This window comes from Pelodiscus sinensis, chromosome 1, assembly GCF_052426305.1.
Source record: "Pelodiscus sinensis isolate ZL-2025 chromosome 1, ASM5242630v1, whole genome shotgun sequence".
Lineage (NCBI taxonomy): Eukaryota > Metazoa > Chordata > Testudines > Trionychidae > Pelodiscus > Pelodiscus sinensis.
The window spans coordinates 42,903,765-42,975,853 of record NC_143052.1 but is presented as its reverse complement, the minus strand read 5'-3'; the positions used below and the strand labels follow the sequence as shown (position 1 = coordinate 42,975,853).

The 72,089-nt window shown below is 43.6% G+C and overlaps 1 protein-coding gene across 1 annotated transcript; it reads right to left on the bottom strand.

Annotated features, from left to right (window-relative positions):
- Positions 1 to 13,531: 13,531 nt before the first annotated feature.
- On the bottom strand, positions 13,532 to 67,538 carry SLC13A1 (solute carrier family 13 member 1). Its single transcript, XM_089779108.1, has 16 exons — positions 67,345 to 67,538; positions 54,529 to 54,657; positions 52,318 to 52,454; positions 46,979 to 47,166; positions 46,512 to 46,569; positions 46,376 to 46,424; positions 45,347 to 45,507; positions 39,351 to 39,470; positions 31,956 to 32,054; positions 31,756 to 31,857; positions 25,307 to 25,410; positions 22,672 to 22,781; positions 18,275 to 18,436; positions 17,245 to 17,382; positions 16,131 to 17,092; positions 13,532 to 15,793 (listed from the first exon to the last, which is right to left on the bottom strand). Exons 1-15 carry the CDS (start codon positions 67,441 to 67,443, stop codon positions 16,949 to 16,951), a joined length of 1,800 nt encoding a protein of 599 aa, XP_089635234.1. The 5' UTR covers positions 67,444 to 67,538; the 3' UTR covers positions 13,532 to 15,793; positions 16,131 to 16,948.
- Between the last annotated feature and the right edge of the window lie 4,551 nt (positions 67,539 to 72,089).

Below are 72,089 nucleotides of genomic sequence, written 5' to 3'. Positions count from 1 at the left end.
TAGAGTGACCAGCTGGGGACACTCAGGGCAGTGAGACGGGCAGGAGTCAGGATAGCAGAGGAGGGTGAGTAGTTGGGGGGCAGCAGGCACCAGGGGAGATGATGGAGCAAGGAGAGGAGACATGGCAGTAGAGAGAAAAGGTAAAGGTTTAAAAATATTTATGAATAACTTGGTATGATGCCCACGGCCAGTTTGTTTGCGCCCCGTGGTGCAGTTTGTGTTTATGTGGGGATCAACACATGGCCGGCGAGTGGGAGCCAAAACAAAAAAGTAGTTAGTGTAATGATCTTCTGTGGATATGCATTTTAGTAGTTAAATTCTTTGACTGTCATTGCTCATGAAAAGTGCTGTCACATATGTAGAAATCAGGTTGCATTTTATTAATAATACTTTCTGCAGGAGACAAGGAGTCACCCCCTACAGTGGAGGAGACCAGGCCTTGCACCACCACGGTTGAGCAGTCTCTTGCCACCACTGCGAGGAAGAAACGTAGGGTAGTGGTGGTTGGAGACTCTCTTCTGAGGGGAACGGAGGCGCCCATCTGTCGCCCTGACAGTTCATCTCGAGAGGTATGCTGTCTGCCAGGGGCCCGTATCCGAGATGTTACAGAAGCATTGTCGAGGATTATCCAGCCCGCTGACTACTACTCCATGCTACTCATCCATGTGGGCACAAATGATACTGCCAGGTGTGACACTGAGCGGATCAAGCGTGACTACAGGGCTTTGGGTATGTCTACACTACCCCGCTAGTTCGAACTAGTGGGGTAATGTAGGCATACCGCACTTGCAAATGAAGCTCGGGATTTGAATTTCCCGGGCTTCATTTGCATAAGCCGGGTGCTGCCATTTTTAAATCCTGGCTAGTTCGAACCCCGTGCCGCGCGGCTACATGCAGCACGGAGTAGCTAGTTCAGATTAGGCTTCCTAATTCGAACTAGATGTACTCCTCATTCCACGAGGAGTACAGCTAGTTCGGATTAGAAGCCTAATCCGAACTAGCTACTCCATGCCGCGTGGCTACAGGCGGCATGGGGTTCGAACTAGCCGGGATTTAAAAATGGCGGCACCCGGCTTATGCAAATGAAGCCCAGGAAATTCAAATCCCGGGCTTAATTTGCAAGTGCGGTATGCCTACATTACCCTCCTAGTTCGAATTAGGAGGGTAGTGTAGACATACCCTTTGGGAGTACAGGTGAGGGAGTTTGGGGTGCAGGTGGTATTCTCTTCGATCCTTCCTGTCAAAGGTAGGGGCCCAGGCAGAGAGAGGTGCATCCTGGAGGTGAATGCCTGGCTGCGAGGATGGTGTCGCCAGGAGGGCTTCGGCTTCCTTGACCACGGGGTGCTCTTCCAGGAAGGACTGCTTGGCAGAGATGGAGTTCACCTTTCCAGGAGCAGGAAGGCCTTGTCTGGACACAGACTGGCTAACCTTGTGAGGAGGGCTTTAAACTAGGTTCGATGGGGACAGGTGAGCAAAGCCCACAGGTAAGTGCTGAGTGTGCAGGACTGGGAGATGAGTTGGAAATGGGGGGGACTACGGCCTATAATGGCAAGGAGAAAGGAGGGTCAGGGCACAACAGGGAGGCAAGATCAAATCAGTATCTTAGATGCCTATATACAAATGCGAGAAGTATGGGTAATAAGCAGGAAGACCTGGAATTGCTAACAAATACAACTATGATATCATTGGTATTACAGAAACCTGGTGGGATGGGACGCACGATTGGAATGTTGGTATGGAAGGGTACGGCTTGCTCAGGAAGGACAGACAGGGAAAAAAGGGAGGAGGGGTTGCCTTGTATATTAAAAATGTACACACTTGGACTGAAGTGGAGATGTACATAGGAGATAGCTGTGTAGAGAGTCTCTGGGTTAAGCTAAAAGGGGTAAAAAATGAGGGTGATGTCATGCTAGGAATCTACTACAGGCCACCCAGCCAGGTGGAAGAGGTGGATGAGGCCTTTTTTAAACAATTAACAAAACTATCCAAAGCCCAAGATTTGGTGGTGATGGGGGACTTCAACTATCCAGACATATGTTGGGAAACTAACACAGCGAGGCACAGGCTATCCAATAAGTTTCTGGACTGCATTGGAGACAACTTTCTGTTTCAGAAGGTTGAAAAAGCTACCAGAGGAGAAGCTGTTCTGGATTTGATTTTAACAAATAGGGAGGTACTAGTTGAGAACTTGAAAGTGGAAGACCGTATAGGGGACAGTGATCATGAAATAATAGAGTTCATGATCTTAAGGAAAGGTAGAAGGGAGACCAGCACAATTGAGGTAATGGATTTCAGGAAGGCAGATTTTGATAAGCTCAGAGAACTTGTAGGTAAGGTCCCATGGGAAGCAAGACTGAAGGGAAAAACAACTGAGGAGAGTTGGAAGTATTTCAAAGGGACGTTGTTAAGGGCCCAAAAGCAAACAATTCCGCTGTGTAGGAAAGACAGAAAATATGGCAAAAGACCAGCTTGGCTTAACAAGGAGATCTTGCATGATCTCAAAATAAAAAAGGAGTCATTTAAAAAATGGAAACTAGGACAAATAACGAAGGATGAATATAGGCAAGCAACACGGGAATGCAGGGGCAAGATTAGAAAGGCAAAGGCACAAAATGAGATCAAACTAGCTACAGGCAGAAAGGGAAACAAGAAGACCTTTTATAAATACATTAGAAGCAAGAGGAAGACCAAGGACAGGGTAGGCCCACTGCTCAGTGAGGAGGGAGAATCAGTAACAGGAAACTTGGAAATGGCAGAGATGCTCAATGACTTCTTTGTTTCGGTCTTCACCGAGAAGTCTGGAGGTGTGCCTAACGTAGTGAATACAAGCAGAGAGAGGGTAAGTTTAGAAGATAGGATACACAAAGAACAAGTTAAAAATCACTTAGGAAAGTTAGATGTCAGCAAGTTACCAGGTCCAGATGAAATACATCCCAGGATACTCAAGGAGCTGATAGAGGAGGTATCTGAGCCTTTAGCTATGATCTTTGAAAACTCATGGCAGACAGGGAAGATTCCAGAAGACTGGAAAAGGGCAAATATTGTGCCCATCTATAAAAAGGGGAATAAGAACAACCCAGGAAACTACAGACCGGTCAGTTTAATGTCTGTCCCAGGGAAGATAATGGAGCAGGTAATTAAGGAAATCATATGCAAACACTTGGAAGGTAATAAAGTGATAGGGAATAGCCAGCATGGGTTTGTGAAGAACAAGTCATGCCAAACTAATCTGATAGCTTTCTTTGATAGGATAACGAGCCTTGTGGATAAGGGAGAAGCGGTGGATGTCATATACCTAGATTTTAGTAAGGCATTTGATACAGTCTCGCATGATATTCTTATTGATAAACTAGGCAAATATAACTTAGATAGGGCCACGATAAGGTGGGTGCATAATTGGCTGGATAACCGTAGTCAGAGAGTTGTTGTTAACGGTGCTAAATCCTGCTGGAAAGGGATAACAAGTGGAGTTCCTCAAGGGTCTGTTTTGGGACCTGTACTGTTCAATATCTTCATCAATGATGTAGATATTGGGATAGAGAGTACACTTATTAAGTTTGCAGATGATACCAAACTGGGTGGGGTTGCAACTTCTTTGGAGGATAGGGACATAATTCAAAATGACCTTAGCAAGTTAGAGAAATGGTCAGAGGTAAACAGGATGAGGTTTAATAAAGAAAAATGCAAAGTGCTCCACTTAGGAAGGAACAATCAGTTCCATACATACAAGATGGGAAGCGACTGTCTAGGAAGGAGCATGGCGGAAAGGGATCTAGGGGTCATAGTGGACCACAAGTTGAATATGAGTCAACAGTGTGATGCTGTTGCAAAAAAAGCAAATATGATTCTAGGTTGTATCAACAGGTGTGTTGTAAGCAAAACTCGTGAAGTCATTCTGCCGCTCTACTCTGCACTAGTTAGGCCTCAGCTGGAGTACTGTGTCCAGTTCTGGGCACCACATTTCAAGAAAGATGTGGAGAAATTGGAAAGGGTACAGAGAAGAGCGACAAGAATGATTAAAGGTCTAGAGAACATGACCTATGAAGCCAGGCTTCATGAACTGGGCTTGTTTAGTTTGGAAAAAAGAAGATTAAGGGGGGACATTATAGCAGTTTTCAAATATCTAAAAGGGTGTCACAAGGAGGAAGGAAAAAATTTGTTCCTCTTGGTTTCTGAGGACAGGACAAGGAGTAATGCGCTTAAAGTGCAGCAGGGGAGGTTTAGATTGGACATTAGGAAAAAATTCCTAACTGTCAGGGTGGTCAAATATTGGAATAAATTGCCAAGGGAGGTGGTGGAATCTCCCTCTCTGGAGATATTTAAGAACAGGTTAGATAGACATCTGTCAGGGATGGTGTAGATGGAGCTTGGTCCTGCCTTGAGGGCGGGGGGCTGGACTCGATGACCTCTCGAGGTCCCTTCCAGTCCTATGATTCTATGATTCTATGAATATCAGCAGAGCTGACTTAAATGGGGTCTGTGTGTTGAGTAGGCTTGCCTTAATCTTTGTATTCATGCCTGTCAGTTTGAGAGAAACTATTTGTATATATTTGCTTGCATATGCAACCACACTTAAGTTGAGGCCCTCAGCATGTTCTGTAAGTATCAGTGTGGCCCCTGGGGCTTCCAAAGTTGAGTTGCCCTAGCTCATCCCTGACAGGTGTCAGTCTAACCTGGTCTTAAATATCTCCAGTGATGGAGATTCCGCAATCTCACTAGGCAATTTATTCCAGTGTTTAACCACCCTGACAGGCAGCAAGTTTTTCCTAATGTCTAACCTAAACCTCCCTTGCTGCAATTTAAGCCCATTGCTTCTCAGCCTAACCTCAGAGGCCAAGGAGAACAATTTTTCTTCCTCTTCCTTATGATACTCTTTTAGGGTATGTCTACACTACAAAGTTAATTCGAACTAACGGAAGTTAGTTCGAATTAACTTTGATAGGCGCTACACTAGCGCGCCGTTAGTTCGAATTTAATTCGAATTAGCGGAGCGCTTAGTTCGAACTAGGTAAACCTCATTCCATGAGGACTAAGCCTAGTTCGAACGTACTAGTTCGAATTAAGGACTGTGTAGACCCTCAATTTGAACTAGTGGGAGGCTAGCCCTCCCCAGGTTCCCCCTGGTGGCCTCTCTGGGCACAACCAGGAAAACTCCTCTCCTCTCCCCCAGCCCCGGGCCCTTAAATGGGTAGACTGTGTCCAGATGGCACTTGAGACAGCCAGCCCTGCCAGCAGTCTCTGCCACTGACCCAGTGGCTGCATGATGAGCCAGGCAGCCAGTGGCAGCGAGCTGTCCTCTGCCCAGTCCCCCAGCACCCAGGGGCCAGCCAGGGGCCGTAGACGGCGCGCGGCCTCCTGGACTAGTGCGGAGGTCATGGACCTCATTGAGGTTTGGGGGCAGGCCCCCAACCTCCATGATCTCCACACTAGGAGGAGGAACGCGGCCGTCTACGGCCGCATAGCAGCCACCATGGCCCGAAAGGGCCACAGGCGCACCCAGGAACAGGTGCGCCTGAAAATAAAGCAGCTGCAGCAGGCGTACGTCAGGGCCACCAGGGGCGGCGCCGCAGCAGACTCTTGGGGGGCGGGGCGGTCCGTGCCAGCCCGGGAGACAGCGAGCCGGGACCGGAGGGCCCTGACCCGGGCACACCAGAGGGGCCACTGCAGGATGTCCCAGCGTCCAGGGAGACCGTACTGGGTAAGTAGTTCTAATTACGTAGTTCGGGGGGGGAGGCAGGAGGGAGACCAGAGACCACGCGCGTGGGCCATGCCTTCCACGGATCACGCAGACACCTGTGCACGTGCGAGCACGTGCCATGCCACCCTTGGGCAGGTGGCTCCAGCTGTGTGACACCCAGGGGCCATGGCCCAATAGGCACATGCTTGTGCGAAGAGACCTGACATGCTCCCAACCCTGGGGCGGGACCCAGCAGGGTGCTTTCCCTTCACATGTCCCCTCTACACAGAGGCAGGGGACATCTCCCCCTCCCCGCCCCCCGCCCCCCGCTGCCCCGGCCACACTATACATGGCACAGGGACATGGGTGCGGTCTTGGGGCAGCTCCCAGTCCGGGGGAGAGCCAGACATCCTCACCATGGCCTCTGTACAAGCACAGCAGCTCTGACGGTGCAGGACATGGTCACCCTCACGTTGCGGGGTGGGGGAGAGGGCTGGGCATCATCCTCTGCGTCCCCAGGGAGAACTGACCACTTCTCTTCTTTCCCTACAGCTGCACCAGCTGCTCATGCAGGGTGCACCACCCCGCCCGGGACATGCTCCTGCACCCGCGGCCTGCTCCGGACCGCCAGCACGGACCAGGAGTATTGGGACCAGCACCTGCGGTCCTTGTGAGCTGTGCACCGCACACTGGAGGCCTGGATGCGGGCAGACCTCCAGCTCCACCAGGAGCAGCTGGTTGAGATCCGAGGGCTGAGCACAAACCTGCAGGTCCTGCTGCAGAGCATGGTGCCCCGTGCCAGTCCTGCACTTGCTGCCCCCCCAACTGCTGTCCCTCCTCCCACTCCTGCCCCCCCTCCCACCTCTTCCTCCTCAACCCCCACACCCTCTTCCTCAATGTCCACACCCTCCACCTCAACCTCCGCACCCTCCACCCCATCCCCCCGGGGACGCCGAGGCCCCCTCCCTCGCCATGCTGGGAGGCGGTTGGCCCGGCGAGACCCCCACCCCTGATCCTTGAGTTTCCCCACCCCCTCCTTTCCCTGGCTTCCCCCTTCCAGCTCCCTCCTCCCAGTTTTCCCCCTCCCCTCTCCCACCCTCTCTCTTCCCCTCTCCCAGCTCCTTTTCCCAGTCTCCTCGAGTTCTGTTAAATAAAAAGAGTTTCTATTTTTGAAGACACGTGTCCTTTATTTTGTACATCAGGAAGGAGGGCTAGGGAGGGGTAAGTGGAAGGAGGTGAGGGAGGAATGGGGTACGAGCCCCCGATGGGGAGGACTGGGCTGGCTCTGCGGGCTCCTCGGGGTGGAAGCTCTCCTGCAGCCCCCCGATTGACCCTCCCTGGATGGCAGCCTGCGGCAAGTGCAGCTGGGCTGATGGCCGAGTACTGTGATGTGCCCAGTGTGGGCATTCAGGGCACTCCAAGCCAAGACTGCTTTGCAAGCGGGGAACCCCTGAGAACTGTGTGTCCGGGGTGGGGGTCGGGTCCCTTTAAGCACAGCCCTCGGCTAGCCTGAGACAGCAGCTCCATGCTCTAAGTCCTCATCTGATGCCCTGCCGGCACTGCTTCCGGCCATCCTTAACCCCAGTTCAGGGTCCACTTAATGTGGACATGCTAGTTCGAATTAGCAAAACGCTAATTCGAACTAGTTTTTTAGTCTGGATGCGTTAGTTCGAATTAGCTTAGTTTGAATTAACTAATTCGAACTAAGTTAGTTCAAATTAGCGCTGTAGTGTAGACGTACCCTTAGATACTTGAAAGCTGCTCTCATGTCCCTTTTCGGTCTTCTCTTTTCCAAGGTAAACAAGGCCAATTCCTTCAGCCTTGCCTCCTATCTCATGTTCTCTAGATTGTTCATCATTTGTGTTGATCTTCTCTGGACTTTCTCCAGTTTCTCCATGTTTCCTGAAATGTGGCGCCCAGAACTGAACATGATATTCCAGCTGGGGCCTAATGTAGATGGCTCAGTTCCTACCTAGGTGACGTGAGACTGGCCAGGTTAATTTCCAATCCTCCTGTTTATTCTTTTCCTAAGCCAGGAGGGCACAGTAGTTCTGCTCCCTGCCTTGTGCAGGTGTTAAACAACTGTCCAGCCCACCCTAGAGGTGCATTTCAGCATGCCTGAAGCAACACAGCACCAGCAATGGACAGGAGAATGGCTCCCGGGCATGGCTTGCTCATGACTGCTTCAGTCCCATTGGATGGGCCTCAGCCTCTTTTCTTCCCCTCCCCTGCTTTGGAATGGGACTGTAGTCTCTGGGGGGAAAGGGAGGGAGGCAGGCAGAGGTGTCTCCCTGCAGCAGATGTAGACTTGTCTCTGTATTAATCATTCTCTCATTGAAGTTTTTAGCTTTGTACTGAGTCCTTTTACATGGAAACTTTGTATTAAGTCTTGGTAGAATAGTCCATTGGACAAGTGAGGCAGAGACTGTCCCTGTGGGGTGAATAAGGTGGGAATGTATAAGGCGGAAGGTGAGCACCTCTAGGCAGTTGCAAAGATTGGAGATGGGATGGAAGCCAGATCAAAGATCAATGAGCCCTGGGAAATGGGCCCGTTGAAAGGAGACTGGACCTGTGGATGCTTTGGGGGTCAGCAGCAAGGGCCTGCTTTGGGAAGCCCCTCTTTGGAGGTGAATGTGGCAGCACTGAGACACCACCCAGAAGCAAGCACCACAGACACTAACTGCAGATTCATGGGACGGCTCTCACAGATCTTGCACATGCATAAGATGATAGATCTGCAGAAGTGGGGGCAATGGTGTAGCGAGGGGGCTGGAGGGGTCAGTTGCCCCTGGGCACCATGCTAGGGAAGCTCCAATTTAATCCCATTCTGCTCCCCCCATTATCCCTTCAGCTCTCGTGCTCCTACTCCGCCTGCTACCTGCAGCTGGAGTCTCCTTCCTGCCTCTCTGCTCCGAGCCCGACCCTGCTCCAAACCCCCGACCCTCCTCCATCTCTACTGGAGTGTTAGTGCATGCAGGAGCACAGTCCCAAACTGTAGGGGGTGGAGGAAGATGCAGTACAAGTTCTCCTCAGCTGTGCACCAGGTTCGGGGCCGTGCCACATGGCGGTGGGGGGGAGGCGCAAATTTTTCCTTTGCCCCCGGGCGCATAACACCCTCGCTACGCCTCTGCAGTTAGACAAACACCTGTCAGGGATAATCTAGATGGGGCTTGGTGCTACCGTAAGTGCAGAAGACTGGACTTGATGCCCTCTCAAGCTTCCTTCCAGTTCTAGTATTCCATGTTTGTATGTACATCCAAGAGCAGAAACACATATTCTGGTGAAACAGCTTGCATTTTTCACTCTCACATACAAGAGAATACACTGACTAGATGATCCTAGTTTCACTATGAGCTTTCTTGTGCTTTATCAGTTCCAAATTCCTGTGCTATGCAGGGTTGGGAGAGGAGTTAGATAGTAGATGGAAGTTTCACATTAAAGGGAAGACGCTGCAGGGTGCCTGCATATGTCCAGTCAGAGCTTTAATGAAGGAAGAGAAATCCCATCCTCCTGCAACTCCCCACAGAGTTGTGTCAGAATCATGCACTCTATTCCTCCTCCAATGCAGCACTGGGTGAAGGGAGCATAACACAGCAAACTACTCTGGTGGGACAAGCAAAGCTTGTGAGTGATGGCCAGTGCAGTTGTAGGGGTCGTGCCCCTGACTGCTCTGCTTTGGGTTATAAAGAAACTGGATATGAAGAGTATTATACAGAAAAGGCCTCAGGCCCGGCTCTTTCTGGATCAAAGTGTTTTTAATAGATCACACATGGAACATTGGAAGGAATCCTAAGCTAGTGTTTTGCAAACTATAACTGCTTCACTGGGATTGTATAAAGTAAACTGTAAAGGGTTAACAGCTGGTTGGAATGGATGAATGGTTCACAACAAGCACAAAGCTCCATCTGCTTGTGCGGTATGATCAGGGCAAATTATGTTATTTTCTATGCCATCCATTTTCTCCTTTGATGCATTATAATAGCACCTGAACAAAGCAAATGACACCTGAAAAAGGAAAGAGACAAGCATATGGTTTTTCTAATACTATGCAAACCAATCTTCTCAAGTCAATCAAGGATGTCAACAAAAAATGTCTCAATCTTGTGTCTGGATCACTGCCACTTTTAGAGGGCAACAAAGCTGCAAACTGCCAGCTTTAGCTTATAAAATCTTTTTATATGCTTTAAGTGCATGGTGGTAAAAGTAGCTTCTTGCAAGATGCTATGGATGCTAAAAGACAGTTATTCAAACAGCTTATTTAGGGGAGCAAGAACTTTTTTCATACAGTTTTACATATGTCGAAGTATTGCAATACATTTGGGCACTTATTCCATTCAGTGCTAAGTAGCGGTGACTCAGTTAAATGTGTCAAGAATACTTATATTGTGTATACTTCTCCCATGTCTCACTTTTCAGCTGCAGTTATGACTTGTGGAGATGGGTATCACATAGCACAATCTATAATATTCCATGTTAAAAACTCCATGAATCTCATTAATACTTTGTGTACTGGAGAAAACGAGTTCTTCAAGGTGACAAACCACATTGAAACCTGTGTTAAAATCCACCTTTCCTAAGAGATCACTTGTCCTAAGTGATCAACCTAAGTACTTTACTCTAGTCTTTTTTGGTCTTATCTAAAATGTGTATTCTTATAATAGGATTTCATTAGCTTAGAAATCTTGGATTCACTAGTGGATTGACTGTAGATGGCTATGCATGTTAAGTTACTTATATTGACAACCTCTCTAAAGCCATTCAGAATTGGGACCAGATAGAGCGGCTCCTGTGAGACCAGGTGAACTGACTTCCATGTACCTGACACATTGTGGACTTGATCCAGGGACCTCAAGCAACATCTCTCTGGAAAGATTGTCCATGACAGCAGTGGGCAGTGGCTCGGGAGCACAGAGGCCTGCTCTTCACACAGATTTATGTTATGCTTGGGCAAATTCTGCACTATTGTGCACATACATAATTAAGGAGCCAAGCATATTTTTAATTTTTTTTGTGCAGGAAAAAAAGTTTCTGCTGGAATATTATCGCATTTTTTAATTTTGCCCACCAGACGGCGCCATGGTGCTAGAACACAGCAGCCAGCTAGGGAAAAGCAAGCTCCATCAGAGACTTCTTTACTGTGCCTGTCTAGCCAGGTTAGGAGACAGGCGCTAGGTGGAGACAGACAGTTTGGGGATGCTGGGGGTCAGGCAGGGGCTCATAAGTGCTAATAGTGGAGGACAGAGCGGGGCAGGACCTGACTGGGAGTAGGGGTGCAGGGCCACAGGGTGGAGAGGGTGGTTAAGGGCCACATGGTCGGAAGGGATGCATGGACACTGAGGAACAGAGGAGTTGCTAAGTGGGGTCACAGAGACACATGAAGAGAGGGAGCAGGGCAACAGGGTGATGGACAGAGTAGGTATCTGAATGGAAGCAGAGGGGCACATGTATGGGGGTGCAAGAATACATGTGGATGCGGGGAGTGGATGTCTGAGCGGTGATGGAGAGATGCATGTACCAGACTGAATGGGAGAGGATTAGGGTCACCCAGGGTCTACAAAAGGGAATTCTTGCATGGCCTAGAGCTGCTATAGTCATTGCTACACTCCTTACCCGTCGCTACTAGCGCAAGAAGATATCCAGGGAAACAGGGGTGTGGTGAGTGACCATGAACACCAGCAATCACCAACTGGGTATCTGGGGGCCATTGTCAATTGAGCATAAGTTGCAGCAGCCTTCAGACTGTTGTAGTTGACAATGGGATCAAAAACTGAGGGAATGTAAAAGGCAGTTTTGCACCCTCTCCCCATTCTGAACCATTGTTTTATACTCCTTAGCTGCAACTCAGGGTATGTTGTAGGTGGATGTAAAGTCAAGATGAATTGAAGCCCCTTGAAGTATTTGATTTGCATTTTCTGATGTTTTGAACACATGCCTCCAAGAAATACAGTGAGAGAAGGATAAACTAAATACAGAACATTAATAAAAATCGCAAATCAAAGGCCTGATCCTACTTCTATTGAAGCAAAAGGCAAATTTCCTACTGAATGACTCTGGTGTAGGACTAGGGCCACTAATAAATAGTACATTTCATAGTACATATCATGTTACTTATTTACTAATATAGTCTAAACTAATAGATTATAGTTATGTACTTTAGACATAAGGGAAACACATTCAATTTATGTTGATTTATGCCTGAAGCTACCTGAACTATTAAAAATAGTTAATATATTCATCATATTGGCCAATCGTTAAAAAAAATCTACCATTTGTCACAGCATATACATTCTCCAGATAAAGCCATATAACTAATGCACTTGTGACAAATAACGAGCACATTTTCGTTTGGCAGTTGGCATAATGCTCCATGCAACCTGTCTGAGAAGAATCAATCCAACCTGTAGAGCCTAACATTTTACTCTTCTATTTTCCCTCTGTTCTAAACTCTTTAGAACTAATGCTATGTTGTTAACATTATCAGTTATAAACTTGCAAACTATAGTTTGTTTTCCAAATGTTAGTAAAGACTGCTTTGCTGTTATTTCTGAGGTTTTGGTTTTAGTGTAAAACATTTTTGAATTTTCATGCATTTAAGCATTAGTCATTTTATCTGACAACTAACAATCAGGTTTATAAGTTGTATTAGTCTGTATCTGCAAAAACAAGGAGATGCATGCGACGAAGTGGTTTTTACCCACAAAAGCTCATGCCCAAATAAATCTGTTAATCCTTAAGATGCCACAGGACTCCTTGTTGTATCATGTTTATATGAAGCTCATAGCAGACTATTTTAATTAATGACATCTACAGACAAGATTTTCTACACTAGTTTCTAGGGGTATGTCTACACTACAGCGCTAATTCGAACTAACTTAATTCGAATTAGTTAATTTGAACTAAGCTAATTCGAACTAGCGCATCTCGACTTAAAAACTAGTTCGAATTAGCGTATTGCTAATTCGAACTAGCATGTCCACACAGAGTGGACCCTGAACAGAGGTTAAGGATGGCCGGAAGCAGTGCCGGCAGGGCATCAGATGAGGACTTAGAGCGTGGAGCTGCTGCCTCAGGCTAGCCGAGGGCTGTGCTTAAAGGGACCCGATCCCCACCCCGGACAGACAGTTCTCAGGGTTCCCCGCTTGCAAAGCAGTCCTGGCTTGGAGTGCCCTGAGTGCCCACACGCGGAACATCACAGCACTCGGCCATCAGCCCGGCTGCACTTGCCACAGGCTGCCATCCGGGGGGAGGGGGCAATCGGCGGGCTGCAGGAGAACTTCCACCCCGAGAAGCCCGCAGAGCCAGCCCAGTCCTCCCCATCGGGGGCGCGTACCCCATTCCTCCCTCACCTCCTTCCACTTACCCCTCCCTAGCCCCCCTTCCTGATGTACAAAATAAAGAAAACGAGTGTTCAAAAATAGAATCTCTCTTTATTGAACAAAACTGGGAGAGACTGGGAAAAGGAGGTGGGAGAGGGGAAGAGAGAGGCAGGGAGAGGGGAGGGCAACTAAAATGATCAGGGGTTTTATATGTTTAAATAAGGACTATATTTTTAATGCACCTAATATCTCTTCCATATCACTGAAAATATGGTATTTCCTCATGGTTAGTGAGCATGTAAAGAAAGCACTTATCTTAAATAAGTTTGGCAGAATTTGACTGCTCTTTTATATTTTTGACAGGTAAAAATGCATCAAATAAATATAGATTTACATTTTTATCAATTAAAATTTTCAATTGCTTTTAATTTTTTAAATGTTTAAATTTTTGTACCTAGAGGAAAATATCTGAGATCAGAAAATATGAGGAGTTGGGGGGCAGGGAATGTCAGACAAGGAATGACAGTAGACATAGAAATTCAAAAAGTTAAAGCTTTATAACCATTAAAACACAAATTGTTGACATCATGTCAAACTATACAAGGTAAAGATCTTTAAATCAAACTCTAATAAGTTCTCAAGCAGCATTTTTGTTACTTTGCTATCTGTAAATTTCAATCATCATTGATAGAAATATTTTCCCTTAGTTTGAATATAAAATGAAATTGACATTTACTGACAGTTGCAAGTAAAAATCTCATCTTTTCAAGCCTAATCATAAAGGACATGATGGACTCTCTGAAGGCCCTTTGAAGCAGAAGTCACAACACGGTAAGGTAGGAGGAACACGTCAGGAGGCATTGGGAAATGTCCTCTGTGACATGCTTTTTTATTTTTATATATATAGATAGAGAGTCATTGCCTGACAAGCATGGTCCCCACAGCAGCCAGCTAGCACCTGCCAGCTCCTGCGCCCTTCATGTCCCATACACACCCGCAACTTGCTCTGATGCCTGCACCCCCACACCTCCAATCCCCTACCCTGCACTTACCACATGCTCAAGCCCCTGCTCTACCTCCTGCACCCCACATCCCCAACCCCCTGCCTTGAAGGACCCAAGAAACTCTGGGTACATCCAGTGTATAAAATAGATGGAGCAAATCACAGCAACTTATATTTTCTGTACAATTCACTCCTCTTTGCCCCCTGCAAACTATTCACTTCAAATTAAATCCACTGGTAAAAATAACTTTTAAGAGTGCATCCTGTCTTGAAATGCTTAAACCTGTCTCCCGTTTACTTGTATACTTTTTTTATGCTGTCAATGGGATCATTAAAAGGCTCTAAATAAAACAGCAGTAAAGCTAACTGACAGTTCTGCTGTACAAACTACACCTCAGTTTTATAATGAAACAGTCCTATTAACTGTTAAAGAGGCTGGCAAAATGTAATCTATGCAGCAATTTCTTTAATAATGAAGGGGAGAATACGGGCAACCTAGAATGCAAGGAGCTCCATTCTGATGTGACATTCTGATTTGGCCAGGACCCGCAAACTGAGTAGACAACAATGCCATACACAAGATGACAATTTCAATCAGTGCTTCTGTATCAACATTACAACACACTGGGAGTGAGTCTTAGACAACAAGCAAATTGCCTTGTTTGGCCAATATTTAGCTGCCCCAGAAGTAAGACAATAGATATCCTTAGGATTGCAAGCTGTGGACAGCTAAAGACATTACAAAACAACAAGTAGTCCAAGGCACCTTAGAGACTATCATGAGCTTCAGTGGGTAAGACCCACTTCATCAGATGAGTTGGAGTGGAAATAACAGAATCCAAGATATGTATATTCTCTAAGGTGCCACAGGCTTCCTTCTTTTAAAGTTACAGACTAACACGGCTACCCCTCTGAGGCTTAAGGACATTACATTCATTGTGTGTAGTAAATGCAAGGGCATAAGAAGTTTGCTTACTTCATATCTTCCATCGCAGAAAACAATATGCCCCCTTTCTCCAAACTTGCCAAGAAAATATCTTTGCAAAATTTTTCTCCCTGGGATGCCTGAAGATATACCAATGTTCTTTTTGTGAGGTTCCCCAGGGGAAACACTTCTATTGTCTCATCCCACTACAATTTAAGAGGTTTGTAAGAGAGCCCCGACTCCTGATCTAAAGTATGTGAACTTAAATCTGTCTACCATTTGGGATGATGGTACACACAACTCTTTAGCTACAATAACACATTAAAAGGAGACTGTTATAGCTCTTAATCTGTAAAACACATTATAACAATATGAATGATCTCTGAACAGCTTTTAACTGCAAAATTTCTCTTCAATTATATTGGCTTTTTTAGTGTTTCTGACTTTAATCCTGTTTGGAAGCTTAAAATTTTACCTGTCATTAAAGGAGGTTACAATTTGTTAAAGAGGGTTGAATTTTAACTCTCTAGGACTGTACACTGTGCATTAATCTAAAGCAGGGGTGGGGAACATTTTTTGGGTCGGGGCTGCTGGCCCACAATAAAATCAATTGGGGGCTGCACACAAGTAAGAAGAGGAAAAATCCCAAATCCTAACTGATGTGGCCCCTGACTGAGACGGAGAAAGACATTCCCTACATTCCCCTCACATACCAGAGCCTAGGAAGGCCCAGACTAGTAGGAATTGTGTTCTTCAGCATCGTGGGGTGGGAGTGGGGGCTGGAGTGCCAGTGCAGGTTCCTCAATGCTTGGGGGGAGGGGATCCCTGAGACTTGGGGGCTGGATCCAGCCCCCGGGCCTTAGGTTCCCCACCTCCGATCCCAGAAGTAAGACAATAGATATCCTTAGGATTGCAAGCTGTGGACAGCTAAAGACATTACAAAACAACAAGTAGTCCAAGGCACCTTAGAGACGATCATGAGCTTCAGTGGGTAAGACCCACTTCATCAGATGAGTTGGAGTGGAAATAACAGAATCCAAGATATGTATATTCTATAAGGTGCCACAGGCTTCCTTCTTTTAAAGTTACAGACTAACACGGCTACCCCTCTGAGGCTTAAGGACATTACATTCATTGTGTGTAGTAAATGCAAGGGCATAAGAAGTTTGCTTACTTCATATCTTCCATCGCAGAAAACAATATGCCCACCTCCGATCTAAAGAATGCATCTATTGTTTTGACAGGTACAGAGCAGAGAATTATTCTGATAATTTATTGCTCACTCTTAAAGCTTCCAATTCAGGCAAGAATTTCTATCCAGGACAGCTCTATAATATGTCCTTAACTTTAAGCAAATGCTTCAGTGCAATGCTAGATAAGGACAGATTTAAACAGTTAATTGCCTTCTGGAACTGGGCTCTGAATTATCATCTCTGCATATAGAGGTAGGATGGTGTTCAGAGTAATGTTGACAGAAAAGGGGTTATATAAATACTCAAGCACCTTCCCACGGGTTGTACTTTTCCAACAAGATCAGATTCATGGACAGATCTATGAATGGATTGTTTAAACAACCTCCCACTATGACCTTTCAGGTGTAATCATCAATGTCTAATAGGTTATGACTTGAAAAAAACAACAATAATAGTGTGTTCTACAGACCAGCAATAAATGTTCCTACATGGAAAATGTTCAAATAGACACCTGTTATTGTATGACCCTAAGAACAGGGTCAAATTGTCATTCATAATGAATGTGCACATTCACGGACGGTACTAACAGCATGTACAAGTAAAGTCTGAATAAGACAATCTGGATAAGAAACACATTCAAGCTTGATGGTGTTTGCAAAGTCCATATTTGGATAACATTATTCCTGATTAGGATAATAAGATTATTGATCCCTGGGATTGAAAAATATGGAATTTACCATAACCTGGATCATGCTCATTATTGTGGTGCATTTTGCATTTCTACTAACTCTCCAAATAATAGTAAAAATCCACCAAGACCCTGCCAGTTCATTTTTACAGCCCGGTGTTGTTCACAATGGAAAGATCTGGTGCCCATCTTGGATATGTTTGGAGATCAAACAGGGGCACTGCCCATGTTGTGACAGCAAGCATAACTACAGCAACTCCGATGATATTAACACCCAAGCCAGCTTTCACCTAGGGTAATAATAAAAATCAAAAGTTTATATCAGAAAACATAACAACTAAGCAATTTTGAAGAAAATTTAAAAAATTGCAAAATCAGACATCAGCATTAGCCTGATTAGCAGAGAGGAATACTGGATGTTATGGATTTTTTGTTAACTCACCATGTCAATAACGCTCAGATGACCGTATGAAAATACAATGGCATTGGGTGGATTTGCTACAGGAAGCAGGAATGCAAATGAAGTACACAATGTAGCAGGTATCAAAACATAAAGTGGATTCACATGAATAGCTTCAGCCTGCAAGATGGTAAAGATAAAGATAAATAATAGGTTTCCAGGGACATATACCTACAAATATTTCCTTGCCACAATAATACAAGTGCATGAATGAATAACTTCAAATGCAAAGGAACAACCTTCTGAAAAGTGATAGAAATGTAGCCGTGTTAGTCTGGGGTAGTTGAAGCAAAATGCAGGACAATGTAGCACTTTAAAGACTAACAAGATGGTTTATTAGATGATGAGCTTTCGTGGGCCAGACCCACTTCCTCAGATCAAAAAATCTTTTTGATCTGAGGAAGTGGGTCTGGCCCACGAAAGCTCATCATCTAATAAACCATCTTGTTAGTCTTTAAAGTGCTACATTGTCCTGCATTTTGCTTCAACCTTCTGAAAGAACAACTTATCTGTTTATAAGTTATCTTATATGCTTATCTGTTGCTGATCCTGCAACAATTTTTTTTACTATTATCTTTGATCAGCTCCATTTTTAGACTGACGGTACCCAGGCATTGAGACTTTATTGAATGTGATTGTCACTGCCTCTTAGGGTGGTCTGTCTCAGTTTCTCCTACCTGACCCACCTTCGTTTCTCAGTCAAATTGGTTCCTGGACCCTCATCTCCATTAGGTCTATTAGTCCTTTAATTTTAGGGCTTGCAGGCTTCTTACTTTTTCTTGAAGGCAACCTGGCACAGAACTGCCACCTTTTTGCTAACCCAGATCTTTCTGTTTCCCCTTCTGCCCTTCTCTCCCCTTTATAGTAGGCTTTATTTTCTCTGTTGGAGCTGTGAGTTCCAGACTTTATGCTCAGTGTGGAGTTTGTAGACACCATTCCAAGTATACAGTGTATAGTTCTTGGCTAGAGCAATGAACATGAAGGTTAAAACAGACCTAGATCGGGTACTCACCAAAGGTGCTAGTATAGGCAAAAATATAGTGATAGTAGCTGGATTGCTGGCTACTTCGGTTACTGAGGTGACCATCAGAGATGATATTAGGATAATCAACCACATCGGCAATGATCCCAGAGGGGTTAATTTGCTTCCTATCCAAGCTGATAGTTTTGAAACCTGAATAAGGAATAGGATTATATTATTATGTCACAATTATGGAATGAAAACATTAATCAGCACAGAATTAGCAAAGTACTTTAACTCTGACTTCTGCTGTGTGGACGATGCCAAAAGCTGAAATAAGCTATTTCGACTTTAGATACACACTTGTGCAACTTATTTCAGCTTTAGCTCTGCTGTGTAGACTTGCTATATGGGAGCTCAACCTTGCAGACTAATGCTGGGAGAAATTTTTGACAAATAGTTTATTCACTAAAAAATAGAGTTTTGAGCAACCCCAATCTATTGGTGAATTTGTGTTGAGTTTATTAGATAATTTCAGCTGAGAAGCATTTACATTTTTTTGAGTTGGAGTCAGAGCTCTCCTAACTGTTAGCCCAGTGATTGCAGCACTCACTCACACTGTAGGGCCATGTTTACACTATGTGAAAGATTGACGCTGCTGTGGTTGAACTTCCGGAATAAGGGAAGCCGACAGTAGCGTTTGCTGCTATTGACCTCGTACTCTGTGGACAGCGATTTAAGTCACGTTGACTCCAGCTACGTAATTAATATAGCTGGAGTTGTGTATCTTAAGTTGATCTTCCCCTTTAGTATAGATCAGGCCTAGGAAATCCAGATTCAGTTCTCTCCATGTAATGTTGAGAAGAGATTTAAATTCAGCTCTAGCTTATACTATAAAAAGACTACCTTTGTCACTGAGCTATTCTAGGGTGGGATTCTTCACCAGTCTCTCAAGGAAGCTGTTGTACTGTCTCAGAGGGGTAGCCATGTTAGTTTATCAGGGTATGTCTACACTACAACACTAATTTGAACTAACTTAATTCAAATTAGTTCATTTGAAATAAGCTAATTCGAATTAGTGCATCTAGGCCTAAAAACTAATTTGAATTAGTGTTTTGCTAATTCGAACTAGCATGTCCACATTGAGTGGACCCTGAAACAAGGTTAAGGCTGGCCGGGAGCAGTGCCGGCAGGGCATCAGGTTAGGACTTAGAGTGTGGAGCTGCTGCCTCAGGCTAGCCGAGGGCTGTGCTTAAAGGGACCCGACTCCCACCCTGGACAGACAGTTCTCAGGATTCCCCACTTGCTTGTCTAACTCGATGAGGGACAGCAAAGCAGTCCTGTCTTGGAGTGCCCATCACAGCACTCGGCTATCAGCCCGGCTGCACTTGCTGCAAGCTGCCATCCGGGGAGGGTCAATCGGGAGGCTGTCAGGATCCAGGAGGCCCTGCAGGAGAGCTTCCACTCTGAAGAGCCCGCAGAGCCACCCCAATCCTCCCCATCGGGGGATGGTGCCCCATTCCTCCCTCACCTCCTTCCAATTACCCCTCCATAGCCCCCCTTCCTGATGTAAAAAATAAAGGACACGTGTGTTCAAAAGTAGAAACTCTCTTTATTTAACAAAACTTGGGGGGGGGATATTAACCTCTGTGGAGACTGGAAAAAGGAGGTGGGAGAGGGGAAGAGAGAGAGTGGAAGAGGGGAAGGAGAAACCTGGGAGGAGGGAGCTGGAAGGGGGAAGCCAGGGGAAGAAGGAGGAGGGGAAGCATAAAACTATGGTACGCCATATCTTCAGTATTGTGTACAGATGTGGTCTCCTCACCTCAAAAAAGATATTTTGGCCTTGGAAAGGGTTCAGAAAAGGGCAACTAAAATGATTAGGGGTTTGGAAAAGGTCCCATATGAAGAGAGGCTAAAGAGACTGGGACTTTTCAGCTTAGAAAAGAGGAGACTGAGGGGGGATATGATAGAGGTCTATAAAATCACGAGCGGTGTGGAGAGGGTGAATAAAGAAAAGTTCTTCATTAGTTCCCATAATATAAGGACTAGAGGACGCCAAATGAAATTAATGGGTAGCAGGCTTAAAACTAATAAGCGAAAGTTCTTCTTCACACAGCACATAGTCAACCTGTGGAACTCCTTGCTGCAGGAGGCTGTGAAGGCTAGAACTAGAACAGAGTTTAAAGAGAAGTTAGATAAATTCATGGTGGTTGGGTCCATGGACTGCTATTAGCCAGGAGGTAGGAATGGTGTCCCTGGCCTCTGTTTGTGGAAGGCTGGAGATGGATGGCTCGAGACAAATCACTTGGTCATTGTCTTTGGTCCATCCCCTCTGGGGTAAGTGGTGTTGGCCGCTGTCGGCAGACAGGCTACTGGGCTAGACGGACCTTTGGTCTGACCCAGTACGGCCATTCTTATGTTCTAAGCTCAGGGCTCAGGGTCGGGGCTCTCACTGGACCAACATGCAAACCTGCTCCTGGGTTCTCATGTGGCCTTTGGTGACCAAGCTGGCAGCTATCCTGCCCTAGATGGCCGCTTCCTGTGCCTAGTGCGGAGATTGTGGACATTGGAGGCCTCCTCCCAAACTTCGATGGGGTCCACTATCTCTGCACTAGACCAGGTGGGCGCCTGCCTCTTGCGGCCCCGGGCAGGCTCCTGGGAGCCGCCAGCCTGGTTCTGGGAAGAGGCGGAGGGCTGGGTGGCAGCGGGTAGCTGGCTCATGCTGTGCCAGGTACAGGGTCTGCTGGCTGGGTGCTGGCAGGCTTGCAACTGGCACAAGCACTGTAGCCAGACCGTGCTCCTTTAAGGGCTCCGGGGCCGGGAAGGGGGGCAGAAGAGTTTCCCTGGTTTGGCCCAGAGTGCCCACCAGGGCAAGCTGGGAAGGGCTAGCCTCCAGTTAGTTCGAATTAAGTGGCTACACAGCCCTTAATTCTAACTACTTAATTCGAACTAGGTGTTACTCCTCGTAGAATGAGGTTTACTTAGTTCGAATTAAGCGCTTCGCTAGTTCGATTTAAATTCGAACTAGTGGTTTGTATGTGTAGCCCCTATTAAAGTTAATTCGAACTAACGGCTGTTAGTTCAAATTAACTTTGTAGTGTAGACATACCCTAACTGACAAAACTGAAAAAACAACAAATGGTCCTGCAGCACCTTAGAGACTAACAAAAAATGTAGATAGTGTCATGAGCTTTGATGGGCACTACCCACTTCTTCATCTTCAGAAGAAATGGGTTGTGCCCACGAAAACCCATGACACTATCCTACATGTTTTGTTAGTTTCTAAGGTGCTGCGGGACCATTTGTTGTTTTTTCAGTTTTTTCTTTTCTACTGTGTACAGGCAGTCCCCAAGTTACGTGGATCCGACTTATGTCGGATCCGTACTTACAAACGGAGCTTTTCTCGCCCCGGAGGATGCGGGCGGCGGGAGCGCCCAGACGCGCCGCGGTCCCGCCGCCTGCATCCTCCGGGGCGAGAAAAGCTGCTCCGTGTCTCCCTGGTCTGCTGGTGGGGGGGGGGGAATCTGCCCCGGGCTTCCTGGAATCAGCCGCTGATCAGTTTCAGCAGCAGCTGACTTGGGAACACCTGGGGTAGAGCAGCTGGGGTGCTGCTGTTGAAACTGATCAGCGGCTGATTCCAGGAAGTCCGGGGCAGAGAAACTCTGCCTTGGGCTTCCTGTTCAGCCGCTGGTCAGTTTCAGTAGCGGCTGAATCTGGACACCAGTTTCGACTTAAGTACAAATTCAACTTAAGTACAAACCTACAGTCCCTATCTTGTACGTAACCCAGGGACTGCCTGTATTACTAATTAACTAACCAGTGGAGTAGAGCTTGAACTTGGGGCTTCCTCATCTTAGGTAAATACCCTAATATGCGCATAGCTACTGAGTTTGCTTCAAACACACTTCCTTGCCCAGCCTAGAGGTGGGAGATTAAAATTCCATCCTGCATTGTGGAGTCAGGTTATTTGTTTATATACTATTTCTAATGCAATGGAATTCTAAATCCCTGTTTGGATCCTTAAAAGCTTTGACAGTAGTACTAACAAGTGATACAAATATCCAACAGGATTAAAAGGTTTTTGAAATGCCTTTGTTGGCTGAAATATTTATATTTTTTCTCCAGTTCATAAAAAATGGTTTGGATTAACTGTGATCATTTGCATACAGTGAACTTCAGCAAGTAAGTGTCAAATTTCTGTTCACAAAGACTTAGATGCTGCTAGCTTCAGGCATATCATTCATAAAGTCTGTTAATGGAGGCTTGACTCTGTTTTTTAAGCATCCTCTCTGAATATTCTTGAATCTTGCCTGCATTTCCATGTTTTAGTCTTAATTGTTACCATGATACACTGATAAAATGACAGAATAACCTTGGCCGTGCCATTTGTTTGTTTTTCTTGGTGCATGCCATGTTCATTGTTCAGAATCTTGTAGAAACTGCATTACCTCACAGCCCTCTGCCAGTGCAAAACCTCCACCAACAAGCATCGTTATCTCCCAGGGCATGCATGACTGAAATTCCTTCCAAGTAATCAGTGGAGTGTAATCAAAAACAGCTAGAGGTGAAAAAAAAGTTTAAAAAAAATCTCAGTAAAACTTCTTTCCAGAAATACAATATTTAAAGGCAAATTTTTATCAACAAATTAGGAAGGCTTTTCTTCTGACCATTTGAACTTTCTGAAGCAGACCTGTCCTAGTTGTGAATTATCATTACGCCACTGATCTCAGTGGAGTCATGATACTTCGCACTGGCTGAAAAACTGCCCCCTTATGAAAGATAGCTCTTGGTGGGATTAATGCATCAAGATGGTTACTCTATTTAAACAGATTGCAGTGCAAGGTCTGGGCTTCACGGAGACACACAGAGTCTGATCGTATATTCCTTGTTGATATAAGAAATCCACTGATTTCATTAGGAGATCTGAGAACACACACAATTCAAGTTCTGGTCATATTCTAAGCAAACTCATTTCTAAAACAAAAGAATGGGACAAAAATAAAATCATTACTATTTGTTAATCAAGCAAACTCTAGTATCAGAGGGGTAGCCGTGTTAGTCTGAATCTGCAAAAGCGACGAGGAGTCCTGTGGCACCTTATAGACTAACTGAAGTGTAGGAGCATAAGCTTTCGTGGGCAAAGACATGCATCTGACGAAGTGGGTCTTTGCCCACGAAAGCTTATGCTCCTACACTTCAGTTAGTCTATAAGCAAACTCTAGTGTCTTATCCAAAGGTCACGGAAGTCAATAGAAGGTTTCCACTGAAGTCAATGGTCTTTGGATCATGTGCCTACTTACAGTGAACTTTTGTTGCCCTGACACTGAGTCTGTGTTCTTACTCTGAAAGCATTACCATTTAAGGCAAGGAATTAATTTCCTGCTAAGGTACTACTCAAGGGTATGTCTACACTACCACCCTAGTTCGAACTAGGGTGGTAATGTAGGCAACCGGAGTTGCAAATGAAGCCTGGGATTTGAATTTCCCGGGCTTCATTTGCATATTGCCGGGCACTGCCATTTTTAAATGTCCGCTAGTGCGGACTCCGTGCCGCGCGGCTACACACGGCATGGACTAGGTAGTTCGGACTAGGCTTCCTAGTTCCACGAGGAGTAACGGTAGTTCGGAATAGGAAGCCTAGTCTGAACTACCTAGTCCGTGCCGCGTGGCTACACGCGGCACGGAGTCCGCACTAGCGGACATTTAAAAATGGCGGCGCCCGGCAAAATGCAAATGAAGCCCGGAAAATTCAAATCCCGGGCTTCATTTGCAACTCCGGTTGCCTACATTACCACCCTATTTCGAACTAGGGTGGTAGTGTAGACATACCCCAAGTGTAAAGGTGGCAGAATTAGCCTCCTAGGGTATGTCTACACATCAAAGTTATTTTGGAATAATGGCTGTTATTCTGAAATAATTATGTGAGCGTCTACACAGCCATTCCTTTATTTCAAAATCATTTCAAAATAACGGACAGCTTATTCCGACTTCTGTAAACCTCATTCTACAAAGAATAACGCCTATTCTGAAATAGCTATTTCGGAATAAGGTGTGTGTAGATGCTCCACTGAGGCTATTTTGAAATAGACTGACACCACTGCCTCCCGGGGATCTAAATCTGCATCTATATTTGGGAAGCCTGCCTTGAAATAATTGAGGCTTCCCTGTAGTGTAGACATGCTATTTTGAAATAAGCTATTTCGGAATAACTATTTCGGAATAGCTTATTTTGAAATCGATGTGCAGTGTAGACATAGCCCTAGTGAGAAAAGTAACAAAACATAAACAAAAAACAACAACAACCCCCATCCTCCAAATCCCACACTTGTTACCTAGGAAAAATATACATATACAAATCTGATTCTCATTTATACTACAGACACTTTACATAATTCTACCAGTGTTAAAGCAAATGTAAATTTCAAGGCCCTTTTTCATTTATGCACTTTTAAAAACTTCTTTCCACTGCCAGAGCTATATAATGCTACCTTAGTATAAATGAGAAACAGGCTCACATATGCACATTTGAGTGAATCATTTTTACGAACACATGTAGCTGGTCTATGTACCATAGCAAAAATAGTATCCAAAGTAACATTCCATGTTACATGAAGTTAATCTGGATTTACACTAGTGAAACTGAACAAAATCTGGCCCAAAGAATTTTAGTAATCGAATGTACTTCTCATCACTTATCCAGCTATTTTAAATTTATTCTATTTTGGTCTTCACTTGGTTTGAACACTGAAATGAAACTGAATATCACTTTCTCTTCCTTGGTCAATTTTAGTTCCTGAGAATCAGAATACAACTCAGTGCTCTTGGGTTCCAGTTTCTAGCACTGCAGGAGTGATGTTTAAATGGGAACAAAATCTATTTCAGTTGATTCTCATGACCATTTTTCTATTTCTATCAGGTTTTGCTAACAACCACCATCCACTTTTCTTTTCATTTTAACAAAATACACTGTCCTGATTAGGCTTAAATACCTGGTAGAGTTCCTAGCCCAAACACTGAATTATATTCACAAAGGGTCAACTACAATCCCTGCTCTAGCAAAGCTCCAATGAAAATATACCCAACTGTTTTCTCCATTTGAAGTCCTAGACAAAGATTTTGCTGGAATAATGAAGAAGAGGAGACCAATTATCAAGGCAGCTGTTGAATCTGTAGCAAAACCTGGGTATCTAAAGAGAGATTAAATGTATATTAAGTAAACAAAGAATAAAGTATATATACTGCTCCAGACAAATTACAGAATAAGCATATTATAAATATGAAAGCTCTGGTCTGCCTGTGACTTTCCAATAATTTATCTAATTCTATAGAGTTTGTAAATCTGCAGTTATATGATAAATGTTCCCACTTCCTCACACACAAAGGCCAGATTCTAGGGGGTAATCTAGATGGTAGAATCTAGCAACAGAGCTAACATAACTAGTCCCATGAAGACCATTCCTGTCCAACAGGAGTCCTCTCATGATCGAGAGATGACATGGAGCCTTTTAGGACAACCTCTCCCTGCTGCCACTGTCAGAGGTATAACCACAGAGTCTGGAGTGCCCCTACGCTGTACTGATCTCTTGGTGCATTATCAGATCCTTGGAACTGTTTGCAAATGGTAAAAAGGAGAGTAACCCTTATTCTGTGCTTGTACTCCTGGGGATCAGCTCAGCACAGAGCAGGCCCAGGGTCAGAGGAACGAAAAGATGAGCTTTATGCCACCTTAATACACAAATGCTCACCCAATGTATGCTGTATGCTTCTCAGTCATAGGCAAGGATCCAGTACATTGTGTCCAATTGTGCATTTCTTACACGGCCATAACTCCCATTGAGTAGAATGAGAATTTTGCTTGAGCAAGAAGGATCCAAGCCAATGTGTTTTTAATATTTTTTTCAAAGAGCCCCTGGGATCTCCTTATTTTGGGATTGCTACGGAATATTTTTCTTTCCCGCATCATGCCACATTTCCATGTATTTTGGTCCTATCCTGGTTTAATATGTTCTAGGCATAATTTGGCCCTTAGGTTTTATATCCTGCGAGCTATTTCCTGGAATAAACCATCACTGTTTGTTACACTTCATAACATATAATCCAACAGGGCAACTTAGAGTATCCTAGATTTATTAACAGTGCTAAGTGAAACTCAGACTTTTCAATATGAAGATTGCACTGAAACTACCTGTAACCCCCCTTTTCCTCCCCGGGTTACTGGGGAGCAGGTCACACTCATAGGTGTGCCTGGGTGCCTGATGTTTTAACCCAAAAGAGATCCTGAGTACCCCAGTGGTGATGGTGTTTAGTTGGGGAAAGCCCTATCCACCCCTTTGCTGCAGTCCCTTGCTTGTAATAAACGTAAAATGGAGGTGCCTCCACCTGGCTGGCCTTGTACACACTCAGGGTATGTCTACACTACCACCCTAGTTCGAACTAGGGTGGTAGTGTAGACATACCCTCACTGGTGTGCCTTGAGAGCCTCCAGGAACGTACTCATTCCAACATAAATCTGGATCTAATTCCAGAACAACTACAAATCATATACATCTAATAGAATACTTTAAAATAAACAATCTTTACTTATCTTAACAGGGATTAACAGATTTAGCAATAAATAGCATTAACAAAACACATAACAATAATTGAAGCTTATATAGCTAACATTTGTATAACAGTGACCCCACCCCAGAGTGTGCACACCCCTGGACTCACAGTCCCAGACACTTGCTGGTATCGGCACGCTGATGTTGTAGCTGTAGTGGCGATTCGGTCCAGGCTAGACAGCAGCTCTGTCCCAGGCAGCACTTTTTCAACAAGGCTCAGAAACTTACTGCCTCATGCTGTGCCTATCAGAAGCAGCCTGCTAAATCCCAGTTCCAACAGGCATCTAGTCCCAGTCTGTAGCTGCACTCCAACAGCCCCTGCACTGGACCAATGTCCTTGGCAGCAGCCTGGCTCCCCCTTTGGTTCCAAACTCCAAGGCAGAGTCCCAAACTGCTAGGCCTCTCTTCTCCATGCACATGGAGAGAGAAGTCCTCTCCCACACAAGAGTCCTTTCTTCTTGTTTTTCCCAAGGGCTCATGGGAATTGTAGTCTGGATTGTAGCACACAGGGTCTTTTCAGAATAAAACAGAGGTCCCTTTAGTTAGGGGACTACATACCCCATAGCTGTTCTAAAACTAATTTTGTTCCACAAGGTCTCATGAAAGAAACAATACCAGCTTCCTAAGGAATGGTCCATAAAAGGCTAGGAGTGTGCTTTCAAGATATTTTTATTCTGTTGTCTGCTCCCCTAAAGAAGATTGGTTCATTTTTTTCAGACTATCATTTTTAGAAATATGTAGGACACATTAATGCTCCTGCTACTGCAATACCTTTATGGCTACAAGTACAATACTCATGTAACAATATGTTCAACTTTCCCATTGGAATCACCAGTCCCTAATAGAGCCAAAGTCTCAACTCCCTGCTGAAACTGCAATGTACAAAACTAAGTCTAAAGGGGTCTATAAGGGTGCGTCTACACTGCACTGTTATTTTGAGATAACTAGTGTTATTTAGAAATAACAATGCGAGCATCTACACAGCCATTCCATTATTTCAAAATAATTTTGAAATGACGGACAGCTTATTCGAAATCTGTAAACCTCATTCTATGAGGAATAATGCCTATTCTGAAATAGCTATTTTGAAATAAGGTGTGTGTAGATGCTCCACTGCTGCTATTTCAAAAGAGCCCCTCACCAGGGCCATTCTAAGCTATTCCTCCCCAGAACCTTCTGGGGCTCTAAACTGAGATAGCATGTCTACATTAAGGAAGCTCTGTAGACGTGCTATTTCAAAACAAGCTATTTTGGAATAACTATTCTGGAATAGCTTATTTTGAAATAAGTGTGCAGTGTGGATGTACTCTAAGAATAAGAATATAACTGCTCACTTTTTATGGAAATTACTATATAATCAATTAACCATAAGTAAAAGCATACCCAATAGCAGAACATTTTGTTTCTTATGCTTTGATTATAAAGCTGTACAGGCTTTGTATTTCCATGTGTTGGGTCAGCCATCATGCAATACAAGATAATTTAGGCCAATGTAAAATGGCACATGTTTGCATTCCATTCCAAATGAAAACATTAGACATCCACAAGTAACACACCTTTGTAGTGCCTGTAAATTGTATAGTTACTGTAAGAACATTCCATTCAGTCTCTTAATACCAGATATTTTGATAAACAATAAACAGAGAACATAACAGAGCAGGTTGTGCATTGAAATAATCTCTGCTAACAAGACTCACCTTTAAATGTTGATAACAGTTGCTTTTTTTAAGTATCACAGGATACTTATTAAGTGGTGCCACATGAACAATAAATGCTATTTTAAAGCACAGAGGCATGTTCAAGTCAGTCTGATTGCTTGATTGGCCGATTGCGTGATTAGCCCAGCAGTTTTAAATCTTCTTTAAAAAGATGTTGCTTCATACAAGAACAAAATAAGAAGCTCTTCCATTGTTGCTGGGGAGAGTAGGTTCATGTATTTACTTATTTATTTATTTTGCATTTTTGATGTTGTTTGAAGAAACATGTTTCAAAAATAAAAACAATTATACAACTCCAGGATGCTTTACATTGATCAGTAGAAACTGATCTTTGGGTGTCACAAAATTATTCTATTTAGCACTTTACTTCCTCAAAGAGCTGTGACTGTTAACCAGTTATTCCTTGTGACACCCACTCTTCCCCCCACCCTGTGTATGTTTTGGGAAAGCAGTTGACTCTGTGTATGTGTGCACGTGCATGTGTATAGATAATTAGGAGAGAACATGTGTATGTGCTGCCCATCTGAGATAGAGATATAGATCTGGGAGTCATTATAGATAGTACTTAAAGCTAGTAAAGTGAATGAAGTTGCCCAAGGACTGGCTATAAAGAGGCAAATGGGGCCAAGGACAGCCTCCCTGGAGGCACGGCAACAGACAGCAGAAGAGCAGAAGAGGAGAAGGAACTATAAGAGGATATGCCTTACCTTAAGCCAAGCCTTGGTGGCATCCACACAGCAGGAGGCCTATGGAAGCAAATGCTCCCATTGGCTTCCCTTACTCCTTACTGAATTCAGAGTACCGGATGCCAGCCTGGACTGCCCTCAGCATTCGATTTACGGAACTATACTAGACCTGCTAAATCGAACATCAGAAGATCGACCTCCAGAGTATCAATCTTCTGGTAAGTATAGATGTGCCCTTAGGGTGGTAAGACTAGAACCCAGAAGAGATGAGAGACTCATAAGCTGGAGGAGGAGAAAAGCAGATGAAAAGGAATAAGTCAACACTGGATATGCATGATATAAACATGACTGTTTTAGAGAAGTACAAAAAAGCTGAGAATGGATGAAAGGATGGAGTTGCATGTGGAAACCCTGGATTCAAAGGATAAGAGTGAAGTAGAACAGGGAGTGAAGTAGAACAGAGTCTAAAGAGCATCAGAGCAATGGGAGATAAAGGGTTCTGGGACATTTTACTGTAGGTCACCAGATGGATTCCTTCCAAGCCCAGAAATAATTAAAAGAGGCACTATTTGGTGGCTACATTATGGTCTGCATGAACTTACTGATATTTATTATTTTATGACACAAAATTATGCAAGTTGCTTCACAGGAAAACTCCAGAAGGACACATCCTTGCCATAAGACCTTAGAATCTAAATGGTAGATATAACAGGCAAAAAGAAAAACAAGGTGGTTAATTCCCTTCTAGTCACAGGGAAGAAAGGAAAGGGGGACAAAGCAGCTGGGGGGAATTCTTAATGGATTATAGATTGTTGTAATAAGCCATAGACATGGAGCCATCTCATCCATTGGATGGTTCAGGGCATTTGCCAGAGGATCTAGAGGGGGACGTGGTGCCCACAGTTACTGGGGTCTGGCACCTACAGCAGGGACCAGGCCTGCCCCTACAATCATGAGCAGTAGCAGGAGCTGTGAGAAGCGAAACAACCCATTCCACCATCTCCCAGTTGGGTCGCTCAGCTTCACCACTGTGGTGAGAAGTGAAGCAGCCCACCCCAAATGTGCTCTGCTCCTCTGAGCATCACGGCTGGGAGCTGGGCCAGCAGTGGGCAGAGGCTGGGCCACTGCACTTCTTACAGCTGTGGTGAGTGCAGTAGGGGCACCTGCTGCCAGTCCCAAGGCCCTCCACTAATCGCTGGGCCACATCACTCGGAGGGAGGACTTGGAGGAAGCTCTGCAATGAGGGTGGGGAGGAGATGGAGAAGTGGTGGGGCTTGGGGCAGTTTTCCCACCTCTCTAGAATCCTGCATAGACAACACCTTCCCTAATTGGAGGAGCATTAACAGTCCACTTCTCCTTGAATGGTCCCTTGAAGTATGTGTTAACCTTTTTTTCAGTTGTGCCATCCTGTGGTCTGGGCTCCATTACATACCTGTATTGGTATAACTACATCAATCAGAGGTGTGAAAATCCATACCTTGGGTAGTTATACTGACCTAACCCACCCCCAGCTCTATATGTAGACATCACTAAGTTGATAGGAAAGCTTCTACTAATGACACGGCTACCACCTCTTAGGGAGGTGGCCTATCTATGCCAATGCGAGAAAATCATCTGCATAGGAGCATCTTCACCAAAGTGTCACAGGGGTACAAAGTAATTTAAGTGTATACCTGCCCTGAGTTAGTTACCAAGTGTGAGGAAGAGCACCGTGTAAGCTTGAAAGTTTGTCTCTCTCACTGATAGAAGTTGGTCCAATGAAATATTAACTCACCCACCTTGACTCTCTAATATCAGTGCTAAAAGAACACTGCAAACAGGCAAAAAGGAAGGGAAAGATGAGAAAGGGGTTATGGACATGTGATTATGTGGCTATTCCATTTAGATAAAACCAGTAATGATGGTTCAAGCTGGTTGTTTTCTGTTGCAACTGAAACAAGGTGGTGCTTTCAATGGAATTGAATTGAGACAATGTGGTTGTCTAAATTACATCTGGCACCACTATTTGGAGATTCAGCAGAGAGACTAAGGACATAGAAATTGAAATACCTTTTCCACCTGGAGGCGTTTCCAATGTGGAGACACATTGCAGTGGATGGAAACAGTCTGGAGAACTTTGATGAATGTGTTTGGTTTGATCATCTCACAAACCACAAGTCCCTCTCTCCATTCAAATCCATCTAAAAACTCATTTCTCCGCAATGATGACAAGCCGCAAGTTAATGTAAATACAGCACATTTTCAATATACTCAAAAGAGCCACCACAATATGACCATTTATAACTAATCTCAATTCCCTGATAACTACATAATCCCCACCCGCATCCATCCCTACTTGTCTGTTGTTCTCATTCATTGGGCATGTCTAAAATTAGACTTAAATGTCCACTATTACCTTGAATTTATTCTATAAAAATAAAGCATTTTAACACTATTACATTTTAAAGTTCACTTTAAATCTAAGAGAAAATGAAAACTATTAAATACAGTTCAGTCATTGTCAGTATTTCAGCTGTTTTACTTACTGAGGAAAAAGAGAAGACCATCCAGGGATGAATCCAGGTTCTCTGGTAAACCATAAGAGGGCCATTAAAATGAACAGGACAAGGGTAATGATTTCTGGGTAGCTGCAGCAAAAGCACAGTTTGTTAGTGTCTGGTTTTCTTACATTTAAAGGTGCGTTTGCTTTCTTTGAAATCGCCTAGTGCTTTGCAGTCTGCGTTACCTGATTGGTCCAAGCTTTGTGTACTCCTCCTTAATCACTTGTGCTGAGACCTGTTCTCTTGTGGACTTTTCCTTGCCACATTGGAACATTTCTTTGAAACTGGAAGATAAGTCAATAATAATGGAGTGTTACCTGTACAATATAGTCACAGATGCCAAGCTTTCTGAGTAATTGTACCAATTTACTAGGCTAAGATTTCAGTTCTACCAGCCAGTGCTCACAATCTCCCATTTAATTGTGCATACTCTGAACTTTATAATACTGATTTGGAGTAACCCGAGCATGCTGGAATCTACCCACATGAATGGGAGACTGGCAGAGGCAGCAGCAAAATATGACCCAATATTCAGGCTCACATATCATTAAAATAGCAGAGGCAACTTATATCACTGGTTTCTCTAGGGATGCAGCATGATCTAATGCAGTGTTCTTCATTGCAAGGCCTGGGAGCTGGTGGCAGCTCCCATAGACCCTAAGTCCAGCTCCAGTTCTCTTTTAGCTGTACAAATTGGTTGTAGGCTATAAATAGCTGGGCAGCAGCTCTAAAGGACCACACGGCATGAACCTGGAGATGGGAAGGGGGAAGCAGGAACTGAGAAGGGGAGCAAGTTGGGGCTTGCAAGGCTGCTGTGTGCCTTTCCCCAGGCTCTGGAGCTCCCTGATTCCAGAGTAGAAAGAGAGAAGCCCCTTCCCCTGGAGCTCCATGCTGGCTGCCAGCAGGGGTAGAGAAAGCCTCTCCCCCCATAGCCTTACTAGGATTGTGGCAACAGAAGAAGAAGAAGGAACAGTCACACTTTCACTCATCCCATTTTTTAAAATAAGCTTTGCATTATTCTGCTCTTTAAAAATGTACTTGCATAAATGCCTTTTTAATTCCATATATTTTCCCTAGTTAATATTTTATAAAAGGAGTATTATTTTATTGTCCAAGTAGACTTTGTTTTAGTTCCACAAGTGGCTCTATAACATTACATCATTAAGGAGTAGAAAGCAATGTGTTAATTTAGTATTTGATGTGGGTCTCACATTGAAGGGATTTTTCCCCCAAAATTGTTTGTTTTGAAGAGTGTCAAAATAGTAAAGCGCACTGGTCTAGTGACTAAGGCATAGGACTGGAAAATGAAGAACTCTGAGATCGATTTCTCTGATGTCCTGTACCTGTAAATGTTTGAGCCCTCTGCCCTCTGCAGTACAAAGCCTTTTTTGTGTGTTAGCTTCAATTTTGCAAGCACTCCAGACAACTGTTTTTCTATCCACTCTCTCTGTGTCTGTGGTGCTCTCCTTCTTGCTGGGTCCAAAAATCTAACACTGACAATGCAGGATTTATACCCCAAGAACATCCAGTGCTCTTGTACCTGAACAACAAGGGCTTGTCTACACTACAGAGAAGAACAAAGGTGCTGCAGTCAATCTTCCAGAGTTCAGATTAGTGGGACTAGTGAAGACATGCTGATTTGAACTGAGAGGGTGCCCCCCTCAATGTTGATAGTCCTGCTCCTAGGAGGAGTAAGGGAAGTTGATAGGAGAATGTGCCCTTGTGTCGACCTCCAGCTGTGTGGACAGCGCCAAAATGCGATTGAAAATACTTCAACCCCAGTTACGTAATTAACATAGCTGGAGTTGCATACCTTAAGTGGACTTTCTTCTTTAGCACAGACCAGGCCCAAGAGAAAAGAGTAAGCAGATAGTACTGTAAAAGGGGGACAGAGTTCACTAGAGTCACAAGGTGACAACAGGAGAGGAGTAAAATGGCATCTTTTATGGGCAATGTTGGTGACTATGAATGGTGTCTGCGCACCTCAGCCATTTTGAACAATTTGTAACCTGCAACATCATTCCTGATGAACAAAGAATTTCAACCTTGCTCACGGTGATGGGTCTGAAGGCATATGGACTGCTGTGTCTCCAACCGTACCCAGATCTGCCTCAAATAATGTAAATATTCCAGCAATGCAGGAATATTTTTCTCCTATTCTATCGACAATAGCTGAATGATAGTGGTTCCATCAGTGACATCAGGGAAGTGGAGAATCAGTAGCACAATTTGTTGCCGATCTCAAGAAATTGCCAGAGCAGTGTTAGTTTGGAAAAATGTTAAGTGATGACCTGCATGACCAGCATGACCAGTTAGTCTCTGGTCATACAGAATGACCACATTGGAATGAAGTTATTGACTGCAACAGAGATTCCATTCAGAATGACTGTTGCTGTAGCAGTTGCAATGGAAGCCACAGAGTAGGATTCTCTGCAATTTAGTGTGCACTGAAAAATTCATCTCATTAATCTGCAAGACAGAGGACTACAGAAACATAAAGAATTTCCATGTGGCAGTTTGCACTAACTTGTGGGATACACCAGGTCATTTTCAGAAGAAAGCACACATCACCATGACCTGTTGCATAGTTCAACAATCAGTGGGGGTATGTCTACACTACCCCGCTAGTTCGAACTAGCGGGGTAATGTATGCATACCGAACTTGCTAATGAAGCCCGGGATTTGAATTTCCCGGGCTTCATTAGCATAAAGTCGGCGCCGCCATTTTTAAAAGCCGGCTAGTGCGAACCCTGTGCCGCGCGGCTACACGCGGCACGGGCTAGATAGTTCGAACTAGCTAGCCATTCCGAACTATCTGTACGCCTCGTGCTGCGCGGCACGGGGTTCGCACTAGCCGGCTTTTAAAAATGGCGGCGCCGGCTTTATGCTAATGAAGCCCGGGAAATTCAAATCCCGGGCTTCATTAGCAAGTTCGGTATGCATACATTACCCCGCTAGTTCGAACTAGTGTAGTGTAGACATACCCTAACAGAGTAACCATATACAAAAGACACCTGTAAGAAAGGATAGAAGTTGAGAATTCATAATGTGGAAAAAGACAAGAGCTCTAGTGACACTGAGCAAGACTGTATGTGTTATCAGAAGACTAAGTCACAGATTATATCTGGCTCACACCCTTGATTAAAGAGGTTCCTAAAAGACTTGAGCTTGAGGCCGGGGAGATGCCATCTCATTGATTTCTGAAATCTCCTACAACCAGACTTTGTCACAAGTTCTGCAAGAAGGAGTCTCTATACAGGCAGTCCCCAAGTTACGCGGATCCGACTTATGTCGGATCCGCAGTTACAACGGGGCCGTTCCTCTCCCTGGTCTCCAGCAGACCAGGGAGAGGAAGCAAAGCGGCGGAACACGTGGGCAGCGGACAGGGCTGTCCGCTGCCCACGCGCTCCCAGGCTTGGCTCTGCTTTGCCCCCCCCCCCCCCGTCCCCCTGATCTGCAGACCAGGGGGACGGGGGAGGGGGCGCAAAGCAGAGCCAAGCAGAGCCAAGCCGCGGAGCGCGCGATCAGCTGGCAGCGCGCTCCGCGGCTTGGCTCTGCTTTGCCCCCCCCCTCCCCCTGGTCTGCAGACCAGGGGGGGGGGGGCAAAGCAGAGCCAAGCCACGGAGCGCGCGGTCAGCTGACAGCTGTAAGCTGGCCGCGTCCTCCGCGGCTTGGCTCTGCTTTGCCCCCTGCATCTCCCTGGTCTGCAGACCAGGGGGACGGGGGGGCAAAGCAGAGCAAAGCCGCGGAGCACGCGGGCAGCGGACAGCCCAGACGCGTCTGGGCTGTCCGCTGCCCGCGTGTTCCGCCGCTTTCCTCCCCGTCCCCCTGGTCTGCAGACCAGGGGGACGGGGAGCAAAGCAGAGCAAAGCCACGGAGCCCGAGGGCAGCAGGACAGCCACGGCGCGTCTGGGCTGTCCCGCTGCCCCCGTGCTCCGCGGCTTTGCTCCGGACACCTGTGGTACAGCAGCTGGGGCGCTGCCAGTTGGTCCCGTAGCGCCGCTCTGGGCGCTACTGAACCAACCGGGCAGCACCCCAGCTGTTCTGCCCCAGGCGTCCTGATTCAGCCACTGCTGGTCAGATTCAGCAGCGGCTGAATCAAGACGCCTGGGGCAGAGCAGCTTGGGTGCTGCTGGGTTGGTCCAGTAGCGCCGAGGAGTGGCGGCGCTACTGGACCAACCCAGCAGCACCCCAGCTGCTCTGCCCCAGGCGTCCCCAAGTCAGCCGCTGCTGAAACTGACCAGTGGCTGACTACAGGAAGCTCCTGCCCCGGGCTTCCTGTAATCAGCCACTGATCAGTTTCAGCAGCAGCTGACTTGGGGATGCCTGGGGTTCTTAAGTTGAATCTGTATGTAAGTCAGAACTGGCGTCTAGATTCAGCCGCTGTTGAAACTGATCAGTTTCAGCAGCGGCTGAATCTGGACGCCAGTTCCGACTTACATACAGATTCAACTTAAGAACAAACCTACAGTCCCTATCTTGTACGTAACCTGGGGACTGCCTGTAGTTTTGAAATGTTAGTCCTATAAGGGATAGTCTGGGTAAAAGTTCAACTAGATAGACTATCTGTTGTTTTACCTTATATGTGATGGAACATAATTATCCACCTTATTGAGCAAGTCTTGAGTTGAGAAGCTCAAGGCAAACCAAAGCCATAGACATTACAAAACACCTCAAAATCTTCAAGAAATAATGGACAGACACTTCAAAGATTTGGAAACAGCTTGGACAGAGCAATGTGTCAGTGAGGCTCACTGTTAAAGTCTAGCAGCCAGCCATAATATTGGAACCCCAGTTATATTTATGCTCTTAAGCCTCTGGCAGAAGCTGATTGGTACTGTTCAGTGAACACTGACATCTTTTAGTCTGGTTCACACTGTGATCGGGCTATATCTTTTGTACCAGTGTTCAAGAAGGAAGGCTCAGTCCAAATTTGTGAAGATCTCAAAGTAATGCTGATTCCAGTTTTATAGACATACCAGTATCCTCGTACTGAAAAGTTGTTTGCTGTACTTAGTGGTGGACAATGTTTCAGTAAATTGGATTTGCTCAGTGTATACCAATCAAATGACGATTGATCCATACCTTTTGGTATTACATTGGCACCTGCTCCTCACCATTCTTTTGAAGTTGGAGACTATATGTAGATTTGCAACAACAGTTGTGGAGTGAAATAGGTACCTGGAGAACTCACAAAATGCACAGGACCTGTTTTGTTCATGGTAGAACTATCCAATGTTATTTTATGGAAATAGCAGGGACCAGTTTGAGTGCTGATGAGTACTAGAATCCAGAGATGATCCTTTAATTGGACCTATTTCTCTTGCAACTCTTACTTGCAATGACTTGTTGGGAAAACATTTGATCACTGATCCAATTGATTCCATACTAGATGCAGTTGATTCCTTACCACCAACTGTTCCTGTTGTTCACAACACTTCTGCACCACCATCACCACATTGTCCCAAGAGAGAGCAAAAACTAGTTGTGCCCTTGAACTTACAAACAGATTAGTTACGGAGTTCCTATTCCAGGGCAGAATAATCTCTTGCATTTCAAGTGTCTGCTGTAGTCCACTCACTTTTTAACTTAGTTCAGTTATGTAGTGTTTATTTTTAGCCATGTAAAGGATAATGTATGTGTGTTTTGAAAGTTTTTACAATAGATGGACAAAAAGCGAGGACCTGTCCCTTTAAAAGTTTAAGCACTCTCCCTTCCCTAGTGCAAAGCCTCACTTTTATGTTAGTTTCAGTTTTGCAGCTTGAACATTAAAGCCCCCACATCTGAAATCTGTGGTTCAGTCAGTTCACTGTTTGTCTGTGTCTGTCTCCTTCTCTGCTAAGTCCAAATCTAATCATACCCAGTTCTGTCAGTAGGCTAAGGTGTGATCATAGGCAAGACACTTTATTTCTCTCTCTCTTTGTCCCACTCCACTCTTTGTTATTCTATTTAGATTATAAATTACTTGAGGCAGGCTCGGTATCTTGCTATGTTCCTATGTAGAACCCAGCACAAATAGGGTACTGCTATCTAAGAAATTATATTAATAACAACAAGCCCATGAAACTGAAGTATGGGTGTGTCTACCAATACATATGCATAGCTCCAAGTCACCTCATGTCAGGACACAAGAAAGACATGTTTTAGACAATCATTATTAAGACAGAACAGTATTATTCATCATAGTATTTATGTCAAAAAGAAAAAAGATCTTAAAAACCACATTAGTTTATTTGCCCACAAAGGGGGCTTTTTCACAAAGGAACAAACGAGGCACAACATATCCATCTAATTAAGGGAAGTCATCCGTGGCTTTGCCAAATCAGAGTCTCTCCTCTTAATTCACTGCTTTCTTTTCTAATGGGAAAGTTTTTAGTTTGCAGCTAGCCAGCACATTGATCAGAGTGTTCTGTAACACCTCTCACAGCGGGCAAGATTAGCAAGTTTGGTTCTCAGTTCACACACTTGAGGTGAGCCACTCCACAGAGCTAATGAACACTGTCAAAAGGGCCTTGAAAAATGAAATGTTAAAATTTCAAATTGTCAGTGGAGTGAGAAGAAAACTTAAGATGCGTCTATTTAAGATTAAGTACAGAGAATCTAATTTTCCACTGTCTGCACCATAGGCAGCCATTTACATCTATGGAAAGCAAAGGCTGCGTGGGAATAATTTTACACTAAATTAGCTTGAATTCATTTTTCACTCTTTTGAACACCTATTTCATACAGCTGTAAATAAGTATTCAGGGTGCAACACAGTGGAGAGTTCGGCTCTAAGACTATCGTTATTCAAAACTTGAAGCACAGTGGTGGGGTGAAGTAAACCCACCACCCAAGAATACAAAGGAATTACTGTGAATAGGAATCATTGTATTTTTTCTTTAAATATAATATAAAAAATTGCTCATCGAGTTTATTAGATAAATATTGTTCAAAAATAGGATCCAATAGTGAAGTCAGCCACAAAACGACCGTTAATTTAAATAACAAGATTTGGGTCACAAACTGTAAAATCTGCATTTATAATGGAGATTGCCTATCTCCTAGAACTGGAAGGGACCTTGCAATGTCATTGAGTCCAGTCCCCTGCCTTTGCAGCAGGACCAAGTACCATCCCTGATGAATTTTTGCCCCAAAATGGCCTCTGCAAGGATTAAACTCACAACCCTGGGTTTAGCAGGCCAATGCTCAAACCACTAAGCTATCCCTCCCCCCTTCTGTCATATACTTTCTAATAATGATGTGTGTATATTCTATAGAATTGTGCAATATATTTTACAAAATGGATCCTTGAATAAGTTTTCCTGGGGGAAAGAGGGGTGGGGTCCTGTTAGATAATCTAGAGACTAGTAGTGTGACTAATAATGTGAATTCCCATAATGACTAGTAGTGTGAATTCCCTGCATTTCCAGAGAACTCATTTGTACTCTTTGGCAATTAAAAGACAATAATTTTTCACCGTTCTATATTAGAAATAAATGCGCATGAGATATAGATATGATGTACTATATGATCTGTTATAGGATATCTCATGCATTATTAACCTGTAATTTAATTAATTGCTTTTAACATTTACTCACTTGAAACCAAGGAAAAGCCATTGGAGCCAGACCCAGGAGAGCAGCATAATGATAATAGTGATGGGGATGCAAAGTATAAACCAGGATCCAAAATTGATGCACTGGCAATCTGGGTAGCGTCTGAATGAAAATAAAATAGACTTAGGTTAGGTATTGCACAAGGAACCAAGCCATAGAAGAAGTATCACTAGTGTCTGCCACATCAGAAATACTCAGGGAAGGCTGCTGCTTTCAGCTGTTTCCAGTAGAGCAGGAGACTTCAGCCAGAGGCTGTCAATGGCCTGCTCTGACCTCACTATCCCATCTCATTTCATGATGATGATAGCCATTAAAGTAATGCGCTGCTTGTACCTCTGCATCCAACCCTCATGTCATGCACACTAAATATGAGAGCAGCCACTGAAGACCCCGTTGCTCCCTGGGTTAAAAGGAGTAAGAATCTAATCTGGGATAAAGGAGAAGGAGGTTCCTCATGGCTGTGGGTGATGATGGTGGTGGAGGAGGAAGAGCCATTAGGACTCTGGGGAAGTGGAGGAGGAGAAGAGCCTTCCTCTGAGAAAGGGTAGTGATGGGGGACTTTAGGCCTCTACGATGAACAATTAAGATGGGAAGGCAAGGATTGCAGAGAAAATGGCCAATGCACATTTAGTATCAACTAGGGGGCTGTGCCCCCTGCTTGCTATGCTTACCAAGCCCCCTCTCTTTGGGGGTAGGCAGCTCTGGCTCTCCCCCTGGTCACTCAGGAGGGCCAGGGCTGGGGTCACACTAGCCCCGGTCTCTCGCTCCTCCCTCCAACTGCTGGGAAGGGCCAGGGCCGGGGGAGGGCCAGTCCCAATCTCTTTCTCCCTTCACCCTAACCACTGGGGAGAGCCAGGCCAATGCTGGGGCAGTTATAGCTCTCCCTCTGTCCACTGGGTTGGGGAGGGCCTGGGCTGAGGGGAAGCCAACCCCCGCTCTTCCTTCTGGTCACTGGGGAGGGCCGGGCTGAGGCTGTGGCAGCTATGGGTTTCTCCCTGGCCACTGGGGAGGGGAGGACTGGGCTGGGGCATCCCAGCTCTCCACATGGCCCCTGGGAAGGACCAGGCTGGCAGTAGGTGGGGCTTAGTTCCAGTGGACACAGAGTGACGTGATGATGTCACTCTGTCATCATGCAGGAATTTTTTTTATATATATATATAGAGAGAGAGAGATGATAATGCCTCATAAAACATCCAAAAACATTTGCTGGGTTGGAGCCTCTGGGGAAAATAGGTGACGCTCATGATCTGATTGGGGCCCTATTTTATCTGAGTTCTCCATGCAGATTTTCAGGTAAAAGGGACACCCAGCCTGTAGACATATAAGGAAAGTAAAATTATGGTGGGATTTTCTGGAAGACAAGGAGATGGAGAGAAACTTGGGAAAGGGGTAAAACAGCAAATGTTTTTTTAAATCTTTTCCCTTGTGAACAACATTTTTTGCCCCCTCAAGTTCTATCTACAGAACCTTTGACTCCATATAGAGCAGACTGTGCACTACAGGGGCAGTTTCTTGTTACGAGGGTGAGAGGGAAAGGACATTAGAAAATTCAGTCAGAGGCTATAACAATTCTTTACACTTGAATCTGCTGTATTCCAATCATTTTAAAGGAAAGCCTCTGGTAATGTTAAAATTGGTCTTTGGGGCAGGAAACATTATCTATAGTGCTGTGCAAATTTAGAGGACCATGTCTTTTTAATTATAATTTTAATTTCATTTCATTATAATAGTAATAATAAAAAATAGATCCTGTCATTATAATGCCATCTGGGAGTAATCCAAAATGTCTGACTGCTTCTTGAGATTAAAGTTCCAATCTTAAACTGTAACTAGTGCTGGGAGAGCGATGTCTGAACTCATTGCTGTCATGGAACATGAATTAAAATCAGACAAGGAAAGATAGTACATTATTATACATACTCTTTTGACTAAGTGGCTGTTTATTTCTTATTAAATTATTGAATACACTCTCTAAAACATACCCAATTCTTGGACAGTATGTAACTGACTTTACTATTACAATGACTCTGTTTCACAATTTCTCCAATGTTTTGATGTAGCACTTATCACCCTGGTACCTGATTTATGCTCACATTAGTTAGCAATTTTTGCCAGGAAGAACAAGTTCTTAATCTTATATTACAGGACAAGTTCTGCTCTTGGTTATTAATTTACTGGGGTCAAATTGCAGTGTGACTTTGGGGATATTTGAGCGAATACTTATGTAGTTCTAGTAACCTGAAAATTAAGTTACCTAATCATTAGTCCTCTGTCAAGTATTGCTCAGAAAGACTGTTTGATGAATTAGAATTTTAAGATTATGCTAATTAATGTAATATGTTGACCTTAACAATGACATAGGTTGGATTGTCCCATTGATGCAATCTTGCCTTTGCACAAAGATGGACTAGATAATCTTTTATAATAGCTTTTTTCCATCTCTAACTTCTGTGATACGCTGTAATAGGGATCCTATATTAAAATGACCTATGCCCTCAGGTTAGAAAACAAAATTCCCTTCCTTCCAAGGGAGGCTATTACTTAGTAATGTGCTTTTGTTATTTTTTGAATATTTTTAAGAATTTATATGATTAATTCTGAATAAGGCTTAACTCTGCCCTGTGGAGTTTATATATGGGTCAAAGTCAATTTCCTCAATAGGTTTCTGATAATCTAGAGCAATTTTAGTTGGCTCCACTGAAGGAAAATAGAGGTGTCCCTCTTCAGGATCATTCCTGTCCAGTTATAGGGGCAAGAATCAACCTTCCCTATAGCACCATTTCCAGCTGCCCCTTATATAGGATGTGACATTTGCAGTTGGGTAAGAAGTAACATCATCCCTAGCTGCATCACCCTTTCTGTGGTTTACTTCAGCATTTGGAAACCTGCCTTAAAAGTGAGTCTTGGGACAGTCACCAGCTGAGGATTCCTTGCATTTGGGAGCCAAGGGATCTGAGGGGCTCCAATGCCTGCACATTCATCCTGTGGATCTGGCAGGTAGTGAAAAGTTCTCTTTACTTGCAAATTCAGTGCATTTGATATTGTCATCAGTAAGACACATTGAATATAGAACTCTCAATACAATTTTAACTGTACTGTAATGAAGTAGCCAACTCTAGAACCCTGAATACGGATGTAAGACTCCTTGTAAGACAGAATCACCCTGTTCTTGACTTTTCTACACCAGTATAATGCAAAGATCTGCAGGTCATACTTGTGGGGTAATTCAATTAGATCTCAACAGGATATAAATGCATTTGGAGCCTCTCTTGGCGCAGAGGGAACTAGGCATTTGGACACAAGAGTTTGCACTGAAAACCCTGGGAATGGCCAAGCTTATGCTGAGGAAAAAGTATTAAATGTATGTTCAGTAAATGCTCTGAAGGATGTAATACTGGATTATGTACAGTGTGGTCCTAGGATGGAAGGGGAACAATGCTATTTACAGCCTTGAAAAAACTAAAAGTCTAAGGAGGAGCTGGTAGAGAGACTTTGAGCTGTTTTCCTTCTAGTTTCCCAAGGAGATGAAAGAGGATAATGCCTGTCCCTAGCTCCCAGAGCCTTGGGGACCTGTTAGGTTTCTGGATGAAATTGTTGCCTCACTGAATCAAGTAAATGATTATCCATTATATGCATTTAGCAGTTCCTACAGATTTCTTGAACTGCTAAGTGTCCCAGACTAAAGATTTACAAAGGTCTTTCCTGCATGCCCCAGTAACATTCAGCATAGCTCTGTGAATGAAGGGCTAGATTGTAATGTCAAAATCTACCCTGGGAATGGGAGAGCATGTAGGTTTTTTTGCCCTATGAGCAGACTGCCCCACAATTACCATTTTAATTTGATCCCTGCTTTCCCCATTGCTTTATAGGAGAAGTAATCTGCAGCAGGCCTTATCCTAGTGCAATTTGCTATCCCCTTGGTACCAGTGCAGCTATGGTGGCCACTGTATTGTGGGGTAAGAGCCAAAACTCCACTCCCCTCCACACCCACTCTTTCCTGATCACTGGTATAGGAAGCGTAGCAGCTGCCTGTTAGTGGCTACTCTCCCCTCTGCTTTGCTATGGGTGTTACAAGTAGTAAGATCAGGGGAATAAAAGAATTTTAAGCCTCCTTATTTCTTTGCCTAAGTATGCAGTAAGGGTCATATACTGGTTCCGAATGAGAAGGGTTTCAGATAGTTTTGTTGGATCTTATATTCCACACAGCGTACTTATGCATGCTTTCAGAGCTGTTTCAATGCTGGAAGATCATTATTTAACAAACTCTTATTGTTAGAAAAATAGTACACATCTGTGGAGTATGATGCATGCTGTTAGAATCATTGGAAGAGACCTCAGGAGGTCATCAAGTCCAATTCCCTGCTAAAAGCAGGACCAACCCCAATTAAATCATCCCAGCTAGGACTTTGTCAAGCCAGGACTTAAAAACCTCTAGGGATGGAGATTCCACCACCTCCCTAGGTAACCCCTTCGAGTGCTTCATCACCATCCTAGTGAAATTGTTTTTCCTAATAGCCAACTTAGACCTCCCCCACTTGCAACTTGAGACCACTGCTCCTCTTTCTGGCATCTGTCAGCACTGAGAATAGCCTCTCTCCAGTCTCTTTGGACTTCCCCTCCCCCTTCAGGTAATTGAAAGCTGCTGATGGAACAATGAAGAATGGAAGTCACACATGCTCTATGGCAGGGGTGGGGAACCTGCAGAAAAATCAGTTGGGGTCCACACACAAGTAAGAAGCAAAATAAACAAAAACAAGCCCTCACTCACTTGGCTCCTGACTGAGAAGGAGAAAGACACTTCCCACATTCCCCTCTCACACCAGAGCCTGGGGGGCCCAGGTTAGTAGATTTTGTATGCTCCAGCCTCATGGGGTGGATGGGAGAGAAGGGGCTGGAGTGCCAGTGTGGGCTCCCCAATATGGGGGGGGGGAGCCCTGAGCCTCAGGGACTGGCTCTAGGCAAGCCGGGGGCTGCATCCGGCCCCCAGGCCTTAGGTTCTCTGCCCATGCTCTATGGCAAACTTACCCACCTACCTTCCTACTTTAGTACTGGAGCTGCTCTTAAAACATTGTATAATTGTTTTATGTGTTTATTTTTAGTAATGGCAAACATATCCGATGATATCGTTCCTGCTGCAAACGTTCAATTTTCAGTTATACCAGTTTTTACGAAACACAGGGGCAATTGGACATTATACCTAGTACTTACAAATCCTATTAGATAACAAGAGAACTTTAGAACACAAAGTAAAACTGACACAATGATCACTGACCTCACTCAGAGAGATGCCAAATAGTATCAGGAGGATAAAATGATGCTTTAGAATTTAGCTTCAATTCTATTTAGCAATAAGCAACAGCTTGGTAGGGCCAGATATCATGCCGTTGCTTTCTGGTATTTATATTGAGTAGTACCTAACTCCTTGAATAAATCTGTTTCAATGGGAACATGAATATAGTAAATTATTGTTCACTTTGGGGAAGGATGGCAGAATCTGGCCATAATTTTGCTTCTGTGGGATGAGTCTTTGCAACCTTTCTCAATGCAACTACATGTATACAACTCAGACATCGTTCTGGAATTTCATTGTATGTCTTATGGGAAAAGAACAAAGTATAATGCCAGGCATTATAATAAGTATAATGTATAATGCCAGGCATTGCCAATTCATAGTACATATAAAGCTTCAGACTATAACACACTTGGGGGGAACCAGTTAAGAGTACAAAAAGGAGGATTTTGACTTCCGGGCAGGGCCGGCTCAAGCCATTCCTGTGCCCTGGGCAGCGGGTGCGTGATGCATGCGCAGCTCTGCCCCTGGGTGTATGGTGCATGCACCCCCCCGGCGCACTGCACACCTTACAGCTGCCATCAAGCGCCCCCCCATAGGTTAGCGACCCGACTAGCCCCCTCCTCCCCCTTAATCCGGCCCTGCTTCTGGGTAACAGGTATGGAAATAACTTGATATGTCTTCTTACGTATTGAACTGCTCAGCAAAAATCAAATTTGTTGATGTTCCGGTGATTGTAGTCAGCCCTCCAATGGTAGAAGAATAAGCAATGCACAAACACATCACTTTGCACATCATGTGGTCTTTCTGGTTTCTGTATCTCCTTCCAGTCTCAGCTGGGGGCAGATTCTGCTCAATAAGAATACATATTGATTAATGTATAAGAAGGGTTCATCTGATATTATAAACTCTCTATAAAAACCAGTGCCTTTAAGAAGCAATCAGCTTTCAGGATTTCCCAGCATTATATAATACTGTTTTATCTGCTAGGAGTATTTCATATGCTGTATATGCTGGTGTCTAGGACTTTGGTTAGGGCCCTAACCACAGTCTATTTAGGTCAGTTTCACAGTCATCAGATTTTAAAAATGATAAATGTCATGATTTCAGCTATTTAAATCTGAAATTTTGTGGTATTGTAATTGTAGGGGTCCTTACCCACAAAGGAATGGCGGAAGGGTTTGCAAGATTTTTGTAGGGGAGGTTATGGTAGTGATACTCTTACTTCTGCGCTGCTGCCTGAAAAGCTGGGCCTTCAGTCAGAAGCTGTCACTCTCTGCATGCCCAGCTCTGAAGGCAGAAGTGCAGAAGCAAGGGTGGCATATGTGCTTATCTTTATGTGTGGGAGTAATTAGACTGAAGTCAATGGGACTACCCAAGTGTGCAATGTTAAGCAATATATGGACATTTGCAGGGGTGGGGCTCTAGTTTGTACCCTAATCCAAGATCATATATATCTCTGAACTGATTTGTCAGCATTTGAAATAGTGACAATGTTAGATAGTGACAATGTTACATAGAACCAAGTACAATGTACATTCAAATAAATGAAGTAACAATAATAAAAACTGCATGTCATCTCTCTCTCGCTATCTATATGTACATATAAAAATCAACTAAATATAAAAATCAACTAAATTAAATGTGTAGGTTAAAATTACGTTAACGTGTACTAATTGTAAGATTTTTTTCCTCAAAATATTCATATCTTAAATACCTTTTCTTTTTCAATCTTGCAGACAGTGTGACCTTCATCACTGCTGGATCTGGAAAACAAATCCTTAGTGTAATAAAAGAACTATTTTGCTTAAACAAATTATTAAAATCTGAATGATGAAATCCATAATGTTTACCCATTAGCGTCTTTTGTTTTTTCTTTCCACTCACTAGCTTCAGATTCACTAATACTTTCTGTAAAATATTAGTGGAAAGATAAAATGCTTCAATTTAGCTAGTCATTGCCAACTGAGAATGAGGGCAGATGAGTATCAAAATTGTATGCACAGGCTCACTGACAGGGAGCAAAGGAGGCAGTTGCCCCGGGACCTGGGAAATCAAAAGGACCCGATGCTCCCAGCTGACACCACTTCCACAGAAGTGGTGGCAGCTGAATCCACAGGTCCTTTAAATTGTTGTCAAAGTGTTGCGTGACATGCCCCAGGCAGCTCTGAGGGCTGTGTAGGGTCAGCACAGTGGTGAGCAGGAGGCAACCTCCAGCTCCTCCCCTTCTGCCAAGGCCTCGCCCCTTACAGGAGCACGGAGCCATCCCTCCCCTTGCTCACCGACCCAGCAAGTCTGTCACCCCCCTGTCTATGCATACCATCAAGTTCCAATGCCTCATTGGCGGCTCCAGATGCATAATTCATCTCTAAGGCATCAACTTCTGCTTCAGCACCCATGATCTGCTGAGCTACAGCCTCTACAATTGGCATCACCATAGCAGCCGAAGAGGTATTGCTAAGCCACATAGACAAGAAGCCACAGCTAACCATGAAACCCAGTGTAAGCCTGAAATGAAAAACCCTTCAGTCTACTACTGTTCTATTAATCTCTGCAATCAGCATCCAATTTAATATAAAAGGAAAACATTTTCAGTATAAAGACGGGACTGTAAACACCAGTGTTATGGGCTGTTAATTCGATTGTAATTTTTTAATATATAAAAGAAAAGTTATTCACACAAATCTGTGACATTGTGTACAGATTAAATATAGAATTGAAACAAGAGCAATGTTATTTACTTCTGGTGTCCTCATTGAGTTGTACAATACATGATTTAGGATATCATGACCCATCAGACTGCTACAAGCTGAAATGGAACCTTTAAGGGCTGTACCACCTCAGTCTATTATTTTGTCATATTTTATGAGCTGCCTAAGAAAGGTTGGATGTGGTTAGTACTCAGAACAGGGGTCCTCTAGGTAGACATCTAGATGCTGTGGCAGCCTGGAGGCAGCCTGGACTGTGTAATTCTTCCTGGGACCCTACATATGTACAAAGCTGCTAGCCAGTGGGGCTGTGGCATCACTGCTATTTCTGCTTGAGCTAAATAGATCCAAGCTAGCTTGAAGATGTCTCCGTAGGCTGCAGTCACACTTCTGAGAGCAGTGTATATATGGACATGTACCATCAGCTCTGATCCCATGTTCCTAGATGGGATTAAGGGTCACTTCACTTGCAATACATGCTGTCGTTCAAAGGAAAGATAAAGACAGATCACATCCACTGTTACTGAAGCTTGTTTTGGCACTGATGTCACTTACAGTGGTTTTACACAGATGTAACTGTTGACTTCATTGGAGTTACTCTTTTACCGCCACTGAAAGTAAATCAGAAACTGGTGCCTTATGTCACTTTCTGTAGCAGCAGATGTGTTAAACACAGCATCATGAACAAAATTTAATTGGGAATTTATCAAGAGTTTACCTACATTTTGTTCATAATTTTAAATTAATAGAGCCTGCTTTACTTCCTGTCTTAACTGGTTGCATATTATTGAGTCCAGTTTAACGGTGGACATGTTTCATGGTAAGAGGCACCAGCAGTTCAACAGTGGGTAAACTGAAATGAATGAATATAATTTTGTGCCATCAGTTAGTAAAGGTTGCAAAGCATTGTGGATCTTTCTTGGATGAAAAGTGTGACCTAAATTAAAAGGATTACTGAACTCAGCAGAAGGAGGTTTCTATATTAAATATAAAAATAATATGAGTATTTTAAAAAAGTTAAAATGACTTCAATGGCATTTCTCTCCTGAATGACTAACAACATCATTTTCATTTAAAAATAGAACTACAAAAAAGTCATTGAGATAAATTCAGGCCCTGGGCAGGTAGATGCTCTCTCGGTCGGTATCTCTGCCCATTTTTAATAGCACTGATAATACAGAGTTTTACTGGCTTTTCTGTAGAACTTGCTAATTTATAGTCTGTTCTAAAACACTGGAATGACACTCATGGTCCTGATAGGTCTTTAGATTAGATAGGACATGTCCTAACCTATGCAACCTCAATTTTTCCTACTCTATTAGTATCTCAAATGATACTTTGGGTATGTCTACACTAGCCCCTTCATTCGAACTAGGGAAGCTAGTGAGGGTGACCGAAATTGCAAAGCAAGCACGGGATTTAAATATCCTGCGCTTCATTAGCGTGTTCCCGGGAGTTCACCATTTTGGAAATTGACTAGCCCAGAAGAACTACACGCAGCAGAGAAGGGTGATTCCGAAATAAACCCCTTACTTCGAATTACCAGTTAAACCTCAAGTTAAAACCTCAGGTAAGGGGTTTATTTCAGAATCACCCTTCTCTGCCACGTGTAGACACAGGCAGTTCTTCTGGGTAGTCAATTTCCAAAATGGCGACCGCCCGGGAACATGCCAATGAAGCGTGGGATATTTAAATCCCGTGCTTCATGTGCAATTTCAGTCACCCTCATTAGCCTCCCTAGTTTGAACTAGGGGGCTAATGTAGACATACCCTTTCTGTGAAATGGTGGCTGATGGCTAACAATAAAGCTAATCTCCTTTTGCAAACAACAACAACAAGAGAATCCTGTTTGCTTTAGTCACCAAATTTATCCCTTTGGATTACCATCCTCAATTGCAAGTGAAATACAGGTTGAATCTTTCTGTCTGGGACTCTCTGGTCCAACAACATCTGTGGTCCTGGATCATGGATATTGTTGGACCAGAAAGCCCCTGACCAGAGAGTCCCAGTGGCAGAGGTTGCAGAGACTGGGAGTGGAACCAGACTGGCAGGCAAGCAACCCAGAGAGCCAGTGGCCAGAATGAGCAGGCCAGTAGCCCATGGGGCAAACGGCTAAGAGCCCCACCGGCAGCCCAGGCAGGGAGCCTGACCAGCACGCTGGAGGCCAGGAGCAAAGCCTGTCCAGCGGCAGCTGAGCCAAGTATCCGGGGTCGGCAGCAGGACTGGCGGTCAAAAGGGGAACCCAACCTGGAGGCCAGCAAATGCCTTGGAGAACCCTGAGGCCTGACCTCCCCTAGTCTGGAAAATTCCCTTTTTGGGGACTGGTCAGGCCCTGAGGGTGTCAGACCAGGGTGATCCAACCTGTATAGTGTGGTTGATAGCAAAGCAAAGGTTGCTTTATACCATCTCTTTGTTACATACTGGTCTTGGGGCCAACAAGGCTGTGGTTCAGTCACTAGGATAATTTAGAGCAGCCTTCAGGCTGTTCTAAGATATGCCATGCTAAGTTGCTCATGGCCCTCAAGAGCTTTTCTGGCTGCCAAAGAAAATCAAAACAGTGTAACTTGGCTAGACCTGAGGATGGAGCCTACCGTCAGTCTAGTCTGTCAAATTCTTGAGTGAAATCCTGGCTCCACTGAAGTCAATGTCAGCTACCATCAACTTAAATGAGACCAGGATTTCACCCCTTCTCTGTGCTGAGGTCAAGGCACAGTTGTAACCTGAACTCCAGGTAAGATAATGCACAGATGTGACAACTGATCATATAAAACACAGATAGACTGGTTGATCATATGATTTGGGGCTGTATACAACGTAGTGGTTACATCTCAAACTATCAAGGTTGTAGGGCTCTCGGTATTTTACTGGTGACATTGCATCCAAAATAATGTATTTGAGAAGTAAAATACACAATACAAAACAGGAGGGGATTTAGGAAAGAACAAAATATGGCAAACCCAGCTTCCAACTGTGTGGCTTTATAGTCTCCCACAGGAACTGCTGTGGTTTGTACATGCCAGGGCAGGGCTGCTGCCTAGAGGAGTAGGGAGCTCAGTATATAGAGAATGTCCTGGTGTAGCAGTTTGCAGTGAGGATTTGGGAATTAGGCATGAGCTGGATGGGGATGAGGGTGAGGCTTGAAGAACCTCTACTACTCAGAACCTCCTCCTAAGGAGGTTGTGATTTAGCAATGGGGAGGAGGCAGGGCAGAACTGCTGCAATCCTCATAGCTTCTGTATTGCCTGTGGAAGGGCTCTACTTCCACTCTGTGGCTTGAGGGCAGGATTCCTCTCTCCATAACTGAACAGGCAGCTACCCAGCACAATCCTCAGCACAACATTCAATAATAGATTTCACCCCAAATTAAAGGACTCATGGGTGTGGGTGATTAGAAAAGATTAAAATAGCTAATGTGCAAAGCTTGGCTAACCAATGAGATGGGGAGATACAACAGGTAGGTACAAATATCTGAAAGGCATGAATGCTGAGGCAGGAATGGAATTGTTTAGAGGCCTCAAAGAAGACAGTTAAAAGTAATGGGATTAAATTGAACACAATACAATGCAAAATAGTCAGTAAAATGCAAAATAGTAGGAATATTTTTTTTTAATAGTGAAGCCTGTCAGGGAAGAGAGCAGTTACCAAAGGAAGCGGTGGAAGGCACATTAGATAAATTATTGAAAACTAGGACAGCCAAAGCTTTGGAGAATAGGAATAATTCTGCACTACCAGAAGAAAAAATTAGATGCTGTAATAGGCATTTTCCACCTCTAATATCTGATTTATTTTTGTCTGGCCTTTTAACATCTTGCTTTTAATGGCTGTTTCTTATAGTTGGCTCTAAGAATCTCATGTTCTAGGGAGCCAGACTGACAAAGCACATTTCCTATCCACACTTACTAGGATGCTGATGGAGGGCTCTACTTCACCCAGGGCCTCTTATTCAGAAGCCAAGAGTAGGGTTTTCACTTCATAAAATGTCTCTGGCTCATTATCAAGAGATGAATGTATGTTGAGTATCTTCAGTTCCTTCACTGCATCATCTTATCATGCGGAGGTTATGGCTATATTGGCACTTTTGTCAGCCAAACTTTTGTTAGGGAGGGATGTGAAAAAACCAACCCCATGACTGACAAAAGTTACACTGACCAAAATGCCAGTGTGGACAGTGCTATATCGCCGAGAAAGCATTTCCTGTCAATGTTGCTTACCGCCACTTATTGGGGCTGGTTTAATTATGCTGGCAGAAGAGCTATCTCCTATTGCATAGAGAAGCTGACAGGAGACATTTCAATGACATAACTGTAGCAGTTCAGTAGGGCAGATATAGTCTCATGAGTTGGAGAATTTCAATCCTTTTGGGTAGTTGCTGTCTTCCCAGATTATGACAAAGCAGAGTCTAATAGTACATAAAGGAGGCTCTCAATTTTATTTTTGTGAAGTATGGTTTTTCCTCCACCCTTCCTATTGTCCTCTTTACCTTAAACTGTGAACTATTGGGGGAGAAGACTGCTTTACAGTATATTTTGAAAGTGCCCAGAACACGGCAAATACTTTTGAAATACAAATTACTATAATATGCATGTGACATGACTCTTCAGTTGTGATCTTTACAATCAATCATTAAGAAATGTCATCCTTAAATGAATTCACAAATTCATCATATAGTTGTTCCAAATATTACACTGTTATTGTGAATATCAAAAGCATTAGAAATAGGATTCATTCTTATCCTGACTATTCCTATAATTAGAGTTTCAGCAAAAGAATAATGTTTTAACCATTATAGTACACTCAAAGCATTTCACACATTTTCATTTTATTTCAGCAGTAAAAGGTGCTGCTTTCCACTAAGGAACAAAACAATTCCCCTTCTCTGTAGGCAATTATTTCTGCAGTACCAAGTTTCCCTGGAGAATTACCATATTCCATTGTAGTATTTAATACATACCATGCAGGGTTCACACCCACCATCATCACCATTTTCAGAGCAATTCTCTTGTGCAAATTCCATTTTTCTATTGATGTGGCCAAACAAATTACTCCAATTAATAGCAAATGAAAATCTTTGAAATAAGACGATGCCACCTGAAATCAAAAGCAATTTGTTAACAAAACGGATGCTTTTTATCTATCATTTTTAATAAGAGTAAATTAAAAACGATCAGCCTCAACTGACATAAGTTTAGGGCATGCACTATAATATGTGCTGGGAAGGTCCAACTTGGTTTTAATTAGGTCAGTGCTATTGCTTAAATCTGTGTGAACCAGATCATCAAACACACTTCACATATGATGACCTAAGCCAGGGCTACTCAACTTTGGAAGCCCTGCGGGCCACAATGATACTCACAGCACATACCACGGGCCGCAACTTAAGTGTGGTTGCATGTACATGCAAATATATATGCAAATAGATTATTTCACACTGATGGTCATGAATACAAAGATTGAGGCAAGACTACACAACACACAGGCCCCATTTAAGTCTGTTCTGCCGATATTAATAACATGCAATATTTACCCAATTTCCATTCACATGACAGCACTTTTAATGAGCAATGACAGTCCAAGAAATTAACTACTAAAACGCATCTCAACAGAAGACCATTATACTGACTTGTCATTATGGAGAGTGTTCCCAGGGAAGGCCATGTTCAAAGGATCCCACCCATGGACTGTGTATTAATCCCTGCGTAAACCAAACTGCACCGTGGGCCACAAACAAACAGGTTGCGGGCTGCATGTTGAGTAACTCTGACCTAAACTAAAGGTGAAAGCCTGCTACAATAGTCCATTTATTCTTTAATCCATCCGGTGACCTCTCCAAGGGAGATACTCTGAGATGTAAGGATTTAAGTAGCAATGAGCAACCCAGACTAGTGAATGGGCTGCATGAGTGGCCTTCTTTCCTCTCAGTGGCTGCAAGACTGGCATAACCAAGATATTATCCTGGGACAGGATAGTTGTGCTAATTGTGCTTGCGTACCTAGAATTTGTGGGGTGTGCTGATTGAACCATAGCAGCAATTGATTGGATGGCTCTCACAGTCAATGTTGCTTGCAATCAGCACTCACCTCACTTCACGTGCCCTTGCTTTAAGTGTGTGCCATTTTAGTAATTCTGATAGGAAAAGAACAACGTGGAGGGGAAGCAGCAGAATCTGGCAACTCTGCATGTGGACAACAGTCAGGGCCGACTTATCCATTAGGCACAGTAGGCACAGTGCCTAGGGCCCACAATACTTTTAGGGGCCCACGAAAATGTTTTAATTGCTTTTAAAATCAGCAGAAAAAAATGAACTTTTAGGGTAGAAGAAAACGTTTTAATTTTTTTCTCACATCAGAAAAAAATGAAACTTTTAGGGCCCATGAAAATCTATTAAATTTTGCCTAAAACAGAAAAAAAATAAAATGTTTGAAGTATTTAAAGTTATATCAAAAATAATTGTTAAGATTTTTTTTTATGGAGGAAGGGGCCCACAAAGGCAAAAGTGCCTCGGGCCCAGGAAAGTCATAATGCGGCCCTGGCAACAGTAAACAAAATGTCTCGTGGGCCACACACATAACCCCAAAGGGCTGCATGCTGCCCTTGGGCCGCAGGTTGCCCGCCACTGATTTAGGACATGTTCCTACAGCTCCTATCACAATGATGCCTCGAGCTCAAGACTATTCACGTGTTTAAATGTTTTTCTGGTTTGAGATCAACTGCTATCAGTTCCCATCAATATCAAGGTAGATGTTATTGGGCCTTTAGTCTGTTATAGTTCAGATGTATTGTAGTGCAACAATAACACTTTGCACGCCCACAGCATTTTTTCATCTATTAATCTCAGAGCACTTTGCAAAGGGAGATAAATGCGTCTTCTACAGATGAGACAACTTTGTGCTGAACAATAATTCGTGCTGGCTTCTCCTGCAGGTTTGAGCCTGAGGTGGGACCAGCTGAATAGAACTTGGTCCAGAAAAACACTTAAGCCACGTACTTCTCTTTGAGCATGCAAGTAGTACTGAGCTTGGTGCCCCATTGTGATAGGTGCTAGAGAAACACATAGTAAGAGACAAGAGATGAAACTGCAGCATTACACCATTCTTGTGGATTCCATAGCTTATGGTATATAATATGGGCAGTATAAAAAGATAGGGAAGAAAAGGAAGGTTACCTCCTTGGATGCCATAATACCAAACATTGGGAACATTAAGGCAGGAAGTAAAGCCGAAACACCCAGCGGCAGAGCTTCTGTGAGCCAAAAGATCGCAACTACGAACAGCGTGTATGCACATTCTGCTTCCTAGAATACACAAGACATCATTAAAAACAAGATTGCCTTCATCTAATACACAACCCTACAATGGTAGAGGGGACCAATCTAAAGCCCACTGAAATCAACAGGAGGACTCCCATGGACTTCACTGGGGCCCAAAGCTTAACTGTACTTAATATTACCATCAGAAGCACCATGATGAAATAATAATATTCTATGCATTTATTATTTTGTTTATTTTTCCCTATTTATAAACACACATCATTAAAGAGACATGCCTACCATTTGTTCCAGACACTTCATGAGATATTTTGAAACTACAATTAAAGAAGGAGATTATGTCAGGAACCTCCTTTCACCAAAGAATTAAAATGAATCATACCCCCAGCAACTAAAAATACCCTTTTGATCTTTGCCTAGAGCACTCCCATGCTGGCAGTGAGTAAAATCCTTGCTCTGCTCAAGATAATGAGATTTTGCTATTGACATACATAGGGGCAAGGATTTCATCTAGTCTGCTTTCATACAGTCATCCTTATGTCTTGCAGTTTTAACATGTCTTTCATTCAAAATTCTGAGTCACTTTACCTTCACTTCTGAAATGTGGCCACTACTTGGGCTCCAAAGCATACACAGGAGAACACTTTAAGGCAAGAAATGAAGCAAACACAACGGCTACGTCTAGACTGGCATGATTTTCCGCAAATGCTTTTAGCGGAAAAGTTTTCTGTTAAAAGCATTTGCGGAAAAGAGCGTCTAAATTGGCACGGACGCTTTTCCACAAAAGCACTTTTTGCGGAAAAGCATCCGTGGCCAATCTAGACGCGCTTTTGCGCAAAAAAGCCCCGATTGCCATTTTCACGATCGGGGCTTTTTTGCGCAAAACAAATCTCAGCTGTCTACACTGGCCCTTTTGCACAAAAGTTTTGCGCAAAAGGAACTTTTGCCCGAACGGGAGCAGCATAGTATTTCCACAAAAAGCACTGATTTCTTACAGTAGGAAGTCAGTGCTTTTGCAGAAATTCAAGCGGCCGGTGTAGACAGTTGGCAAGTTTTTCCGGAAAAGCGGCTGATTTTCTGGAAAAACTGGCCAGTCTAGACACAGCCAACATAAGCTATTGAAGTTGTAGAAGGAATTGGGATTAGTAGAATAAAATTACCAAAATTGGACTTTGGCCAAACCTGCTTTAAGTATGCACTGAAACCAAATGCATTTTGTTTCATTTGCAATTCCTTTAGTCATATTTCACATAGCACTTGCTTACATTTCTGCCCTTGAAAACAGGACAATATAAGCTTTCTTACCATGCAAGGTCAGGAAAAGAAAATGGCAAATGTATGCACAGAGGCTAATACTAAAAGATGTGTCTTTGGGGAGAAATGATAGGATATGGATCTTTTTACATGAGGAAAGCTGGTTCAAATCCATTCATCTGAAGAAGTGGGTTGTGCCCACGAAAGCTTGTGATACCATCTGCATATTTTTTTTAAGTTTTAAAGACTAACACAGCTACCCCTCTGCGAATATTTCTGAAGGAGACAGTGAATGATTTTTTTTCTTTTTTGGTTGTGTAATCTTATAATGGGAGTTCTCCATGGAGACTCAGTGACCTCTGAACTAGACATTTACGAGCTATCATATTTTCTACTCAGATCAGATCAGTGCCAAAAAGAAGTACCAGAAAAACCCTTATCCACTGTAATTATTCTGCCAACGTGGAACTGGCATACCAGGAGCCATTCAAGCCTCAGAATTTACTGACCTGAAATGACTTCGCACATTTATTTTCAGTTAAAAAAAAAAAAAAAGATCCCTGCCTTTCACTGTATTTGTAGGTCACCTTGGGAGCTTGATATGTTATCCTTGTATGATATTTATTTATATTAACATGTAGGTAACCTGACCTGAACTTGAAGACATGGGTCATGTCAGATCAGCATTTTATTTGACATGGTAACTTTTTCAATCACTGAACTCAGGGGACCTGATTCTTGTTTACACGTAGGCCCCTTTTCACTACACAGGAAGAACAAAGGGGCCTTAAAGTGGATAAAAATTGTATTTATTGAGGCTTAGACTGAAAACTCTTCAGAGCTGGGAGTTTCTTCTTATTCTATGCTCTAAAACAATGGAGGAGTGCACCTTTTCACTATTACACACCTCTCAACATTTCAAGGGGCTAAAGCAGGAAACAGTGCCACGCCGAATTGGCCTATCCACTTCACCATAGACAGAGATGGAAGGTCAGCTGAGCCAAACTGGAGTGGTGCTGCTCCCTGTGCACCAGGTCACAATGCCACTGGGCTTGGAGGTCATTTTTAATGGGCAGTCCCAGAGCAAATTGCTCCATTCCCTCCCATTTGGGTCTGCTAGTGGAAAAGGTTCTGGTTCAACCAGGACAGAGAGTTTGAGTGGTCAAAGCAGGGTAGTCCTGCAGAACCCAGGACTGTCAGAAGGTCTGCCACTGCTACACAAATGTTATCGTTATATTTACTCCCTTCTTCAGATTCTTTTTACATAGTGGTGGAAAAGGACCTTACTGAAAATGACAGTCCGACTCAGAGTCTACATACCTATGTCTAGACTTGGCCTGATACTTGGATATAAGACTAGGTCAGTATTTTCACCTTGCAAATACTTTCAGATATAGCAGTACACTCCTCTTTTATTACTGTAATCTACACCAGTGCCAGCAATGTACATGTGCTGTACTGATATAGTAAAGGCACAGTCCCTGCCTTAAAGAGCTAACAATTGAACAGCAAGCTTAACAACTCACGCACATCAGGCTAATTGCCCTTGGCTTACATAAGTAGTACCAAGTGAAACTCCAGAGAACTCACTTGAGTGAGATAGAGAAACCAGGATGCCTACAGGATGGCAGCAGCAAAACGGGGGAAATGATAGTCCACACTGAGCCATCTTGTCTGCAAACTGTAGGGTAGCTCTGCATTGGATGTATTATGATCAACAGTGCTCTGCTTCCTCACAGTGCTCAGTTCCTGCAAATAAGGGCAGGATTTTGCCCTAAATTGCTCATATGTTCAGCAAGTGCTGGGACTTGGCATGTACTCAGAACTTCAGTCCTGCACACAAGTACAGTTTGCTTTTTAGTTTATTAGCAGTCAAAAAAGAAAAAGTTGAGAATTAACATCCTGTAAAGTTATGCCAAGCACTATGGGGTAACAATAATTGGCTGAAGGTACAGTCTAGCACCTATCTGCATCCTGCAGAGTTTTGCATGGAAGAAGTGCATGAAAGCATATCACAAGTGCAGGTGGGAATCTGGGTTTTGATAGCTAGAGAAGTGATAGTTGGGGCTTCTGACACTCACGGAGATGTGGGAAGGTTTGGTTTTTTGTAGTTGATCCTGGGGAGGGGATGCATCTGCTCTTTAAAATCCTGATTCAGCAAGATAAGTGAGTGCAGGGAAGCCAAGCTCCTGGGAAAGGGGGAGAGGCGAATGCTCTCGGAAGGGGTGAAGCGTCATGGAGAAGGGCATGGCTAGGGCAACCAGCCCTCAGCACTACCCAGAGCGCACAGCATTGGTTGCCCACAGCCGTTAGTTGCCCTGAGAGCCACCTGGAGCAGTCCAGTGGTGATATAAGGGTCCCAGGGCTCCAACCATCCTGAGAAGTTGGAGCTGGTATACAGTCCTGCAGCTCCTACATACACACACACCCTGCACAGGCAGGTAGCAGGGGGGAAGGAAGTCCCCGGCGAAGTGACAGACCGGGCATTTCAGGAAGCGCACCAGCTGTTTAGGGGAGGGGAAGAGCAGCCTGCATGCTTTCTGAGACTCAGGATTCCCAGGTACTGGCCCCAGCTGTCTCTGTCCCCTTCCCCTGGCCACACCCCACTCCCATGAGTACCCTGCTCCAGCACCCTGTCTGCTGCCCCCACCAGCACAGTTGGGGCCACATTAGTGAGGCCTGGGGGTTTTTGGAGGAGCTTTTTTTTTGTTTTTTTGCATCTCACTTGTGTGGCCCCGACTGACTTTTCTGTGGATCAGTGACCTCAAAACAGGTTCCCGCCATTCTCATAAATAAAGACAACGCTGAAACATTTTGTGTTTCACATAATATTTTATTTCAAAATGAAGCCTGGCCAACAAGCCCCCAATTGGGGCCAAGCCCCCATCTGGCTGAAGTATCATAACACTCCTGCACTCCACAGACTGCAAACGTGAGCCTATCATACACTGGAACCCCCTGTCCTGAGCCTCTCACAGCCCCAAACTCCTGCACCTCCACAGCCCCAGTCTTCTGCCACAACACTCCTGCACCATCACGTGTCCTGAGCCCATATTCCCATCCTCCCTGCCCTGAGCCCCTCATGTACCCTAGCCCAAACTCCTGCACCCTCACAGCCACAAGCCCTGCGGCTTGCTCAGCATCCCAACCCTCCACCTGACCCCAACACTCTCCAGCCTGGAGCCCCCTCCCTGAGCCAGCATCCTCTTCTCTACTTCCTCCTGCACCCAAATTTCCTCCGAGAGCTTGCACCTCTCAACCCTTCCCAGTGCTTTTTTTTGTGAGTAACAATAGCAGGGGAGACAGAGTGAAGAGTTGGGGAAAAGCTGTTGAGCCCTCCCCCCCCAAAAAAGAGGGCAAGGCAGTGAAGACCCAGTGAAAAGTTGTAAACAAAAAAAAGCAGCCATGCCCTGGGATGGTGTACCAGCACCTATTTCCCCCAGCACGATTTGGTTTTTTTTTTGTTTGTTTTTTGGGTTATTTTGCTCAACAACTTTGCCCCGGCTCTTCACAGCTATTGTGGCTCTTCGTCTGGAACGGGTTGCCCACCCCTACTTAAATCAGTCTCATGGCTCTTTTCTGAACTCTCGCCTATTATCCACATCCTTCTTGAATTGTGGGCACCAAAACTGAACACAGTATTCCATCAGTAGTTGCGCCAGTACCAAATATAGAGGTAAAATATCTCTCTACATTTAAGTGAGATTCCATTAATCATGCATCCAAGGATTTCATTAATCCCTTTGGCCATTGTGTTGCACTGGATGCTCAAGTTCAACTTATTATCCACCACAACCCCCAAATCTTTTGCAGAGTCACAGCTTCCCAGGATAGAATCCCCCATCTTTTAAGTGCAGCCAACATTCTCTGTTCCTAGATGTAAACATTTGCATGTGGCATTATTTAAATGCATATTAATTTGTGGCCACTTTTACTAAGTGATCCAGATGACCCTGTGTGCCACTTCCCCAATTTTTATGTGATCTGCCAACTTTATCAGTGATGATTTTATGTTTTCTTCCAGTTCACTGATAAAAATGTTAAGTAGCATAGGGGCCAGAACCTACTTTTACAGTATACCTGCTCAGTCGAGATTCCATGTTTACGGTCACATTTCAAGATATGACATGAATGGGGCAGGTCACACCTATAGAGAGGTATTTTAAGTAAAACAATACAAATTCTTCTGTTCATTAATTTAACATAAGTTAATTTAATATTCTGAAGGTGGTTTTTCATAGTCATGGGGTATAGAACCATTTTTAAAAACTATAGATTCTGGAGAACACTTACATGATCAGTTCAAAAGAAGGACAAATATACATCAATGTATGTGGCTGCACAATAATATTATTCTCTGGCTCCTGAGAAAAGTATATATTGGCTAATTCTGGAGAATTCTGGCCACCTTCCAAAATTCATTATGCCATCATGTTCCAGTGTGGAAGCCACTATTTTTTATAAGAACTTGTACATTGCTTAGAAATGAACTATAGACAAGTCTGTTTACTGTAGTAGGGCTAGTATCATTGCTCTTTATTAAGGTTGTGCAACATTTTCTGTTATAAGACTTTGTGCTCAGTCGCTTATTACTTTACCAAAGTTTAAGCACTGACATTTTTCCTGCTAAGTTAATTTTTTTTTTATAATTATAGCCAAGGCAGTTTAGCTGTTCAGAAGAATAAGGATGGCAATAATGTATTGTTTTGCCCATATTAAAAAGTTCTAGTAACCTTTTCTTGCTCTGTCAGTTCAAGTGTGAGAAGTCTGTGTGGTGGAGCTAAAGGTTCCAACACTATTAACAACCCATGTCAACATAATTCCATATGACAGAATTTCTAGGGGCGGGGTTCAGTTTGCTTTTTTAGAAACCTAGGAAATCACACACAAAACACTACAGTAAAAGAACATTATTAAAGATGCAAAGTGCAAGTATTCAAGAAGTTAAAAAACGCCAAAGTTAAGGTCACCCATGCAACATTAGTTTGTCTTGCCCTCATGTATATGCATTAATTACATTTTAATTACATATACATTTTAATTACATATACATTACAGGATCACATCGGTTTCCTTAGGACCTCTGTCTCATTTAGTATACAGGACAGAACAGTTGTAAATCATGTCAGTATGGTGTGGGACTGTGGGGCCGACAGCCTTGCCAGACCCCTGCGAAAGGTGTGGGGAGGTCTTGGCTCCACACTCCCAGGAGTAAGGTCTCAGTTGGAAGGGATGGGGCTAAGAGCAGCCAGCCCAGCCGGCCCACAGCATTGTCCACAGCACATACTGCACCACAGCACCCCCTAGATATCCGTCAAAGCCACCTGGAGTGTGCCACACTGCACTCCAGTGCCGATTTAAAAGGGCCCAGGCTCTCCATACGTCACCACTTCTGCAGTAGCTGTGGCAGCAGCCAGTAACACCAAAACGTTTTGAATGGCCAGGCCCTGGGGCAGTTGTCCCGTTTGCCTCCCCTGTGGAGAGCCTGGTGCAGGACCTCTGATTGACTGGTAGCAGAAGGCGTGCAGTGAATGAGGCAGGGATTGCAGAATGAAAAATGATGCCTCATGGTCAAGGCAGTGTAATCCACCCTGGAGAACTGGAGTCTATCCCTTCTTCAAGCACAGAATTCACATATGATGCTGGGAATGTGATTTAAAGAATACTTGTCACAACTGATCACTAAGGGTATGTCTATACTACACAGTTAATTCAAACTAACAGACGTTAGTTCTAATTAACTTTAATAGGGGCTATACATACAAACCGCTAGTTTGAATTTCAATCGAACTAGCGGAGCGCTTAATTCAAACTAGGTAAACCTCATTCTACGAGGAGTAACGCCTAGTTCGAATTAAGTAGTTTGAATTAAGGGCTGTGTAGCCACTTAATTCGAATTAGTTGGAGGCTAGCCCTTCCCAGGTCGCCCTGGTGGCCACTCTGGGCCAAACCAGGGAAACTCTTCTACCTCCCTCCCAGCCCCGGAGCCCTTAAAGTGGCTACAGTGCTTGTGCCAGTTGCAAGCCTGCCAGCACCCAGCCAGCAGACTCTGCACCTGGCACAGCATGAGCCAGCCACCTCCTGCCACCCAGCCCTCCGCCTCTTCCCAGGACCACGCTGGCGGCTCCCAGGAACCTGGCCGGGGCCGCAAGAGGCGGGCGCCCGCCTGGTCTAGTGTGGAGACCATGGACCTCATTGAGGTTTGGGGGGAGGACTTCAATGTCCACGACCTCTGCACTAGGCACAGGAATGTGGCTGTCTAGGGCAGGATAGCTGCCAGCCTGGCCACCAAAGGCCACATGCGAACCTAGGAGCTGGTTTGTCTGAAAATCAAGCTGGTCCAGTGAGACCCCCAACCCTGAGCCCTGAGCTTAGAACAGCCGTAATAAGAACGGCCGTACTGGGTCAGACCAAAGGTCCATCTAGCCCAGTAGCCTGTCTGCCAAGAGCGGCCAACACCAGGTACCCCGGAGGGGATAGACTGAAGACAATGATCAAGCGATTTGTCTCGAGCCATCCATCTCCAGCCTTCCACAAACAGAGGCCAGGGACACCATTTCTACCCCCTGGCTAATAGCACTCCATGGACCCAACCTCCATGAATTTATCTAACTTCTCTTTAAACTCTGTTCTAGTTCTAGCCTTCACAGCCTCCTGTGGCAAGGAGTTCCACAGGTTGACTATTTGCTTTGTGAAGAAGAACTTTCGCTTATTAGTTTTAAACCTGCTGTCCATTCATTTCATTTGGTGTCCTCCAGTCCTTCTATTATGGGAACTAATGAAGAACTTTTCTTTATTCACCTTCTCCACCCCACTCATGATTTTATAGACCTCTATCATATCCCCCCTCAGTCTCCTCTTTTCTAAGCTGAAAAGTCCCAGCCTCTTTAGCCTCTCTTCATATGGGACCTTTTCCAAACCCCTAATCATTTTAGTTGCCCTTTTCTGAACCCTTTCCAAGGCCAAAATATCTTTTTTGAGGTGAGGAGAACACATCTGTACACAGTACTGAAGATATGGTGTACCATAGTTTTGTACCTCCTCCTTCTTCCCCTGGCTTCCCCCTTCCAACTCCCTTTTCCCAGGTTTCCACCTCCCCTCTTCCTCCCTCTCTTGTCCCCTCTCCCACCTCTTTTTCCCAGTCTCCCCAGAGGTTAATCCCCTCCCCTCCAGTTTTGTTAAATAAAGAGAGTTTATATTTTTGAACACACGTGTCCTTTATTTTTTACATCAGGAAGGGGGGCTAGGGAGGGGTAAGTGGAAGGAGGTGAGGGAGGAATGGGGCATGAGTCCCTGATGGGGAGGACCGGGGTGGCTCTGCGGGCTCCTCAGGGTGGAAGCTCTCCTGCAGGGCCTCCTGGATCCTGACAGCTCCCTGAGTTGCCCCCCCAGATGGCAGCCTGTGGCAAGTGCTGCCAGACCGATGGCTGAGTGCTGAGATGTGCCGAGTGTGGGCACTCAGGGCACTCCAAGACAGGACTGCTTTGCTGTCCCTCATCGAGTTAGACAAGCAAGCGGGGAACCCTGAGAACTGTCTGTCCGGGGTGGGAGTCGGGTTCCTTTAAGCACAGCCCTCGGCTAGCCTGAAGCAGCATCTCCACATCCTAACCCTAACCTGATGCCCTGCTGACACTGGTTCCGGCCAGCCTTAACTTCGGTTCAGGGTCCACTCAATGTGGAAATGCTATTTCGAATTAGCAAAACGCTAATTCGAATTAGTTTTTAGGTCTAGATGCACTAATTCGAATTAGCTTATTTCGAATTAACTAATTCGAATTAAGTTAGTTCGAATTAGTGCTGTAGTGTAGACATACCCTAAGGTTATGTCTACACTGGCATGATTTTCCAAAAATGCTTTTAACGGAAAAGTTTTCCATTAAAAGCATTTTCGGAAAAGCACGTCTAGCTTGGCAGGATGCTTTTCCGCAAAAGCACTTTTTGCGGAAAAGCATCCGTGGCCAATCTAGACGCGGTTTTCTGCAAAAAAGCCCCGATCGCCATTTTCGCAATCGGGGCTTTTTTGCGGAAAACAGTACTGTGCTGTCTACACTGGCCCTTTTGCGCAAAAGTGTTTCGGAAAAAGACTTTTGCCCGAATGGGAGCAGCATAGTATTTCTGGAAAAGCACTGATGATCTTACATGAAATCGTCAGTGCTTTTCCGGAAATTCAAGTGGCCAGTGTAGACAGCTGGGAAATTTTTCCACAAAAGCAGATGATTTTGCGAAAAAACTTGCCAGTCTAGACACAGCCTAACTGAGTGTTCCTCATTTGCAGGAGACTGGCTTGGGATCCGGGGTATAATTTGCGTAAGTTCTGAGCATGGTACTGTGAAAAAGAATTAATTAGTATTTATGGAAGTGCTCAGATCCCACAACGATGAATACCACAAAAAAGTTCATGGGGAAAGTAATAAACTGTTTTCAGAGCAAGGTTTGCATGGAGTAAATAAGGCCTTGAACAATAAGAAGAAAGCAAACCATTGAAGCCTGCTCTTCTAGGCTACGTCTACACTGCAGCGCTATCTCAGGATACCAGATGTAACCCAAAATAGCTATTCCACATCTTTTGAGCAATCCCAAAGCATCTTCTGAGTAAGCCCATTCAAAATATAACAGGCTCACTATTCTGACATCCCTGTAAACATCATTCCACAAGGACTAAGGAATGTTTTGGAATAACAATTTATTTTGAAATAAGTGCTGTGTAGACAGAGCCAAATTTTGAAATAAGCTATTTCACAGTTGACTTGAAATAAGCTATGCGCCCCTAGTGAGCACCATCTATTGACTGAAGGGGGCTCCTATGGAAAAAATAATGTGAGCACGTAAAATCTATATCAGAATCAAATACACAGGAGCAGGCCCCATTAAATCCCTCCATTTTCTAAAACCTTAGTGCATGATTTCGCTATCTTAAAAGTGTTCTTTTTATAGAGCTTTTTTGAGTTATGGTAAAACTATTGCAGCCATAGATCTCAATTACCCTTTTGAACAATATTCATATATTTGCTTTCCAAATACTTTACAGAGAAGCCTTCTTATAGGAAACTTAAAAAAAAAAGTTAATGAGAATCAGTTCTCTGTGCTGTAGCCATATTATACTACTCTCAGTCACAGAGATTTTAAATAAAAGAAATTGATTAGGTAATGAGATGCATGTACTCATGTATCCACTTTATTTCTTGAAATTTTTAACCTCCCACCTCCTCCTCACAAGCTCCTCATCTTGGGAGAAAAGGGAAGCTTATGCCATAAACAAAACCTACAAATAAAAGTATCCTAGATTGTTGATCCTGTTGCTAGAAGCCCTCTTTTTAACCCACCAAAAACATCTAGCATAGCCAGCAGCAAGCTTCATCACATTGCCCTACCAGTGTACTCCATTCCTAACCTGGAGCCCTCCTATAGTTAGCAATGATGACACAACAATTAGATGTTTTCTTTAATATAAATCTCAGCTCTTGCAGTGAAGATTAGCTGAAAGGTGGCGAATTAAATTTTTTTTAAAAAGTGGTTGCTAGAAAATTGCTGTCTTTCCAATGACCATTAGGTGCTTTAAGTTCCCATGGCAACTGGCCAGCTCAACTGGATGGTGTAGAGGGAATATGGACACACCTTCACCCTGCCCCCTCCTTGTCTCTCCGTGATAGCAACATTGAAGGAACTGGGGTATTTTTTATAGCAGGGATGCTAAAACTATAAATTCTTTATGTGAAGGAATCCTTGCATTCAGCTGCTGCCTTATCTCTAGAACATGTAGCTCCAGAGCTACTGGCTGGCAATGCTATGCACCTGCACGCACGCTCTGCATTCTCCAGACATAGTGCCACTGGCCTCTGGTATGGTGAGCCAAAGCACAGAGGGTTTCGGGTTCCTTCTATTGCTCATGCCTCTGCACAGGGCTAGCCATAATCTCATGTTTAATTCTGACATATTCAAACAGCGATTCTTAATTTAACCCAATGTAATACCCATTTTATTAGTTTAAAGTGGTTTGGGTCATGGTCAAAGTTCTCTTCTGGTGCAAACGGATGCTCCTCCACTGAAATAACTGGATGTAGGCCAGTTTATACAGACAGAGAAATTGGCTCCATATTTACAATTATCTGTCCCTGACTCTTTCATTTTTAAAGCAGTGTCTCAGGTTTTTTAACCTCAAAATATATACTTTCTTCCCTAGAATATGTTGCTTTGATGGAGGACAAGAGACAATTCAAATCAATACAGTCCCGCTTTATGATTAAGATTAAGATGATTAAGAGTACATTTAGTACATCCATAAAATTCAGCTCACTTTACCACTCAGGGAAAACTCTTTTCAGGAACATTATTATTGACTTCTAACACAATACACAAGAATGGCCACATTTTGTCAGTAATAACCATGTGACTATTTTCCACAAAGACAAATTCAGTTTGGTCCTACATGCTCAGTAAATGCAAGGATTTTAATTTAAAGTATTGATCTTATGTGCAACAATTAAGATTTTTTTAAAGTGTGAATTGGGCTTTTGCTATTAGATTACACAAAGCGTTTTTTCCCCTTTAAAAATATTTGCTGCAAATGTCATATGTGAGATTCAAGCAGAGACATTTGAGATTAAGGGTGGGGCAAGGGAAAAGATCCTAGCTGAAAGGAAAAGGTTTTAAGTAACTATAGCAATGGACAAATATAAGGACTATATCAGTTCTATAGAAAGACATGCCTAGCCTGTGTAGGTTTAAGACCAATTTCTTCTCAAATATGAGTTAGCCAAATCTGTCAAGAGGAGCTGGAGCACTTGGTCTTGGTTATGGGCTCCAGGAACAGAGGCTTAGGGGAAGGTCTGTTATGAGTGCAGTAAGGAAGGATGGGGGAGCATGGTCTTCTACTGATTTTGCAGAATAGCTCAGATAAGAACATAACATTTTGAGACAGGTGACTGAAACAATTTTTTGCAAGTCCATTCTTTTCAAATAAGAGATGCAGAAATACCTTGTTCCAGATCTCCAGTCTTCCAAAGAGACTTCTATGGTAAAAGCAAGCCAAACCTTGCTCTTAAAAATACAACACAAAAATTGTCTTTGTACATCTTGAAGGGACAAAATAAAGGGCAACCCCCCATATTGTTCCCTTTTTAGTTCCTCTCTACTGTAGTACACTACAAATAGATTGAGGTACTTCATTGTGTTCAAAATTTAAAAACCAACAATCAGTATGGGATTTTCAGATCAGGTAATGTGATTTGGAGTCCAATTCCTATAGTTAGTGAAAAATCTCTTAGCCATCTCAGCTTAAGCAGAAAAAACAGCTGTATACAGTATCACAAATTATTGACACTTTGCTGTGAAAACACTGCAGTGTGATGAAAATAATCCCTGACACAAACATAGTTGAGAATCTAGCCACTTTGAAAGGCTGTGGAAAGCTCACATAGCATACAGGCATATAACAATTGCCTCTAATACCACTTGACTTACTTTGGTTTGAATGATGAGAGGCAATGGAAGTAAAAGCAGTGGAGTGAAGAGAATCAATAGGAACCTTCGGTAGACCCAAAGCTGACTGAAAATCTTCATTGCTGAGAACTGGTGGCTTAGTTTTCTGGTAGAAACTACCAACAAAAAATCAGATGGCCCATAAATAGTTGACTCTGATTAATATTTCTCTAAACTATCACCTTTAGCCTTTGCAACAGACTGATTAGTCAAACTGAGTTAAAAATAAATCTTACTTTTTATTGTTTTAGTGTCCTTACTAACAGTAGGAAGATAAGATAAGACTGGTGTTCACCAGTAAACCCCGGGCCTTGAAAGGTGCCCTGCATTTGAAGTGCAGTAGTCTTCCCATTACTTTCTTCTCCTCCCTCCCTCCCCCAGCAATATATTGTTGTAACTGAAATAGGGCTTAGTGCATGAGATCATGCGAACTATTGAGAAAGCACTGATCTGAGAGGAACTGATGACACCCTCCCTTCCCCCCACATTCTTATAGGAGACACTTGGCCCATTGTAAGTTCAGGCCCAAGGACAGGTTATATCTCTGCGCTTGACTCTTTATTTATGTTAAGCTCAAGCCTACTCTGTTTTAAAGGGAGCCCAAGAACTAACAAGAACCACAGACAACATGTGATCTGGCAGATGAAAATTCTTTATCTAGCAAAGGCACTTCCAATACAGTTTTACTGTTAGTGAAAAACACAGACTTCATTGGCATGAGCATGACATCCGCTGGCATTTTTGAAAGACATGATTGAGAATAAATGCATAGAAAATGCAAAGTTGAATGGAGTGTGACTCTAACATCCCATGGCCTCGTACATCCTGTGAGAAAAGCACTCCATTCAGAAAAGCTTTGCTAGCTCCCACTGCCACCAATCCATTTTCATGTTCTTGACTTGCTGCACAGAGTGATTGGCAGCTGGAATTTAATAATCCTCAGCCCTTAAATAGCACTTTTCATCCTCAGAGCACCAAGAAAGGTAAATATCATTATCTCCCTTTTACAGGGGAGGAAACAGAGAGCTAGAGGGACTCACTTGAGGCTGCACAGCAAGCTTGTAGCAGAGCCAGGATGTCTCCTGCTTCACTGCTACAATTGGTGCCTCCCGCCAAATGAGGGGTGATGTAAAGAGGAAATGGGATTGTGCTATGCCTTGTTGAGGTGTGAGTTCTCAGAGGTTATGTCTAGACTACAGAGCTTTTCCAGGGTATCTTTGGTATCCCAGAAAAGCTCTGCCGCATTCAAGGAATGCATCCACTTTTCTGAAAAAAAAAAGTCAAAAAAGCGGACGTGTTTTGTTGGCATCCCTGTAAACCTCATTTGACGAGGAAGAAGGGATGCTCTGAAAGAGGGTTTTTTGGTGACATTTGGCCCCCATGGGCCAAATGTTGGAAAAGCCTCTTTCAGAAGAAAAGTAGAAAAAGATACCCAAATTGCAGTTGGCAATTTGAGTATCTTTTTCTGACTTTTCTTTGTAGCGTAGACATAGCCTGAATAGCAGTGGAAGGGACAGAAGCAATAGACATTGGAAAAAGGCCAAGCCATTTCCTAATTTAGCCATTGGAGTGCAGACAGTATTATCCACCTTCCTGTCCATGTATTTAAGCCTTTCTGAACTCACAAGCAATACGACGTCAGAACTGACTCTCTGACCAGCTGCAGGATTTAATATGTATGGACATATATGCATACGAGGGGAATGCAATCTGGTGCACTTTAAACCCATGCTTTTTTTATTTTCCTTTTTTCTTATCCTTCCCCCTCCTCTGCTTCTCACTCCAGCAAAATTCCATTATGAAGAACACCATTAGAGTGCAAAACAATAAAATTAAACAAATAAAAATAAAAACCAACTTGAAGAACTATCAGAAAAAAACAACTCTATAGGATTTTCATAAAATGTGATTTAAGAATCTGGAGCAGGGTTAGGTCTTGGCAGATGAGTGGCTAAAAACATTTAGTTCATATAGGTTTCTATGATCTCTTTAGTTTGATTTTCTTAGCGCTATTAGTGAATTGTAATTGTCCATTTTTTCTTCCAGCTGTTCTAGGACTTCAGTGTCTCCATGGACATTCAAGAGCAGCTGGGAAAGAGATAGCAGCATAGGGGACTGCATTGGCAGCTTTTGAAGAACCAGCTCAGAAATCACATGAAGCCCCATTTACCTCCTGTGACCCTGTGATCCACTTCTCCATACAGTGGGAGAAACCACTTACACTTTATGCTTAGCTATGACCTCTATCTCTGACTGTAAAAAACATGGCTTGCATCCAATATATTCCAGAACAACATTCTTGTAGGATAGTTCATTAACAAAACATTTTGCCCTTTAAAATCTTGCAGCTGGAAGCAAAGTGGAAGCTCTGTGAGATATTAATTACAATACATTTTATAGCTTCAGCGAAGCTGGCTGACTAGGTCATGTCAGAGTATAGTCAGGTCAAATCACCTGTGTATTAACAAAGCCATTTGTCTTTTGGGTGTTTAAACTTCATACAATTAATGGGATATTATATAAGTTTTTTTACTTATCTTTCCTTTCATAATGTAATAGTAAACATCTACAGTGTATATAGCCCCATAACTAAATAACTGAGTCATTAAAGAAACCGTGGGAAATACTAATGAAGGATTTGATCTGAAAAAGTGCTACGTCCTAGGCAAATGGCCATTGTGGTGATGATGTGAGCTCAGAAACTCAAAGTGCATTCTGCATTCAAAGCCCATCTGGGTAGAACCCATGTCAGCTTGTCTTCCATGAGAAAATATTAAGATAGAGTCAATGAAAGATCCTTTATCTCTGGACTGTTTGGATTCTAATGGCAGAATAACTGAAGAGAGAAGACTGAGATTTCCATGTTATTGTGGATAGTCCCAAGAGACTTTTGGGCAACTTGACATTTGGTTACATCTGTGCTACCTTTTGGAATTATAAGCCGTGACTCACATGCACATATATTTTACTAGCTTTAACTTCTCAATAACTCTCCTTTCTTTTTCTTAGCTAATAATCTTCTCGTTAGTTTACTACAGCATTGACTGCCAACATTGTCTTATAGATCTGGATTTGCAAGTGATCTGGGGGTAAGTGACTAGCCTCTTGGGACAGAGAAAAACGTAACATGGTGTGATTTTTAGTTTTAGTAACCTTTTAATCACAAAGTCCAGGTTGTCTTGGTGGCAAAATGAGCTGGAGAGAGTCTGTGGCTCCATGGTGAGACTAACATAGTGAATGAGGAATTCATGTTCACAAATAGAAAGTTGGGAATAATTTAAAAAGGGCTAGAGTATAAGATAGAGAATATCTTAGTGCCTCTATATAAATCCATGACACACATCTTGAATACTGTGTGTAGATGTGATAGCCTCATTTAAAAAGAGATATTTTGGCATTGGAAAAAGTTCAGAAAAGGGCAATAAGAATGATTAGGGGTTTGGAACGGAGATTAAAAATCCCGGGACTTGTCTTAGAAAAGAGGAGACTAAGGGGGGGGGGGGCTATGATAGAGGTCTATAAAATCATGACTGGTGTAGAGAAAGTGAAAAAGGAAAAGTTATTTATTTGTTCCCATAACACAAGAACTAGGGGCCACCAAATGAAATTAATAGGTAGCAATATGGCCATTCTTATACTCACATTTGATACTGACTTGATGAAATCCAGTTCTGTAACATATCACAAGTTGGGGGTATCTGCCCTTGTTTTCTGAGAGTCTGTCCTGAAGCAGGCACTCACGGTTGTGAGCTACTCCAAACAGTGTTACAACTCATAAGAAAAGCCATATCGGATCAGATCATAGGTTCATCTAGGCCAATATCCTATCTTCTGACAGTAACCAATGCCAGGGGCCCCAGAGGAAATGAACAGAACAGGTAATCTCAAGTGAACTATTCCCTGTTGTCCATTCCCAGCTTCTGACAAACAGAGGCTAGGGACACCTTTTCTGCCCATCGTGGCTAATAGCCGTTGATGGACTTAACCTCTGTGAATGTATCTAGTTCTTTTTTTAACCCTGTAAAAGTCCTCATCTTCACAACATTGTCTGACAGGGAAAATACCACAGGTTGACCGTGTGAAAAAATACTTCCTTTCCCAATCTTATTAATCTTTAGAACAGGTGTTCCATACTGTTAACCATTATTGTTGCCCTTTCTGAATCTTTTCCAATCCCCAAATATCTTTTTTGAGATGAGGTGAGCACATCTACACACAGCATTCAAGATGTGGGTACACTATGGATTTATATAGGGGCAATAACATATTCTTTTTCCCTTTTTTAATGATTTATAACATTGTTTGCTTTTTTGACTGCTGCTGCACACTGAAAGGATGTTTTCAGAGAACTATCCACATTGACTCCAAGAGCTCTCTCTTGAGTGGTAACTGCTAATTTAGTCCCTATCATTTTGTTCACATAGCTGGGATTAGGGTTTCCAATGTGCATTACTTTGTGTTTATCAAAATTAAAATTCATCTGACATTTTGTTGCCCAGTCACCTAGTTTTGTGAGATCCTTTTGAAGACCTTCACAGTATTAACTATCTTGAGCAGTTTTGTATCAGCTGCAAATTTTAGCACCTCACTGTTGATCCCTTTCCCCAGATCATTTATAAATATGTTGAACAGGACTGTATGGACCCCTGGGAGACATCACTAGATTATTTTCTTCATTTAGAATACTGCTGACTATTTGTTCCTACCCTTTTTAATTTACACACACA

Coding starts and splice junctions, on each gene's coding strand:
- SLC13A1 (XM_089779108.1), bottom strand. CDS start 67,443: ATGAAGATTTTCAGTCAGCTTTGGGTCTACCGAAGGTTCCTATTGATT. Junction 32,055..39,350: donor TGGCTTTTCCTTGGTTTCAA/GTGAGTAAATGT, acceptor CTTATCTTCCAG/TTTCAAAGAAATGTTCCAAT. Junction 22,782..25,306: donor GACTTCAAATGGAGAAAACA/GTTGGGTATATT, acceptor TTTCACCTCTAG/CTGTTTTTGATTACACTCCA.